Below are 60,948 nucleotides of genomic sequence, written 5' to 3' on the forward strand. Positions count from 1 at the left end.
TGTGATCCCTATCCGAGTATTTAAAGTACAATAAACAGGTCAGTAAACATGAGGATGATAAAGTACGTACAGAAATTAATTAGGTTTACAAGGAAATAGTGCGATTTAAATTTTTATATATAATGCATTTGTTTGGTAGAGAAATGTGATTAAAACATTTAACTGGGCAACCTGATGATATTTCAGACTAGATTCAGTATTCAAAATATATTATAAGAAATGCCTGTAATCGACCTAAATAAATGCAGATGTAAGATGCAAACTAGCTGAAGGTTGCAGACATAAATGTAATAAAACGTGACTTTTGAAATCCAGACCTGCAAATCTGACACAACACAAATCATATTTTGCAGGCAATGCAGACGTAGATACCCGATGACGTAATAATTTTTTAAGATTTATCCGAGACTAATAAAACAATAATTAATAGGTGACAAATTAAAACCTAATTAAAAATTTAACTAAATAAAAGAATAAAAATGATTTAAGATGTGGCCTAGAATTCTACCGTAAATAATTTTAGCACGAGAATGCATAGAAATCTTTGATGTATCATTCTTTTGATATATACGTGTTTGAATAAGACTGCAAAATATAAGTACTTGAAATAATGCAACCTTGATGCGATCTGTAATCATGGGTCTGGCTGCAAGATATATACTAGAGACATAGGCGCAACTTCGCATGTCAAAACAATAACTGAAACTATCCCAGATGCAAATATAATACAGACAAGCGCACAAAGACGCCAATTATGACTCCAACTATTCTCAATGTTACCCGAAAAGTATATAGCAATTAATAGAGACGCAGAACTAACAAAAATAATTTAGGTGTGACAAGCGAAATAGTGCGATGAAAATTTTCCCAATTCTCTTCCATTTATTTATCTATTTGGGTATTATCTGCGATATAAAATATTTCGACCTACATAAATGCAGATTTAATATAATTATATTTAAACTCTGATACTAATAAAACAAACCCGATGCTAGCAGAACGCAAATCTGACACAACCATATTTTAAGCCGTGTAGACTATAATAATTATAAATAAGTTAATAAAAAACTTTGCAAAAAATAAACAATTATATGGTCGCGATGAAAAAAAAAGTTTTTTTAGTAAATAATTTTTAAAATTTCTTTATGTTCATTCTATTAATCAGTTGATAAAGATACAAAATGTTCGATCTGTAATCATTTTCAAAGATATATACTATTTATAATTCCCACTTATGAAAACTCTAATGAATCCCGAATGCATTTCTAAACAATATCTTGCAGTAGAATCCTGTTAGCAAACAACAAAAACCAAGCGCAAACGATACCCAATTCTCAAAATTTTCCCGGAACATTTAAAAAATAATTAATTGAATAAATAATTTTAATCTTGTAATAGAAATAAGTGCAATGGAATTTTCATGGGGGTAACCCTTTCCTCAAAAGTCCCTACGTGAGAATAATAAATAATAATTAATAGGATAGTAAATATGGAGAGATTAGTTACATGGAGAAATTTTTTAAGAAATTAGTTTAGAATTCTACTAAAGCACATCTATTTATTTGTCGATTTTTGATTGGAAATGTAAATGTATGTGCTTCGATATATTCGAGTCAGTATGAAATTCAATGAAAAACTTACAATAACGCAACACAAATACAATTCGACTCAACCAATCAAATGTAAAGGTTAACTATAACGGTAACATTCGCAACTAATGAGCAAGAAAAAGGTGACTAAAAGGGAACTGAAATGCACCCAGATATAATTATAGCAAGCAAACGCACACACCAGAAGAAACACAGAGACAGACCTGACGAATATCAGTGCAAACGTGACGCAATCCATTTCTCAAACGATCTGTCCGAGAATTATATTTAATAATTTATAAGCGAGTAGATGTGAAAAAATAAATTACAAGTAAAAATGGTAATGAAAACGAAATAAGTGCGATATAAAGGATTTCTAAGAAAATGTTTTAAATTTCCAATATATGAAAACTTTATCTATTGAAGTATGATTAGCAATATAATACTTACATACATCGATGTATTCGAGTTAGAACATGATTCTATTATATTTCTGAAATACCGCAACTATGTATAGACTCTACAAATACAGACTCAACAAATTGTATGAGAGATGCAATTGTTACACTTACTGATGCTACAGACTAACTAGAAAATTAGAGATTGCTAGAAGGCATCTAAAACACTTGAAAACACAACTGAAACAAATACCAGTCGCAGAAAAGACACAATACAGACGCAAATCTGAAGCAAATCAACTCCAAACGATACGCAACTCAATTATCAAAGGTTCTACACGAGATATAAATAATTATTAATAGGAGAGCAAGTCAGATAAATATGAATGACAACGAAACTAGTGCGATTGAAAAATTTTTAAGAATTAATTAAGAATTTTACTATTTCGAATCTATAAATCTGTTGAAGTAAGATTAGAAATTTCAAATGAACGTACACAATATATTCGAATTTGAATCAGATTCAAAATATATTCTGGAAGCAACGCAACCCAGACTCAAATTATCTCATGTAAAATACTTCTATGACGCATACAGACGTAAGTAATACGTAATAAAGAGTTAACAAAATGGCAACAACGCACGCAGACAAAATTATAACAAGCAATCGCTCTTTAGGCGCAAACCAGGCAAGATCCTGACTCAAACCATAGGTAAACCTAACGCCAAAGTGATGTAAACCTATTTTCGAAGTTCAGTCTGATATTTATAAGTAATAATTAATAAGATAGTAAATAAGAATGTAGGAATAACAAAGAAATAAGTGCGATAGAATAGAACTCTAAGATATTATTTTAGAATTCCACTATCTATTACATCTATATCTGCGACCTGTTTGTACGGTGAAGTTTGAAAATACGTGTAAAATATACGTTCTTACATATTTTGAGATTAAATCAGTTTTTAAACTTATTTTTAAAATAATACAATACAGAAGCAAATCAGACTTAATCAATCGATTGTAAAATACAAAGGAAAATCACACGTGCAACTAGAAGAATCCAAAAGGTATGTAAAAGGCAACAGAAACGCATGCAGACAAAAATAAAGCAACATACCTGTCGCAAATCAGACACACATGTAGTAACCCTTTTTCAAAAATCCACCCTAAATTTACAAATTATAATTAATTGACGAGTAAGTATGTTAAAATAAGAAAGACAACAAAATAAGTAGGATAGAAAATTTATCTGAGAATCATTTTGGAATTCTTCTATTTCCAATATATTTATATGATTAATTATGATTAACTATGTAAAATATTCAAAGTATAAATGGATAGTATATAATAGAATTCTAAAATTATTTCTTAAAAGACATTTCTGTCGCATTTATTTTCTTGTCATTCATATTTACACTACTATTATTTAATACGTATAAGACCTAGAAATTCCTATGAAAACAGAGTTTGGTCACGTTTGCGTTTTGCTTGCGTCTGGATCGCTTCTAATTTGCGCTTAGATTGGGTTTGACAGTACTATTTGTACCTGCATGCATATCAGTTGTCTTCTGGTTACCTCTTAGTTGTTTTTAGTTGCGTCTGAAAGTGTCACAGTTGCATTTTACATCCTACAGTTTGAATTTCGATTGAATCTTTGTTGGATTATTTAAATAAAATTTTTTGAATAAGATTTCAAAACGAGATTTGAAATCATATTCAAAATAAATTCATGAAATAATGCAACGCATATGATCTGAAGTGATGTACAATTTTATCGCTAACAGAAGAAACAAAATAGTAAATAAAAGGCAATTGATGCGAATACGGAAGCGACTTGTACAAGCAAACGAACACAAAATGCAAGCCAAACGAAATTAGACGCAACCTTGTCGTAACCCTATTCTTAAAAATCCTACCTGCAATTTATAAATAATAATTAAATACTAGTAAATAAGTGTAAGTTGGAATGACAACATTATAAAAGATATAGATAAGTTTTCACAGGATTTATTTTAGAATTCTACTATACCGAACCTCTTTATCTGTAGAAGTATGATTAGCAGTGTAAAGTATAAGCTTTTTATATTTTTGTGCTAGGATCTGACTCAACATATATACTTAAAGTAACGCAATGCAGATGCAACCTAACAAATATAAATGCGACTATTATCTTTACAGAGGCAACTATGAAGTTACTAAGAAGTAAGAGAAAGGCAAGTAAAACGCATACAGGTACTACTTAAGCAAGCAAACAAATTCCAAAACAAAACGTTATTGTGAAAAAGACCTCAACTGAACGCTACAATATTCTCAAAAGTTTTCAAAAAGACTAATAAATAATAATAAATAGCAGAAAATATAAGTCAATATGTACAGTAGAAAGTTTGTCTTAGGAATTATAATAAAATCATAATATATCCAATCTATTTATGTATTTAAGTATGATAAGCAAAATGTACGTACATATATATGTCAGAGTTGGAATCACATACAGAAGATGTTCTCAAAATAATGCTACCAGGCGCAAGCCAGTCTCTGCCAATCGGATGAAAAATGTAATTGTGGCAAATACAGACGCAACAATGTAGTAACTAAGAGATAAGTAAAAGGCAACTGCAACGCATGCTGATACTAATAAATAAAGTAAACGCATACCAGTAGTAAACTTGATGCATTCTATATGCAAACGTGATGCAAACCTATACACAAAGATCCAACCCGATACAAATAAATAATCATTAATAGGATAATAAGTTAATGTACATAAGAAGGACAACTAAATACGATCGATATAAACATATTCATACGAATTATTTTAGAATTCTACTATATACAATTTATTAATATGTTGAAATATGATTAGGAAAATGTACGTAAATATATGAATGTGAGTTCGAATCAGATACAGAAGATATTCTTAAATTGACACAATACAGACGGAATTGCAACAAAGAAGCGACTGAGAAGAAACTGAAAGGTAAGTGTAACAAACCGAACACAACTAAAGCAGGCAGACGCACCCGAGACGCAAATCAGACGTAAACCTATTCTTGAATATTCTAACCGAAACTTATAAATAATTGTTAATAAAAGAGTAAATAAGTTTAAATACGAATGACAACGAAATAAATGCGATGATAAAGCTATCAAAGAAATTATTTTATTAATCTACTATACTTATTCTATTTACCTGTTTTTGTATAACCGGAAAAGTAAAATGTATGTATTTTGATATATTCAAGTTGGAATCCGATCCAAAATATAAGTCTCTCATTACGTAATGTATACATAAACAAGAGATATAAAATACAACTGTAAAGCTGAAAGACGCAACTAATAAGTGATGAAGAGTTTTCAAAATGGCAATTAGATAGCATGCAGACACAAGAAATTCGGTTAAACGTACAGCAGACGCAAATAAGAAGCAAACAAGATGCAACGCTACTCTCAGAGGTCCTATCCGAAAGTTATATATAATTATAAAAAGGAGAAAAAATGGGAATAAATTGAATAGGAAACGAAATAAGTGCTATAGAGAAGTTTTCTGAGGATTAATTTAGAAATCTACTATATCCAAACCTTTTATATGTTGAAATATAATTAGCAGTGTAACATGTTCGTATTTCGTTATATTCGGATTGTATTCTGATTCAAATGATGCTCGTAAAGCAACGTAACACATATTCAACCCTAAATCAACAAATCGAAGGTAAAATGCAACCATGACGATTCAAGGATCATCTAAGAAGCAACTAAAAGGTAACTAATATGAAACTGAAAGGCATGCAAACACAACTAAAGCTAGCAAACGCACGACAGACAGAAAATAGACACGAGAATGACGCTAATCTGATGTAAAATAAATGTAATCCTATTCAAAAGGATCGTACCCGAGACTTTTAAATAATAATTATTGAAAGGGTAAATAAGGATAAATAGGAATGATAACGAAATAGGTGCGATAGAAAAGTTTTCTAAGAATTTACTTTAGCATTCTACTATAATCAATTAACTTATACGTGGAAGTAGGCTCTGGTCCTCTTCTTTCCTTTATGTTTTTTTTTCTATTTACTCTTAACGCAATTATAAAAGATTCACTGTCACATCTTTATTGGGGAAATGATGGTCTGGCTTTAACGAAGGGTGTCTTATATCCTTTATGGAAAGCGTGTTGTCACATATTGTTTTATTAAACACATACTACATTTCTTAGTATCTTTCGTATTGCTGGAATTAAACAAGAATAAAAAATGTACTAATTACTGCATTTTTATTACAAGGTCTACGTGATTTTCTTCTCGATTGGAGAAATGTTCAGCAAACAGATTACACTTTCCTGAATATATTTTAAAAGCGACCATATCTAAATTTGTGATCGTAACTTCTTATATGTCGTGTGCTTAACTACGAATTGTTATATGAAAAGTGTTTATAATGGAGCAATCTACCAATTAGTTGAAATCATCGAGGACAGCACAAATACTTGTCAAGCTGGTGTCCATCGTACGAATATTTATCGTTGCTTGTCTATTCTCTGTACACCGCAAAAACGTTTGGAATATTATTCACCGTGCATACTCTCGATATATTCCTCAATAAACTTCGCGCCAATATTTTAATGTATGTAAATATCTAATATAACTTGAATTGAATACTATTTAATAAACGATTATTCACTGAAACCATGTAAGAACGAACAAATTTTAGCGAAGGTAAAAGCAGAACATATGATTAATAAAATATATATGATTATGCTGAACACTTTCAGATAAAAAGAAATGCAACGTAAATGAAAAATTAAATTATCAGAACTTATCGGCAAAAATTCGAGAGATGAATATTAAGAACAGCCGTTGACAGGGTCGAATGCTGAGTACAACTGAGAACGATGGAAGGTCATATTCATTCAATGTGGCAACAACCCGAGCGTCGAGCAGTCTCGTCTTCGCTTTTCGTTTCTCTTAACTTCGTCTTCTTCTCTCTTACACCGATTCTGAAAGTTTCATTATCTAATGTTGGTGAAAAAGTGATGGTCGTGCTGTGACAAAGGAAAACTTATTTCACTCAAGGCAAGCTCGGAGCCATGTTTTGTTTTAATTTTTTCCACCGTGGTCCTTTAACGAAATAATTTTTTATAAAACTAATAAGATGACGCAACTTTTCAGAGTATTTATCTAAGAAGTTATTTTAGAATTCTTTTGCGTTTAATCATATTTTAACTTAATGTAATATGATTAGATTTGTAAAATAAGAGTACTTTAATGTCTCTTAAGATATTAGAAGGAAAAATTATGAAAATGCGTAATGACATGCAACCATTGGCACGATAGTACTTGCATTGGATGATTTACAATTAGATTTCCCAAGAAATATCGACGTTGGTCTTACTACATGTATGGTGCTTTATATAGAGTTTCACGCGCTAACGCTGACTCAACTCTAAAATCCACCTACCGCGATATCGATGCTCGATACCTTTCTGATTCGGGTGCTTTCAATTTGCCCTACGAGCAGAAAATTTAGTGGACCGCTCTTTCTGATAGCTGTCCGATATCCTCACCGGCAGATATAACGGATTATTAAGCATGACCGTTCGTGCTTTTCAAATTTCAGGCAATAAAAGTATAATCCTCGTTAGGATTTTTAAACACTTCCGCGATACTGACGTGTGTGTTAAAATAAAGCTGACTCTACTATAAAATTAGCGTTGGCGAGATAATCTAATCGAAAATTTCAAGGAAATAAAACGAAGTCCACGATAGATCCTTCAATCGCAGCCGAACGCCCAAGCGAAAGTTACAATAATATTGATTCTACTCCATAATAAGCTAATAATAAAACTGAAGATAATAATCACCATTTGTATTTGGAGACATAATAGGAGATGAACTTGAAGTATATTTTAGAGAATGTTGCGTATTTCTGAAAGGATCTTTAAACAATGCGAATAATATGATTCAAGACATTGGAAATAAGATAAATATCGTAGTTTTGAGTTGGTTAACAATTCGTGCCATTATGTCGTACCAAAATTCGCACAAGCAATCATTATTTAACACAATTTTCTTTTCCTAGATTTGCATTGAAACATTAATTCTAGTATTTTCCATCGTTTTAACATACTATGTATGAATTCTCATCGTGACTGTGATAGAATTACAAAATTCTCTTTGTCTCATCGTATTTATTTACCTCCAATGAATGTCGAATCGTACCCCATAATGTTTCATTATGTTTTTTTATGGACTTTTAAGCCTAAAATATTAAAATTCTGTCTAAATAATTAAGGAGCTATATTATCACTATGTTCGGGTAATAATATAAATAGAAACATTTTTCTTTGCCCTGTTTTCTTCCTCTTTTATTCACTTTTCTACATAATATTTCATTTAATTCTAGCCAATTGAGCGCAATGCATTATCTGGTTTTACAATATAAATATAATATATAGATCACGTTCATTCCAGATATAAATATATAGTTTAGTATTAGTGTCAAGACTATGGAATCAGTTGGTAGCAGCGATGAATAGGAATTCTTGAGTGAATAAAGTACAAAGAAGGTTACTTGCCAAACCGATGTTAAAAATTGTCAATAACAAAAATTTCGATGATCTGCAATGTAATCTTCATGAGGTATGAAAAGAGAGTTAATCATAGGAAAAATTACAAGATATATGATTGTATATTTAGTCATTCAAATGTCTGAAGGTGTTAAGGGAAGATCCAATAACGGTGTGTAGAGATTAAAATATAACTTATCCTGGTCCACAAACTGCTAAGAAAGTGGAGAGAGGAAATTTTATAAAGTTAGTTCCTGTATAAATGCTACAGAAATGCAAGACTTTATGAAACCAAATGATTTTAGAGAGGAGGAATGGTAGTATATGTATTTACTCTACATTCAGTAGATTTGATATAAAAGTAAATTTAAACATTGCAAAAGAAAAATATGTTTGTTTTAGAATTAAACAGATTACAGTATGATCAACAAAAATGCATAATTTTCAATCGTGTTACGTATCTGGGAGCTGCAGCAATGAATGCACCAAAATCATAAAGTGAAATACAACGTAATATGAACATTTTAAATATCTTAGACAGGGTATTAAAATTTCAGTCTTTGTGCAAAGTAGATCCCAAGGAACTTTTTAGGATAAAAATTCGATATGCTAAAGATGAAAATTGAAGTGGAAGTTCTTTTTTTAATTACGATATAATAAAACGTACTTTACGATTGATTAAAATACATAATTATCTTGATTTGTCTAGTTTATACGATGTTGTCATTTAGCAAATAATTGTCCAATATGAAATACTATTAATTTCATTTTATACACGTAGAGAAAGTTTCGGACTTTGTCCCGCGTGCTTTGCTTTCAGATGGTCTCATTGTAAAAGCGTGGAAACTGCTATTTATCAATATCATGTTTTTAGATGTGATATACCAAGCACAATAAGTGTTATATTAAAATCAATTTCATTGCTTTTCTCGATTACCACACAGTCCATTATTAATTAATCATTTGTACGCAGGATGGACGAGAGTCAGATTCTTTTTTAAATCCTTCCTCAGAGCACAACGACCAATGACAAATTCATTAACAGTGTTTGACTATAATAATTATGACTCAGGCGATGAAACATTTAATTCTCATGTATTTATTCATGAAATTATCGTGGAAGTAAAGGAGGAAGTTGGCAAAAATGAAGTAGTACAGTTCCTAAGGATAGGAAGTATTGCAAAGGTTGGATTAATTTAGTAACGCATGATTGTTTGATTATACAACTAGTATCCAGTAAGCAACGGTGTATAATTATTGTAGATGAAACATTTATTGGTTTTCCTGATAACACTAGACGTGAGGTGAAACATAACAATATGCGTTAACTTGAAATGGTATGCATTATTAGTTTGACAATAAATTAATATAAAATTGATATAAATAATTATACGATATTAAAGCTATTTTTTGCCTGTGTATCTACTAAATATTTTTAATAGACATGTATATCGTATTTATAATAGTTGTTATTGTTACATCAAGTCAGCACTGGCTCATCATTCCAGGATCGATTTTACCATATATGTGGCCAGGGAGATCCAGCTAACCCAGTTTTGGAAACTCTTAATATAGGGATATCAAGAGAGGGCAAAATATTCATTAAAATAGCAGTTGATTCAGTTATAAGAAGTACCAGGAAATTAGTTTGATTCGATTCTCCTGTTGAAGTATTTCCAAAAATGATAGATTTTGGTACTTTAATAAGAGATATTTAGTACAATAATTTTTCTTATCTCTAAAAACGTAAATTGCTTTTCACATCCAATAGTATTCTTATTATTACACAAATTATTAACATTATAAATTTATTAAGACTGACTTTTTTAATACAGATAATATCTGGCGATGGAATTTCATTACGACGTACAAGGTATAGAAACATCAGAAGAATTGGTTAGGAGCAGAAAAAATATTGCTCTTTAATGAGCTTCAACAATATGCGTCGTCACATTAAATCTCACGGTGAGAATAAATTCAGGTCTTTAATATATTATGATATACTATTCAGATTTTATTATAATATAATGTAATAAAATTTCTATAATGTCAATAATATATATTTTTATTTATGCACCCATAGATGGTAATGAACACATGTTATGCTGAACAGGAGAGGTATCGAAAGATTTTTTTGCAGTTGAATTGGCAAGCCGTGGAGATGTTGGAAAAAAATGATAACAGTCCGATTTTTTAATATTACTAACAAAACAAGGAATTCATGGCACATAACGCATAGAGGTATGTCAACTTTTAAGTAATTGATTCAATTCCCAAGAGAAGATGTACAAATATAGAACAATGATTACTGTGTTTATCATATTATATTAATTTCCCACCATACTCCACCACTTTGCTTTTACCTTGTTAATGTGACATTATGTATGATATATAATGAAATGCGATATCGTTAAAGAAACGTATATGAAATACATTAACAGAAATGTTACTGTGAATGTGTTATATTGAGGAACATCAACGGAACTATTCCAGTACATGATTTTCTCAAAGGGACCGATGGTTTAGGCCAGGATTCTTTGAACAAAATACGTAAAGTTTATGCAGCATTTAAAGTAGAAGTTTCATATTGCCAAAGTTTTAATTCTTAAATTGCTAGTTTATTGTAATTTTTGAAAATAATTAATTGAAGCAACCTAAACATTTTTGCATCATACATATACCATTATATTATCGATTAATTTTAATGCTTGATATTATTTGACATTAATTAACAAAATTTGCGCATTTGCAAATGCCGGAAACAAGCATTTCGCATTCTGATAAGGTGAAAGTACAATTATAGTATACGAGATTAATCTAAAGACAGATATGATAATCTTAACATGTGATTTTATCAATTGAAACGTTAGATAGATAATAGTCAAATCATTTTCATACCCAATACCGTGCTATAAACATATTTTCTGTAATTATAGTATACTAATACTTTTCTCTCTTCATGACCAACTTTCCGAACTTTATAAACATTTCTGCATTCTTAGTGTTGAACCAGATATATTTGCAGCACAATGGTTATTGACTCTTTTTACAACATGATTTCCATTGTATCTTATATTCCACATTTTAAATGTTTTCCACTTTCAAGGACTCGACATTCTCTTCCATGTAACTCTATGCGCATTGTTTATAGTAAGTTGTTCTTCGCTTATACGTCTAGATAAAATTATCATTTTATTATTGCAAATATGATTTTCTTTTGTAATCTATTTACTGTTATCCAAAAAGGAGTTATTATAAATGGATTTTGAAAGAATTTTAAATTAGTTTAAAATACATTTACCTAATCGTTGCAGAAATGTAGAAATACCACGTTATCTAATGGAACTGGCCTATTCCGTTACATTAAAGAAATTGGAGACACACGAAGCAGAATTCATAATATTGAAATGTAACTTTATATATTATGCTTGAACGAATTAATTATGTATATAGATATTTTTGAATATTTCTACAACCCTTTCGAGCAATCAAACTTGTTTTACACATTACTACAAAGCCAATATCTGCCAGTATGTATGTCATCTCTGAAAATCTTGAATTGTCGTCGCAAATATTAACTAATACTCGAGTGACGAAGAACCGCGATAGAATCAACAAGTAATCACTTTGTACATTCTATATGTAAACAAGAAAGCCTTTCGTCTGGCCTTTAAAACAGTTTTCTTCTAATTGAAACAGTCTCGACAATTTGATACCATTATTATCTAGATGCATTGTCTCAATTCTTCCAAGAGACCAATAGAGAAGTGATAAATTGTCCTGTTTCAATAGTACAAATGTGCCTACTATTTTAAGATTTCCATTTCTAAATCTAAATATTTCATTAAGTTCACCCCGATGGATGTTTATGTCATAGGCTTTCGACGCATCGCGCGTATCTTTAATATTATTTGTACATTATATAATGATAAAATATAATGGATATTGTACAGTTTTTGAACTTTTACTGAGAATCCTAATTAATGTGTATAAGTGATGTTTTGTAACTTAAAATAGATTAATATATTGTCTATTAATTGGAATATTGGATCACAGTATTTCGAGTATAGTGAGTATAATCTCAGAATATAGAGTATGAACCGATTGTTCCCAATATCTAATACCTTTCGCATTCGTATTAAATAATATAGTCTTATTACCTATTAGCGACATCTCTATTACATATTATATAAGGTGTGTCCAAGCAAAATGTTTCCGATCAAAATATATTGCTTACCAGGGATAAACATTCATAACTTGGAACGTAAAGTGGATCATAAATCTTGAGCCTTCCCATGCAGCAGCAGTTTCAACGAAATATCATTTTGGACAGCTATACTTTAGTGATTATAACGGGGGTGGGATGGAAGATTTTTTGATTGGAGTGGAAGAAGATTAAAGTAAACGTTCGGCCAATCAGTGACGATGGTGCGATCGTTTCCTATATAGATGGCATTTCATACACGTCAGGTGGATGAAGCTTGTGAGCTCGCCACCGAAGAAGCATCATAGTAACTTGGCCGCCATCTGTTCAATCTATTCGACTAAATTTCGTCGTTGTTATTTGTGAACATCCTAATTGTAAATTTGTACTGAACAATATTCTAGTTTTATTTCTTATATTTTATCTCTTTGGAAAGTATATATATAATAGTATTGTAGGAAAGAAGCGAAAAATTTGGAAGTAGAGCGTACCGTATCGAATAAAATCTTAAACATGATGGATCCCTATACACTTCGAGATTACGACAAAGGAGATAAAATAAGATATTCTTTGCCAGCTTACATACAAAGGTATGAAGCAGTGATCGAAGTTCTTTGCAGTGATAAATACGGTGGCAAGATACAAAAGGTTCGGTATCACATTAATATTCTTTTTCATAGTTGTACATTTTATTTGTTTAACATTAATTCTGGTTCGTGTAGATCTCGAAAGATCTCAAAAGATCATCCTTTTATATAGATATTATGTAAATTCAATAAAATTTATCGTATTATACATTTTTTTCTAATTACCTGTTTCCATATTGTTCCTATAGATTATTGATTTTGGCTGTGGAAATCTTGACTTTTTGGATTCCCTAAAACGTATCTCCGATGTAAAAGAAATATTGTGCGTAGATATTGATAGATGTATTCTCGAAAATAACAAGCGCAAAGCCAAGCCGTTTGTTCATGATTTTGTACATTTAAGAAAAGGCCCACTTCAGATACACGTTTACGAAGGAAGCGTTTCTAGCAATGACAAAAAATTGCAAAAAGCCGATGCAGTGATATGTATGGAATTGTGAGTTATTACCAAAGATAATTATCTCTTGATAATATATTTGCAACGAATACTAATAATAGAAATTTTTTAGGATTGAACACTTAGATTCGAATGCATTAAAGGATTTTCCATTTAACATCTTTGGTTATATCAAACCAAAAGTAGCAATTGTAACAACGCCAAATGCAGAATGTAATGAATTATTTCCTCATTTCTCCGGACTCCAGCATCCAGAAAGAAAGATTGAATGGTCTAGAGAACAATTTCAGGCCTGGTATATTTTTTACACATTTTAGATTCTTGTATATATAAGTATACGTATATGTATAAATACACACATACGTACATACTTACATATATACGCGCACGTTAATATAGTTACTTTCTAATGAATTACATTCATTTGTAGGGTGGAGAATATAATTATAAGTTTTCCTGATTATCATGTATCGTTCCGTGGCATTTGTAATGGACCAGAAGGTACGGAACATCTAGGTGCTCGCACACAAATGGCCGTTTTTCATCGCAATAGCGACGAGAACTGTTCAGAATCATTAGGAATTGATAATATATATAAATTCGTAACTTCGCATAATTTTCCATTTATAATTGACAAACGTTCGGACACAGAAAAGATTTTAGACGAAGTTTTTTACCATCTTGAAGAGTCGCAAAATATGGATAATATACGAGGAGAAATGTCACTTGAATCTTTAGTATTGAACTTGAGGAAATTAAATATTACAATTGAATCACTGAAAACAATTCTGGAGGAAGCAGGATTGACCATAATTGATTACGAAGATGGTCCTGCTACATGTATTCCAGTGCAACCACGTACTATACGTGAAAGGCATAAAGATTATGAAATATGTTTGGGTTACGATGGATATATAGTGGATGAAATTAAGTGGGATTCTGATGACTGTGACGAAGAAGAAGAACAGAATGTTGTTATACCTGAGAGAAATTCTTCCCCAGAAAGTGACATTACTTATCTGTTTGATAGTGAAAATAATTCATCAAGTGATAATAATCTTTCTGACAGGGTAAACATCCCTGAATCTGTTGCTGATCCAATTAATTCCGTTTTATAATATAATTAAGTTTCGTCATCATTAATGGGATTAATTTTTATATGTTATCAGAAGGTGATACAGCCAATATTTCAAACGAAGTCAATAATACACTTATAAAGCGAACTGAAATGCTAAATATAACATTTGATTTCTACCATTCTGTAACAGTATTATTCTCTTCGACATAGCCTCAACAGCTCTTCGTTCATTTGTTTCAATTGAAATGCTCCTAAGGCGATGATACATCAACAGATAAAAACATGCTTTATCCATTATTGTTGATTAACAGTTTCATCCCTCATACACATTGAGAGATGAATCTGTTAATCTGGAAGGAGCAAGTAATAGAGAACTGAAGCAAGTAATTGTCGATTATTTATTATGATGATCATATTGTTGCAATGGATCTGCGTCAATTACAAATCAAACACAACACACAGATTCATCACGAATACTTAGAAATTCTAAAGAGATGAGTTCTAAACGCAAATCGTTAAGGCCTGAAAATATAAGCAACTACGATATATCAAAAACATTTCGATTGGGCGATAAACCGATGCTGCCAACTAATGGCGTAAGAAATATTAGTCGAAATTCTCTATAGGATTCTAATAATACTTAACGTCTCGAATCCATCAAGTATATCAACGATGTTCATTATATAACTGTCCGTTACAAAAAGTGATACAATTGAAGAGAACCATATAATTGAAAACGTACTTACAATAATGAGAATGATATAATAGAAAATATATCTTTGAATAAAATAATATGTATTTACTTCCCGTGTGCCGAAGAATATTGTGATATTATATGACAATCTTTTGAAGAAGAAAATTTAAAAGATATTCAATCTGAAAAATATTTAGTAAAGACCATTGACGGATGGAAGGATTATTCAATAAATTTCAATCCAGTTTGTTTAACATGTCTAGGTAGCATTATTGAAATATTACCAGATACTCCGGAGTCCTTAGATATTTCTCCAAATAGCTGGATATCAAAAATTATAGATACTGGCAATCCCTATTCGAATCACCGATAGGGACATCGAAATATGATTTATCTAGTATAGTGCATAATAAATTCGCCAAGGGTAGCTCACGCACCACGATTTGAAAATTTAGAACCGATGTTAATAGAAAATGTAGATCTTGCAAATAATAGTGATTTCATTAATGATATGAAATGAATGGAAAAATACATTTTGTAAGTCTGAAACTACATAACTTTTCAATTCCATTATTGCCTATCAATTAATTTCATTATTATCTTTGTCAATTAAACAATGTAATAATTTTATAGAAATATAATAAATGTTTATGTCATTATTTTTACAATAATCCTTCCATGTATTCCATACATTACAAAATTTATGGTCTGTTAAGAGTGCTTAATTAAAAAGTTCATTTTTATCAAAAATATGAAATTTATACCAATTATTTTGCTATAATATTACAATGTTCACAGTAATAAAATGAACGCTTATATACATGAATATGCATACGTATAACGTATGTATAAGTGCACGTAGTTAAGTAAAGATACACATATGTGTATATATATATATTTATATATATATACATATATATACACACACGCAAACACATACTATAAATATATATGTACATGGATATGTGTGTATGTGTATGTGACTTTGTTTGTTTGTGTATATTTATTTATACGTTTATTCATTTCTATATACTTAACAAATACCGTGATATAGATATATTTTCTGTAATTATAGTTTACTAATACTTTTCTCTCATCATGACCAACTTTCCGAACTTTATAAACATTTCTGCATTCTTGGTGTTGAACCAGATATATTTGCAGCACAATGGTTATTGCCTCTGTTTACAACATGATTTCCATTGTATCTTATATTCCACATTTTAAATGTTTTCCGCTTTCAAGGACTCGACATTCTCTTCCATGTAACTCTATGTGCATTGTTTATAGTAAGTTGTTCTTCGCTTATACGTCTAGATAAAATAATCATTTTATTGTTGCAAATACGATTTTCTTTTGTAATCTATTTACTGTTATCCAAAAAGGTGTTATTATAAATGGATTTTGAAAGAATTTTAAATTAGTTTAAAATACATTTACCTATTCGTTGCAGAAATGTAGAAATACCACGTTATCTAATGGAACTGGCCTATTCCGTTACATTAAAGAAATTGGAGACACACGAAGCAGAATTCATAATATTGAAATGTAACTTTATATATTATGCTTGAACGAATTAATTATGTATATAGATATTTTTGAATATTTCTACAACCCTTTCGAGCAATCATACTTGTTTTACACATTACTACAAAGCCAATATCTGCCAGTGTGTATTTCCTCTCTATAATGAATAAAGAATTGTTTATTGGATAGGTTTGACATGTACAAATAGTTTCTTTAACATTGCACTTAATTAATGAAGACAATTTTTCAAGAAACTTGTTAGACAAAATTTGTGACGTGATAAATATTAATTAATGACCCCCTACCAACGCATAGAATTAGAATATAAATTTAATGTTATATTTTTATTTTTCAAATATAACGTATAACGCATATAGCACGTAATCGTGTAATATCATATTAGATGTTATAGGAATTCTACTGATTCAATTGATATATTTTCTGTGCATGTGTGGGAGTTCATCCGTACGTTTATGTATGTCGGTGCGCGTAAGCATATATTGTACGCGGTTTAGGTAATGTATTAAAATATAAGTTAGGGTTTTATTCACGTAATAATATTTTTTATGTGAGATAAAAATCCACAGACAAAACAGTAAAAATGTTTTGTCTATGTTGATATATTTTATATATTTTTTAAGTTGCTATTTCTGAAGGGAAACATTTGAATTTCAACATCAATGTATGTTAAGTATAAAAAGTAAACTTTATATATAATTTCTAAAAAAGCAGATTTTGGAAATGCTTTTTTAACCTTACTTTGCAAAATCAAATGTTTTGCCATTATCAATGTATATCGTTGTGCTCCTCAATAAATATTATATAATTTTATTATCCATACTTTATATATACATCTAAATTTCCAGTTAATGCACATGGTGTTATAGCAAGTTTGGTTTTGGGAAAGACATCTTTCTTGTATGTTGAATATTTGCTTATATTATAATGTTTCATTTTGCGTGCTTATACTTTTTACATACATATCATTGTTAATATTTTGACGTAGGATTACTACTGCTTCATATTTATGTATTATTTATCATATTATAAATTATTTATCATAACTGAAAAATAAATTATCGTTTTAGTATTTTGTTTACTTCTATCATCCTTGTTATCCTACAATTAAGATATGAAAGCTTTAATTTACTACACAAATAGCTGCATGAAAGTTTATGCTTATATTAAATCATAAACACTTTACTAGCTGATTTGTTGCAAAATTATTTTAAATTACGTCCATAATATTCCTTTTATTATATCCCTTAAAAAAATATAATTAACTGAATATTATTAATTTTAAATATGGGATTATGGAGATAGAAAGGAAGAAGTGGAAATATATGGGTAGCGTTACATAATCTAATCTAATCTTTCTCCGCATGAGCCTTGATAAAATTAAGAATCAATAATGCCCCTATAATGTAGACTAATGATATTGCTATTCAATTGCATCAGCGTTAAGATGCTTTATTGTAATCGATTGAATATCGGTAATGAATGTAATTTTTCAAAAATAAGTTCTACAATAATTCATAATAACTTTCTATATTATTTATTATAATTATATAGATAATGTTGAAAAAGTTTTATCTCAGTTTCAAGAATATTATCTTAAAATATTATATATAGAGGAGAATCATAGACACTACATAGATAAAAAAAATAAAAATTACGTAAATTATTTTCATTCAAAGAGCCAAGAAAATGCAGATGAATGCAATAATGATGTGGCACAACTGAAAGATATAGTTGCAAAAAATGAAGAAGAAAGGCAGAATTTATATGAAGGGGCTGCTCAATTTAAAGAAATCCTGGAAAGTGACGTAAAATGAGCCGATTCCAAGTGTTGTCGTAGTAATATTAATATTGCTAAATACTAATATTGAATTAATCGTTTTACAAAATGATTAAGTACATTTGAGTAATGATGAATCTTTTGTAAATGAATTTGTCAACGTTTGGAAGATGACTATAAAGGTGCAAAAGCAACATTAATTGAATTACGTGTCCATAATGTTTTTCAAATACTATTTAATTTGGTAAATGTAGAAATCGTAATAAAGCATAAGACACATTCTACACGCTAATGTATCAAGATGTCACAAATGTAGATCATGCATAATAAATTCGCCCAGTATATTAAAAGATAAAGCAAATATTTTGAAAAATCGAATTAACCTCACTCTGAAAATAGGCACGATGATTAAATTCATAAGAATAATATAAGGTTTGTTTCAATTTACATGATACTTTCGCAGAATGGATGGAAATCTATTCCTCCTTAGATATATATAAATGAATAAACGAATAAATAAATATATACAAACAAACAAACGCGAACACAGTCACACACACATACACACATATCCGTGTACATATTATGATAAAAATTAAATGGAGAAATTTAAATTTTTAGACTGTTCGACTATTAAAATCATACATGATTTGAGTTCAGATCGGTAAAAGCCAGATCGGTTTCTATTTATAAAAAAAATATATTTTATTTTACGAAAGGACTTAAAATATTAAATATTTTATTATAAAATTAAATATAGAAAATTAATTTTAATGAATAAAATTAAGTTAATTATTTATAATATTAAGGTAGGATATTAAAATTATTAAATTATATAAATAGTATAATTATAAATAGAATTAATATAGAAATGTTTATGAAATCAATAGTTTTATAAAATATTTGGGGTATTAAATTTTTATAAAAGACGTATTTTTTATTTTTATAATATTATTTTTTATAACAATTGATATTTTCGTAGGAGTTGCATTTTTTGTATTATTAGAGCGTAAATTTTTAGGGTATATTCAGGATCAGAAAGGTCCTAATAAAGTTTTAATTTTAGATATTTTTCAGTCATTTAGAGATTCAATTAAGTTATTTGTTAAAGAAAATGTAAAATGTGTTGCACAATCTGTTGCACAATCTTTATCTTATGAAGTTTCAATATTTTTAATTTTTTTTGTTATACTTTTTTATCTTGAAAGATTTAAGTTGATTGATTTTTTAAAGTTTCAGGAGAAAATTTTAAAATTTTGATATGTAAATTTTATAGTTTGTATTATATTATTTTTTAGTATAGTAGCTGAGTTAAACCGGATACCTTTTGATTTTATTGAGGGAGAATCAGAATTAGTTTCTGGGTTTAATATTGAATATATAAATGGTAGATTTAAATTGATTTTTTTAGGAGAATATATAATAATTATAATTTTAGGTATTTTATTTATATTAATATTTTTTGGATATATAATATTTAATTTAAAAAGAGTTTTTTTAGTTTTAATGTTTATAATTTTAATAATTTGAATTCGAGGGTGTTTACCTCGAATACGATATGATAATTTAATATATTTTTGTTGATATTATATTTTAAGGTTAATTATATTAAATTTATTTTTAGTATTTATTTTTAAATATTATTTATATTTGATATATTAATAAAAAATTTATGGTATTAATTTATTTAAATAAATAAAAATTATTATTAAAAATTTAGTGTAGTTATTTTAGGTAATTATATATAGAAAATAAAAGGTATGAAATATAATATTATAATATGTTTTATATAAAATTATTATAATATAAAAATAAAAATAATGTATATTAATTAAAGTGAAGTAGAGTGTAATTTAAATTTTTAATTTATATTTTAAGAGCTTAATATTTTAATGTAGTGGATAAATAAAATAATTATTTTTAGTTTGTGTAAAAATATTATTAAATATGAATGTATAATTATTTATGTAAATTAAAAATAAATAATGAGAGGATGAATTACTTTAATTAAGTGTATGGTTATTAATATGAAAATATTATACATAAAATTATTTAATGTAAAAAGAAAAATAAATTATATATTAAATTAAAATGTAAGGTATTTGTATTGATAAATTTTTTAATTTTTTAAATATATAAAATTTATTAAATTTAATATTTTATTTAGTATCTAAATAATTTTATAAATTTAATAGGTAGTTACTTTTAATTTATGAAAAATATTATATTGACAGATTAGTGTATTAAATTTAGAATTTAATTAAATAAATTATTAGGAGATTTATATATAATAAAAAGTTAATAGAAAATTTTAATTTCTATAATTATATTTTCAAAATATATGCATAATTGCTTATTAACTAGCAAATATTATTTATTTAATAATAATGTAAATCAAATTTTATTGAATCAATTTATATTAATAAATATTATAAAATATAAGATTGAGTATAATTGTGTTAGTTCAATGAAGGGTGTTTCAATTTCTTGGCCCCCTAATCAAGTTAGTATATAAAATGTTGAGAAAAGTATTCAAAAATTAATTTGATAATGGGGGTTAAATTTAAGATTAAATTTTTTAGAGGATCTAATGAAAGGGAGAATTAATAAAATTAAGATTGCTGATAATAAAGCAATTACTCCTCCTAATTTATTAGGGATACCTCGTAGGATTGCGTAAGCAAATAAGAAGTATCATTCAGGTTTAATATGAATTGGTGTAATTATTGGGTTTGCTTTAATAAAATTATCTGGGTCTCTTAGGAGGAAGTGGTATTGAAATATGAATGAAAAAAGTATAATTATTAAAATAATAAAAGTGATTAAGTCTTTTAAAGAGAAATTTTTATAGAATAGAATTTTATATATATCACTATTAATTCCTATAGGGTTAGAAGAGCCTCTTTCATGTAAGAATATTAGATGAATAATTACTATAAATAGAATAATAAATGGTAAAATAAAGTGGAATGAATAAAATCGATTAAGTGTTGGTGAATCAACAGCAAATCCTCCCCAGATTCATTCAACAAGAGTTTGTCCAATGTATGGAATTGCTGATAGAAGATTTGTAATAACAGGAGCTCCTCAAAAAGATATTTGTCCTCAAGGGAGAACATATCCTAAGAATGCAGTTATTATTGTTAGAAGGAGAATAATAATTCCAATAATTCATGTTTTTATAAGATTAAAAGATTGATAGTATTCGACCAATGTGAATATATATACAAATAAAAAAAATTGAAGCTCCATTACTATGAAGAATTCGCATAATTCATCCATAATTTATGTCTTGTATAATTAGGATAACTCTGTTAAAAGCTATATCAGTCGAAGGGCAATAGTGTATAAATAAGAAGATTCCAGAAATTAATTGAATTGATAGGGATAGGCCAAGTAAAGATCTTAAATTCCATCAGTAATTAATATTAATAAGTGTAGATAAATTAATAAGAGAATTTATGATAATTTTTAATAAAGTATTTTTATGTATAAATGATTCATTCATTAAGTTATTTTTTAATTATTCGTAAAGGTTTAGAATTAATGATGCAGATTTTTGTAATTAGAATAAGATTAAATAGTTAAAAAAATATTAGAGTAATAATATAAATATTAAATGGGAATTCTATTAAGTGATTTAAGTTTATAAATGGGTGACTGATTAATACACCATTAATTGATAGATTAATAAAATATGGGTTTAAATTTATTAATGAAGACCTATAAGAAAGAATTATAATTAAGACAGATATAAAAATAGATATTGGTAAGAATAATGTCTTTCATTTTGAAGATATATATTGATTTGAAATAAGTCTAAGGAATATTATAAATAAAATTATTAGCCCCCCAATGATTATTAAGAAAATTAAAAATGAATATAATGAAAAAGTATAAAATATTCTGATAGAAAGACAAGTCCTAACTGTAAATAATATTAATAAAATTATTGATTAAATGATATATAAATTTGGATGTAAAATAAAATATATTAAAATGAGTAGTATTATGAGACAAATAGAGTTAATAATTGATTTCAACATTAAGAGTTATAAATTAAAATAATAAACAAAAAATAGTTTTAAAAAAAATTTTAATTTTAGGAAATTAAAGATATAGAGGTTATCTATTTTTTTTGATATTTTAAACTTAAAAATAATTATGTATTTAATTTAAATTTACAAAATTTATGTTTTATTAAACTATTAAGCTAAATAAAAGTTATTAATTTAGATTTAATTTAGAGTATTGTACGTATAGATGATTTGAGATAAGATATTATTAAATTATATATTTGGGTTAATTTTATTTTTAATGAGATTAATTTTGATATGAAAATATTATGATCATGTGCTAATAGTTTTAGTTTGTATTGAATTTATTGTTATTATTAGATTATTTATTATTTTTATAATATTAATGTATTTAAAAAGAGACTTTTACTTACTAATTTTTATGGTTATATTTGTAATAGAAGGAATTTTAGGTATTTCTGTAATTGTTATAATTGTTCGTTTTAAAGGAAATGAGTATTTTAAAAATTTTAATTTAATATGATAAAATTAATTTTAAGGTTAGTATTTAGAATAAGGTTATTTAAATTTAAATTTAGAAAATTTAGAAAATCAATTATTATATTTTATTTTTCAAGTTATATATTAATTATAATATTATATTTCTCTAGAAATATATGAATTGGGGGTATATTTTTTTTAGATTATTATTCTTATATATTAGTAATTTTAAGATTACTAATATATAAGATTAGAGGATGTATATTAATAATTAATATAACAAAATTAATAGAATTTATAATTTTGGCTTTAATAATTTTTTTAATTTTATGTTTTTTTTCTTTAAATTTATTGGTATTTTATTTAATATTTGAAGCTAGGCTTTTACCAATTTTTTTTTTAATTTTATATGGGGGATATTCATATGAGCGTTATGAATCAGCCATATATATTAATATATACAGTAGTTTCTTTTATACCTTCTTTATGGTTACTAATATTATTATTTTCTTATTATAAAAGATTAATAATTTTAATATTGATCTTTTTAAATTTAAAGTTAGACGGTATTATATTTTTTTATGTTTATTGGGGTTTATAGTAAAATTACCTATATTTTTTTTCATATTTGGTTACCTAAGGCTCATGTTGAAGTTCCAGTCTATGGTTCGATAATTTTAGCTGGTGTATTGTTAAAATTAGGCAGATATGGAATGTTGCGGATAATTCAAATTTTTAATTTAAATATAGTGAAATATAGGTATATAATTATTACTTTAGGGGTTATTGGAGGTATTTTAATAAGGTTATTGTGTTTAATTCAAGTTGATATAAAAATATTAGTTTCTTATTCATCTGTTGTTCATATAAGATTACTAATTAGTGGGATAGTTACTTTAACTAAAATTGGATTAATTGTAGGATTAATAATAATGTTAGCTCATGGATTATGTTCATCAGGGTTATTTTATATTGTGAATGTTAATTATGAATGTTTTGGTAGAAGGTTAATTTATTTAAATAAGGGTTCAATAAGTATTTACCCATCATTATGTTTATTTTGATTCTTAATATGTTCTTCAAATTTATCAGCCCCAATCAGATTAAATTTAATTAGAGAGATTTTTTTATTAATAAGGTTGATAAGGTGAAGAGTTAGAGTTAGAATATTATTAATAATTATATGTTTTTTGAGTGCTGCATATTCTTTATATTTATTTAGTATAAGACAACACGGTGAAAGACAAATTTTACAAATAAATTATAAAAATGTATTTGAAAAGGATTACTTTATATTAATTTTACATTGAGTTCCTTTAAATTTTTTATTTTTATGAATAAGAATATTTATGATATAATTTTATTAGAATTTAAATAGTTTAATTAAAATATTAGAGTGTGGATCTAAAGATATATAGAAGGTATTTTAAATTATATTAGTAATAAATATTTCTTTTTGAAATTAGAATTTATAGTTTTATCTATGATTTTTTTGTTAATAAAAATAAGGTAATTGATAGAATGAGTATTTATAAGAGTTAATTCGATAAATATGGAAATTATTTTTTATGTAGACTGGGTGTCTATAATATTTTTTAGCTTAATTATAATAATTTTTAGGTTTATAATATTATATAGATTAAGATATATAGAGGGAGATAAGAATATTAATCGATTTTTTATATTAGTAATTATATTTGTTTTAAGAATATTATCATTAATTATTTGTCCTAATATTATAGGTTTATTGTTAGGATGAGATGGGTTAGGATTAATTTCTTATTGTTTGGTAATTTATTATCATAATTGAAAGTCATTTACTTCTGGGATGATTACTGTTTTATTGAATCGAATTGATGATGTTGGTATTTTGATGATAATTAGTTTAATAGTTATTTTAGGATCATAAAATAGAATTTTTTATAGATTTAATTCTTTTTTTCTTTATTAATAATGTTAAGAGCATTTACTAAGAAAGCTCAGTTACCACTTTCTTCTTGATTACCTTCGGCTATAGCTGCTCCTACCCTTGTATCTTCTTTGGTTCATTCATCAACTTTAGTAACAGCAGGCGTTTATTTATTAATACGTTATAATAATTATTTAATTGATAATCATTTAACAGGTTTAATATTATTTATTTCTAGGTGTATAATAATGATATCTGGATTAATAGCTAATTTCGAGGATGATTTAAAAAAGATTATTGCATAATCTACTTTAAGATAGTTAGGTTCGATAACAAGGATTTCGAGATTAGGGGAAGTAGAGTTAGGTTTTATACATTTAGTAATTAATGCATTATTTAAGTCTTTATTATTTATATGTAGTGGTATTTTAATTCATCAGATAAAAAATAATCAGGATATTCGTTATATGGGGAGATCAATTAGATATTATCCTTTTGTTTGTCTTGTATTTTTTGTTTCTTTATTATCATTATGTGAGTTTCCTTTTTTTCTGGGTATTATTCTAAGGATTTGATCATAGAAATTTTTTTAATAAGTAAAATGAATATATTAAGAATATTAATATTAATAATTTCTACTTTACTTACGGTTTCTTATAGAGTTCGATTAGTTATTTTAGTGTATTTAAGTTATTTAAATAAAATAAATTATTTTACTATAGTTAGAGAAAGATTGTTAATAAGAGTATCATTGATTGTTTTATATTTTTATTCTTTAATAATTGGGTATTTTTTAATTAAATTAATAAATTTTACTTTACTTATTTTAAGATTATTTGAAAAATTAATAATTTAACAAATTTGTATTATTGGTTATATTTTAGGATGATATTTAAGATTTATTGATATATTTATTTTAAGTAATTATAGAAAGATTTTTTTTCCAGGATATGAGAATTAAATTTAATTTATATAAAAATTAGATTTTATCCTATAAAGTTATTTTTATCTATGTATAAGATTTTTGATAAAAGTATTTTAGAGTATATATTTGTTTATAGAATAAAGGAAAGGTTTATTAAACATTTATTTCATTTATTAATATTAAATAAATTTATATAATTAAATTTATTTACATTTATATATTTTTTACTTTATATAATAATTTTTTATTAATTAATTTATAGAATAATTTAAATAGCTTAAATCAAGAGAATAATATTGAAGATAAAGTAACATAAATTGTTTTTAAATATATTTATAGGATATAGATAGAGTTTAAATAAAAATTTTTATCTCATACAAAAAATATATTATTACGTGAATAAAACTATAACATTCATTTTAATACATTAGCTAAACCGCGTACAATATATGCTTACGCGCACCGACATACATAAACGTACGGATGAACTCCCACACATGCACAGAAAATATATCAATTGAATCAGTAGAATTCCTATAACATCTAATATGATATTACACGATTACGTGCTATATGCGTTATACGTTATATTTGAAAAATAAAAATATAACATTAAATTTATATTCTAATTCTATGCGTTGGTAGGGGGTCATTAATTAATATTTATCACGTCACAAATTTTGTCTAACAAGTTTCTTGAAAAATTGTCTTCATTAATTAAGTGCAATGTTAAAGAAACTATTTGTACATGTCAAACCTATCCAATAAACAATTCTTTATTCATTATAGAGAGGAAATACACACTGGCAGATATTGGCTTTGTAGTAATGTGTAAAACAAGTATGATTGCTCGAAAGGGTTGTAGAAATATTCAAAAATATCTATATACATAATTAATTCGTTCAAGCATAATATATAAAGTTACATTTCAATATTATGAATTCTGCTTCGTGTGTCTCCAATTTCTTTAATGTAACGGAATAGGCCAGTTCCATTAGATAACGTGGTATTTCTACATTTCTGCAACGAATAGGTAAATGTATTTTAAACTAATTTAAAATTCTTTCAAAATCCATTTATAATAACACCTTTTTGGATAACAGTAAATAGATTACAAAAGAAAATCGTATTTGCAACAATAAAATGATTATTTTATCTAGACGTATAAGCGAAGAACAACTTACTATAAACAATGCACATAGAGTTACATGGAAGAGAATGTCGAGTCCTTGAAAGCGGAAAACATTTAAAATGTGGAATATAAGATACAATGGAAATCATGTTGTAAACAGAGGCAATAACCATTGTGCTGCAAATATATCTGGTTCAACACCAAGAATGCAGAAATGTTTATAAAGTTCGGAAAGTTGGTCATGATGAGAGAAAAGTATTAGTAAACTATAATTACAGAAAATATATCTATATCACGGTATTTGTTAAGTATATAGAAATGAATAAACGTATAAATAAATATACACAAACAAACAAAGTCACATACACATACACACATATCCATGTACATATATATTTATAGTATGTGTTTGCGTGTGTGTATATATATGTATATATATATAAATATATATATATACACATATGTGTATCTTTACTTAACTACGTGCACTTATACATACGTTATACGTATGCATATTCATGTATATAAGCGTTCATTTTATTACTGTGAACATTGTAATATTATAGCAAAATAATTGGTATAAATTTCATATTTTTGATAAAAATGAACTTTTTAATTAAGCACTCTTAACAGACCATAAATTTTGTAATGTATGGAATACATGGAAGGATTATTGTAAAAATAATGACATAAACATTTATTATATTTCTATAAAATTATTACATTGTTTAATTGACAAAGATAATAATGAAATTAATTGATAGGCAATAATGGAATTGAAAAGTTATGTAGTTTCAGACTTACAAAATGTATTTTTCCATTCATTTCATATCATTAATGAAATCACTATTATTTGCAAGATCTACATTTTCTATTAACATCGGTTCTAAATTTTCAAATCGTGGTGCGTGAGCTACCCTTGGCGAATTTATTATGCACTATACTAGATAAATCATATTTCGATGTCCCTATCGGTGATTCGAATAGGGATTGCCAGTATCTATAATTTTTGATATCCAGCTATTTGGAGAAATATCTAAGGACTCCGGAGTATCTGGTAATATTTCAATAATGCTACCTAGACATGTTAAACAAACTGGATTGAAATTTATTGAATAATCCTTCCATCCGTCAATGGTCTTTACTAAATATTTTTCAGATTGAATATCTTTTAAATTTTCTTCTTCAAAAGATTGTCATATAATATCACAATATTCTTCGGCACACGGGAAGTAAATACATATTATTTTATTCAAAGATATATTTTCTATTATATCATTCTCATTATTGTAAGTACGTTTTCAATTATATGGTTCTCTTCAATTGTATCACTTTTTGTAACGGACAGTTATATAATGAACATCGTTGATATACTTGATGGATTCGAGACGTTAAGTATTATTAGAATCCTATAGAGAATTTCGACTAATATTTCTTACGCCATTAGTTGGCAGCATCGGTTTATCGCCCAATCGAAATGTTTTTGATATATCGTAGTTGCTTATATTTTCAGGCCTTAACGATTTGCGTTTAGAACTCATCTCTTTAGAATTTCTAAGTATTCGTGATGAATCTGTGTGTTGTGTTTGATTTGTAATTGACGCAGATCCATTGCAACAATATGATCATCATAATAAATAATCGACAATTACTTGCTTCAGTTCTCTATTACTTGCTCCTTCCAGATTAACAGATTCATCTCTCAATGTGTATGAGGGATGAAACTGTTAATCAACAATAATGGATAAAGCATGTTTTTATCTGTTGATGTATCATCGCCTTAGGAGCATTTCAATTGAAACAAATGAACGAAGAGCTGTTGAGGCTATGTCGAAGAGAATAATACTGTTACAGAATGGTAGAAATCAAATGTTATATTTAGCATTTCAGTTCGCTTTATAAGTGTATTATTGACTTCGTTTGAAATATTGGCTGTATCACCTTCTGATAACATATAAAAATTAATCCCATTAATGATGACGAAACTTAATTATATTATAAAACGGAATTAATTGGATCAGCAACAGATTCAGGGATGTTTACCCTGTCAGAAAGATTATTATCACTTGATGAATTATTTTCACTATCAAACAGATAAGTAATGTCACTTTCTGGGGAAGAATTTCTCTCAGGTATAACAACATTCTGTTCTTCTTCTTCGTCACAGTCATCAGAATCCCACTTAATTTCATCCACTATATATCCATCGTAACCCAAACATATTTCATAATCTTTATGCCTTTCACGTATAGTACGTGGTTGCACTGGAATACATGTAGCAGGACCATCTTCGTAATCAATTATGGTCAATCCTGCTTCCTCCAGAATTGTTTTCAGTGATTCAATTGTAATATTTAATTTCCTCAAGTTCAATACTAAAGATTCAAGTGACATTTCTCCTCGTATATTATCCATATTTTGCGACTCTTCAAGATGGTAAAAAACTTCGTCTAAAATCTTTTCTGTGTCCGAACGTTTGTCAATTATAAATGGAAAATTATGCGAAGTTACGAATTTATATATATTATCAATTCCTAATGATTCTGAACAGTTCTCGTCGCTATTGCGATGAAAAACGGCCATTTGTGTGCGAGCACCTAGATGTTCCGTACCTTCTGGTCCATTACAAATGCCACGGAACGATACATGATAATCAGGAAAACTTATAATTATATTCTCCACCCTACAAATGAATGTAATTCATTAGAAAGTAACTATATTAACGTGCGCGTATATATGTAAGTATGTACGTATGTGTGTATTTATACATATACGTATACTTATATATACAAGAATCTAAAATGTGTAAAAAATATACCAGGCCTGAAATTGTTCTCTAGACCATTCAATCTTTCTTTCTGGATGCTGGAGTCCGGAGAAATGAGGAAATAATTCATTACATTCTGCATTTGGCGTTGTTACAATTGCTACTTTTGGTTTGATATAACCAAAGATGTTAAATGGAAAATCCTTTAATGCATTCGAATCTAAGTGTTCAATCCTAAAAAATTTCTATTATTAGTATTCGTTGCAAATATATTATCAAGAGATAATTATCTTTGGTAATAACTCACAATTCCATACATATCACTGCATCGGCTTTTTGCAATTTTTTGTCATTGCTAGAAACGCTTCCTTCGTAAACGTGTATCTGAAGTGGGCCTTTTCTTAAATGTACAAAATCATGAACAAACGGCTTGGCTTTGCGCTTGTTATTTTCGAGAATACATCTATCAATATCTACGCACAATATTTCTTTTACATCGGAGATACGTTTTAGGGAATCCAAAAAGTCAAGATTTCCACAGCCAAAATCAATAATCTATAGGAACAATATGGAAACAGGTAATTAGAAAAAAATGTATAATACGATAAATTTTATTGAATTTACATAATATCTATATAAAAGGATGATCTTTTGAGATCTTTCGAGATCTACACGAACCAGAATTAATGTTAAACAAATAAAATGTACAACTATGAAAAAGAATATTAATGTGATACCGAACCTTTTGTATCTTGCCACCGTATTTATCACTGCAAAGAACTTCGATCACTGCTTCATACCTTTGTATGTAAGCTGGCAAAGAATATCTTATTTTATCTCCTTTGTCGTAATCTCGAAGTGTATAGGGATCCATCATGTTTAAGATTTTATTCGATACGGTACGCTCTACTTCCAAATTTTTCGCTTCTTTCCTACAATACTATTATATATATACTTTCCAAAGAGATAAAATATAAGAAATAAAACTAGAATATTGTTCAGTACAAATTTACAATTAGGATGTTCACAAATAACAACGACGAAATTTAGTCGAATAGATTGAACAGATGGCGGCCAAGTTACTATGATGCTTCTTCGGTGGCGAGCTCACAAGCTTCATCCACCTGACGTGTATGAAATGCCATCTATATAGGAAACGATCGCACCATCGTCACTGATTGGCCGAACGTTTACTTTAATCTTCTTCCACTCCAATCAAAAAATCTTCCATCCCACCCCCGTTATAATCACTAAAGTATAGCTGTCCAAAATGATATTTCGTTGAAACTGCTGCTGCATGGGAAGGCTCAAGATTTATGATCCACTTTACGTTCCAAGTTATGAATGTTTATCCCTGGTAAGCAATATATTTTGATCGGAAACATTTTGCTTGGACACACCTTATATAATATGTAATAGAGATGTCGCTAATAGGTAATAAGACTATATTATTTAATACGAATGCGAAAGGTATTAGATATTGGGAACAATCGGTTCATACTCTATATTCTGAGATTATACTCACTATACTCGAAATACTGTGATCCAATATTCCAATTAATAGACAATATATTAATCTATTTTAAGTTACAAAACATCACTTATACACATTAATTAGGATTCTCAGTAAAAGTTCAAAAACTGTACAATATCCATTATATTTTATCATTATATAATGTACAAATAATATTAAAGATACGCGCGATGCGTCGAAAGCCTATGACATAAACATCCATCGGGGTGAACTTAATGAAATATTTAGATTTAGAAATGGAAATCTTAAAATAGTAGGCACATTTGTACTATTGAAACAGGACAATTTATCACTTCTCTATTGGTCTCTTGGAAGAATTGAGACAATGCATCTAGATAATAATGGTATCAAATTGTCGAGACTGTTTCAATTAGAAGAAAACTGTTTTAAAGGCCAGACGAAAGGCTTTCTTGTTTACATATAGAATGTACAAAGTGATTACTTGTTGATTCTATCGCGGTTCTTCGTCACTCGAGTATTAGTTAATATTTGCGACGACAATTCAAGATTTTCAGAGATGACATACATACTGGCAGATATTGGCTTTGTAGTAATGTGTAAAACAAGTTTGATTGCTCGAAAGGGTTGTAGAAATATTCAAAAATATCTATATACATAATTAATTCGTTCAAGCATAATATATAAAGTTACATTTCAATATTATGAATTCTGCTTCGTGTGTCTCCAATTTCTTTAATGTAACGGAATAGGCCAGTTCCATTAGATAACGTGGTATTTCTACATTTCTGCAACGATTAGGTAAATGTATTTTAAACTAATTTAAAATTCTTTCAAAATCCATTTATAATAACTCCTTTTTGGATAACAGTAAATAGATTACAAAAGAAAATCATATTTGCAATAATAAAATGATAATTTTATCTAGACGTATAAGCGAAGAACAACTTACTATAAACAATGCGCATAGAGTTACATGGAAGAGAATGTCGAGTCCTTGAAAGTGGAAAACATTTAAAATGTGGAATATAAGATACAATGGAAATCATGTTGTAAAAAGAGTCAATAACCATTGTGCTGCAAATATATCTGGTTCAACACTAAGAATGCAGAAATGTTTATAAAGTTCGGAAAGTTGGTCATGAAGAGAGAAAAGTATTAGTATACTATAATTACAGAAAATATGTTTATAGCACGGTATTGGGTATGAAAATGATTTGACTATTATCTATCTAACGTTTCAATTGATAAAATCACATGTTAAGATTATCATATCTGTCTTTAGATTAATCTCGTATACTATAATTGTACTTTCACCTTATCAGAATGCGAAATGCTTGTTTCCGGCATTTGCAAATGCGCAAATTTTGTTAATTAATGTCAAATAATATCAAGCATTAAAATTAATCGATAATATAATGGTATATGTATGATGCAAAAATGTTTAGGTTGCTTCAATTAATTATTTTCAAAAATTACAATAAACTAGCAATTTAAGAATTAAAACTTTGGCAATATGAAACTTCTACTTTAAATGCTGCATAAACTTTACGTATTTTGTTCAAAGAATCCTGGCCTAAACCATCGGTCCCTTTGAGAAAATCATGTACTGGAATAGTTCCGTTGATGTTCCTCAATATAACACATTCACAGTAACATTTCTGTTAATGTATTTCATATACGTTTCTTTAACGATATCGCATTTCATTATATATCATACATAATGTCACATTAACAAGGTAAAAGCAAAGTGGTGGAGTATGGTGGGAAATTAATATAATATGATAAACACAGTAATCATTGTTCTATATTTGTACATCATCTCTTGGGAATTGAATCAATTACTTAAAAGTTGACATATCTCTATGCGTTATGTGCCATGAATTCCTTGTTTTGTTAGTAATATTAAAAAATCGGACTGTTATCATTTTTTTCCCAACATCTCCACGGCTTGCCAATTCAACTGCAGAAAAATCTTTCGATACCTCTCCTGTTCAGCATAACATGTGTTCATTTCCATCTATGGGTGCATAAATAAAAATATATATTATTGACATTATAGAAATTTTATTACATTATATTATAATAAAATCTGAATAGTATATCATAATATATTAAAGACCTGAATTTATTCTCACCGTGAGATTTAATGTGACGACGCATATTGTTGAAGCTCATTAAAGAGCAATATTTTTTCTGCTCCTAACCAATTCTTCTGATGTTTCTATACCTTGTACGTCGTAATGAAATTCCATCGCCAGATATTATCTGTATTAAAAAAGTCAGTCTTAATAAATTTATAATGTTAATAATTTGTGTAATAATAAGAATACTATTGGATGTGAAAAGCAATTTACGTTTTTAGAGATAAGAAAAATTATTGTACTAAATATCTCTTATTAAAGTACCAAAATCTATCATTTTTGGAAATACTTCAACAGGAGAATCGAATCAAACTAATTTCCTGGTACTTCTTATAACTGAATCAACTGCTATTTTAATGAATATTTTGCCCTCTCTTGATATCCCTATATTAAGAGTTTCCAAAACTGGGTTAGCTGGATCTCCCTGGCCACATATATGGTAAAATCGATCCTGGAATGATGAGCCAGTGCTGACTTGATGTAACAATAACAACTATTATAAATACGATATACATGTCTATTAAAAATATTTAGTAGATACACAGGCAAAAAAATAGCTTTAATATCGTATAATTATTTATATCAATTTTATATTAATTTATTGTCTAACTAATAATGCATACCATTTCAAGTTAACGCATATTGTTATGTTTCACCTCACGTCTAGTGTTATCAGGAAAACCAATAAATGTTTCATCTACAATAATTATACACCGTTGCTTACTGGATACTAGTTGTATAATCAAACAATCATGCGTTACTAAATTAATCCAACCTTTGAAATACTTCCTATCCTTAGGAACTGTACTACTTCATTTTTGCCAACTTCCTCCTTTACTTCCACGATAATTTCATGAATAAATACATGAGAATTAAATGTTTCATCGCCTGAGTCATAATTATTATAGTCAAACACTGTTAATGAATTTGTCATTGGTCGTTGTGTTCTGAGGAAGGATTTAAAAAAAGAATCTGACTCTCGTCCATCCTGCGTACAAATGATTAATTAATAATGGACTGTGTGGTAATCGAGAAAAGCAATGAAATTGATTTTAATATAACACTTATTGTGCTTGGTATATCACATCTAAAAACATGATATTGATAAATAGCAGTTTCCACGCTTTTACAATGAGACCATCTGAAAGCAAAGCACGCGGGACAAAGTCCGAAACTTTCTCTACGTGTATAAAATGAAATTAATAGTATTTCATATTGGACAATTATTTGCTAAATGACAACATCGTATAAACTAGACAAATCAAGATAATTATGTATTTTAATCAATCGTAAAGTACGTTTTATTATATCGTAATTAAAAAAAGAACTTCCACTTCAATTTTCATCTTTAGCATATCGAATTTTTATCCTAAAAAGTTCCTTGGGATCTACTTTGCACAAAGACTGAAATTTTAATACCCTGTTTAAGATATTGTTCGGCATTTAAAATGTTCATATTACGTTGTATTTCACTTTATGATTTTGGTGCATTCATTGATGCAGCTCCCAGATACGTAACACGATTGAAAACTATGCATTTTTGTTGATCATACTGTAATCTGTTTAATTCTAAAACAAACATATTTTTCTTTTGCAATGTTTAAATTTACTTTTATATCAAATCTACTGAATCTACTTAGTCGTAGAGTAAATACATATACTACCATTCCTCCTCTCTAAAATCATTTGGTTTCATAAAGTCTTGCATTTCTGTAGCATTTATACAGGAACTAACTTTATAAAATTTCCTCTCTCCACTTTCTTAGCAGTTTGTGGACCAGGATAAGTTATATTTTAATCTCTACACACCGTTATTGGATCTTCCCTTAACACCTTCAGACATTTGAATGACTAAATATACAATCATATATCTTGTAATTTTTCCTATGATTAACTCTCTTTTCATACCTCATGAAGATTACATTGCAGATCATCGAAATTTTTGTTATTGACAATTTTTAACATCGGTTTGGCAAGTAACCTTCTTTGTACTTTATTCACTCAAGAATTCCTATTCATCGCTGCTACCAACTGATTCCATAGTCTTGACACTAATACTAAATTATATATTTATATCTGGAATGAACGTGTTCTATATATTATATTTACATTGTAAAACCAGATAATGCATTGCGCTCAATTGGCTAGAATTAAATGAAATATTATGTAGAAAAGTGAATAAAAGAGGAAGAAAACAGGGCAAAGAAAAATGTTTCTATTTATATTATTACCCGAACATAGTGATAATATAGCTCCTTAATTATTTAGACAGAATTTTAATATTTTAGGCTTAAAAGTCCATAAAAAAACATAATGAAACATTATGGGGTACGATTCGACATTCATTGGAGGTAAATAAATACGATGAGACAAAGAGAATTTTGTAATTCTATCACAGTCACGATGAGAATTCATACATAGTATGTTAAAACGATGGAAAATACTAGAATTAATGTTTCAATGCAAATCTAGGAAAAGAAAATTGTGTTAAATAATGATTGCTTGTGCGAATTTTGGTACGACATAATGGCACGAATTGTTAACCAACTCAAAACTACGATATTTATCTTATTTCCAATGTCTTGAATCATATTATTCGCATTGTTTAAAGATCCTTTCAGAAATACGCAACATTCTCTAAAATATACTTCAAGTTCATCTCCTATTATGTCTCCAAATACAAATGGTGATTATTATCTTCAGTTTTATTATTAGCTTATTATGGAGTAGAATCAATATTATTGTAACTTTCGCTTGGGCGTTCGGCTGCGATTGAAGGATCTATCGTGGACTTCGTTTTATTTCCTTGAAATTTTCGATTAGATTATCTCGCCAACGCTAATTTTATAGTAGAGTCAGCTTTATTTTAACACACACGTCAGTATCGCGGAAGTGTTTAAAAATCCTAACGAGGATTATACTTTTATTGCCTGAAATTTGAAAAGCACGAACGGTCATGCTTAATAATCCGTTATATCTGCCGGTGAGGATATCGGACAGCTATCAGAAAGAGCGGTCCACTACATTTTCTGTTCGTAGGGCAAATTGAAAGCACCCGAATCAGAAAGGTATCGAGCATCGATATCGCGGTAGGTGGATTTTAGAGTTGAGTCAGCGTTAGCGCGTGAAACTCCATATAAAGCACCATACATGTAGTAAGACCAACGTCGATATTTCTTGGGAAATCTAATTGTAAATCATGCAATGCAAGTACTATCGTGCCAATGGTTGCATGTCATTACGCATTTTCATAATTTTTCCTTCTAATATCTTAAGAGACATTAAAGTACTCTTATTTTACAAATCTAATCATATTACATTAAGTTAAAATATGATTAAACGCAAAAGAATTCTAAAATAACTTCTTAGATAAATACTCTGAAAAGTTGCGTCATCTTATTAGTTTTATAAAAAATTATTTCGTTAAAGGACCACGGTGGAAAAAATTAAAACAAAACATGGCTCCGAGCTTGCCTTGAGTGAAATAAGTTTTCCTTTGTCACAGCACGACCATCACTTTTTCACCAACATTAGATAATGAAACTTTCAGAATCGGTGTAAGAGAGAAGAAGACGAAGTTAAGAGAAACGAAAAGCGAAGACGAGACTGCTCGACGCTCGGGTTGTTGCCACATTGAATGAATATGACCTTCCATCGTTCTCAGTTGTACTCAGCATTCGACCCTGTCAACGGCTGTTCTTAATATTCATCTCTCGAATTTTTGCCGATAAGTACTGATAATTTAATTTTTCATTTACGTTGCATTTCTTTTTATCTGAAAGTGTTCAGCATAATCATATATATTTTATTAATCATATGTTCTGCTTTTACCTTCGCTAAAATTTGTTCGTTCTTACATGGTTTCAGTGAATAATCGTTTATTAAATAGTATTCAATTCAAGTTATATTAGATATTTACATACATTAAAATATTGGCGCGAAGTTTATCGAGGAATATATCGAGAGTATGCACGGTGAATAATATTCCAAACGTTTTTGCGGTGTACAGAGAATAGACAAGCAACGATAAATATTCGTACGATGGACACCAGCTTGACAAGTATTTGTGCTGTCCTCGATGATTTCAACTAATTGGTAGATTGCTCCATTATAAACACTTTTCATATAACAATTCGTAGTTAAGCACACGACATATAAGAAGTTACGATCACAAATTTAGATATGGTCGCTTTTAAAATATATTCAGGAAAGTGTAATCTGTTTGCTGAACATTTCTCCAATCGAGAAGAAAATCACGTAGACCTTGTAATAAAAATGCAGTAATTAGTACATATTTTATTCTTGTTTAATTCCAGCAATACGAAAGATACTAAGAAATGTAGTATGTGTTTAATAAAACAATACGTGACAACACGCTTTCCATAAAGGATATAAGACACCCTTCGTTAAAGCCAGACCATCATTTCCCCAATAAAGATGTGACAGTGAATCTTTTATAATTGCGTTAAGAGTAAATAGAAAAAAAAACATAAAGGAAAGAAGAGGACCAGAGCCTACTTCCACGTATAAGTTAATTGATTATAGTAGAATGCTAAAGTAAATTCTTAGAAAACTTTTCTATCGCACCTATTTCGTTATCATTCCTATTTATCCTTATTTACCCTTTCAATAATTATTATTTAAAAGTCTCGGGTACGATCCTTTTGAATAGGATTACATTTATTTTACATCAGATTAGCGTCATTCTCGTGTCTATTTTCTGTCTGTCGTGCGTTTGCTAGCTTTAGTTGTGTTTGCATGCCTTTCAGTTTCATATTAGTTACCTTTTAGTTGCTTCTTAGATGATCCTTGAATCGTCATAGTTGCATTTTACCTTCGATTTGTTGATTTAGGGTTGAATATGTGTTACGTTGCTTTACGAGCATCATTTGAATCAGAATACAATCCGAATATAACGAAATACGAACATGTTACACTGCTAATTATATTTCAACATATAAAAGGTTTGGATATAGTAGATTTCTAAATTAATCCTCAGAAAACTTCTCTATAGCACTTATTTCGTTTCCTATTCAATTTATTCCCATTTTTTCTCCTTTTTATAATTATATATAACTTTCGGATAGGACCTCTGAGAGTAGCGTTGCATCTTGTTTGCTTCTTATTTGCGTCTGCTGTACGTTTAACCGAATTTCTTGTGTCTGCATGCTATCTAATTGCCATTTTGAAAACTCTTCATCACTTATTAGTTGCGTCTTTCAGCTTTACAGTTGTATTTTATATCTCTTGTTTATGTATACATTACGTAATGAGAGACTTATATTTTGGATCGGATTCCAACTTGAATATATCAAAATACATACATTTTACTTTTCCGGTTATACAAAAACAGGTAAATAGAATAAGTATAGTAGATTAATAAAATAATTTCTTTGATAGCTTTATCATCGCATTTATTTCGTTGTCATTCGTATTTAAACTTATTTACTCTTTTATTAACAATTATTTATAAGTTTCGGTTAGAATATTCAAGAATAGGTTTACGTCTGATTTGCGTCTCGGGTGCGTCTGCCTGCTTTAGTTGTGTTCGATTTGTTACACTTACCTTTCAGTTTCTTCTCAGTCGCTTCTTTGTTGCAATTCCGTCTGTATTGTATCAATTTAAGAATATCTTCTGTATCTGGTTCGAACTCACATTCATATATTTACGTACATTTTCCTAATCATATTTCAACATATTAATAAATTGTATATAGTAGAATTCTAAAATAATTCGTATGAATATTTTTATATCGATCGTATTTAGTTGTCCTTCTTATGTACATTAAATTATTATCCTATTAATGATTATTTATTTGTATCGGGTTGGATCTTTGTGTATAGGTTTGCATCACGTTTGCGTATAGAATGCATCAAGTTTACTTCTGGTATGCGTTTACTTTATTTATTAGTATCAGCATGCGTTGCAGTTGCCTTTTACTTATCTCTTAGTTACTACATTGTTGCGTCTGTATTTGCCACAATTACATTTTTCATCCGATTGGCAGAGACTGGCTTGCGCCTGGTAGCATTATTTTGAGAACATCTTCTGTATGTGATTCCAACTCTGACATATATATGTACGTACATTTTGCTTATCATACTTAAATACATAAATAGATTGGATATATTATGATTTTATTATAATTCCTAAGACAAACTTTCTACCGTACATATTGACTTATATTTTCTGCTATTTATTATTATTTATTAGTCTTTTTGAAAACTTTTGAGAATATTGTAGCGTTCAGTTGAGGTCTTTTTCACAATAACGTTTTGTTTTGGAATTTGTTTGCTTGCTTAAGTAGTACCTGTATGCGTTTTACTTGCCTTTCTCTTACTTCTTAGTAACTTCATAGTTGCCTCTGTAAAGATAATAGTCGCATTTATATTTGTTAGGTTGCATCTGCATTGCGTTACTTTAAGTATATATGTTGAGTCAGATCCTAGCACAAAAATATAAAAAGCTTATACTTTACACTGCTAATCATACTTCTACAGATAAAGAGGTTGGGTATAGTAGAATTCTAAAATAAATCCTGTGAAAACTTATCTATATCTTTTATAATGTTGTCATTCCAACTTACACTTATTTACTAGTATTTAATTATTATTTATAAATTGCAGGTAGGATTTTTAAGAATAGGGTTACGACAAGGTTGCGTCTAATTTCGTTTGGCTTGCTTTTTGTGTTCGCTTGCTTGTACAAGTCGCTTCCGTATTCGCATCAATTGCCTTTTATTTACTATTTTGTTTCTTCTGTTAGCGATAAAATTGTACATCACTTCAGATCATATGCGTTGCATTATTTCATGAATTTATTTTGAATATGATTTCAAATCTCGTTTTGAAATCTTATTCAAAAAATTTTATTTAAATAATCCAACAAAGATTCAATCGAAACTCAAACTGTAGGATGTAAAATGCAACTGTGACACTTTCAGACGCAACTAAAAAGCAACTAAGAGGTAACCAGAAGATAACTGATATGCATGCAGGTACAAATAGTACTGTCAAATCCAATCTAGGCGCAAATTAGAAGCGATCCAGACGCAAGCAAAACGCAAACGTGACCAAACTCTGTTTTCATAGGAACTTCTAGGGTCTTATACGTATTAAATAATAGTAGTGTAAATATGAATGACAAGAAAATAAATGCGACAGAAATGTCTTTTAAGAAATAATTTTAGAATTCTATTATATACTATCCATTTATACTTTGAACATTTTACATAGTTAATCATAATTAATCATATAAATATATTGGAAATAGAAGAATTCCAAAATGATTCCTCAGATAAATTTTCTATCCTACTTATTTTGTTGTCTTTCTTATTTTAACATACTTACTCGTCAATTAATTATAATTTGTAAATTTTGGGTGGGATTTTTGAAAAAAGGGTTACTACATGTGTGCGTCTGATTTGCGACAGGTATGTTGCTTTATTTTTGTCTGCATGCGTTTCTGTTGCCTTTTACATACCTCTTGGATTCTTTTTAGTTGCACCCGTGAGCCTCCTTTTGTATTTTACAATCGATTGATTAAGTCTGATTTGCTTCTGTGTTGTATTATTTAAAAAATAAGTTTAAAAACTGATTTAATCTCAAAAATATGTAAGAACGTATATTTTACACGTATTTTCAAACTTCACCGTACAAACAGGTCGCAGATATAGATGTAATAGATAGTGGAATTCTAAAATAATATCTTAGAGTTCTATTCTATCGCACTTATTTCTTTGTTATTCCTACATTCTTATTTACTATCTTATTAATTATTACTTATAAATATCAGGCTGAACTTCGAAAATAGGTTTACATCACTTTTGCGTTAGGTTTACCTATGGTTTGAGTCAGGATCTCGCCTGGTTTGCGCCTAAAGAGCGATTGCTTGTTATAATTTTGTCTGCGTGCGTTCCAGTTGCCATTTTGTTAACTCTTTATTACGTATTACTTACGTCTGTATGCGTCATAGAAGTATTTTACATGAGATAATTTGAGTCTGGGTTGCGTTGCTTCCAGAATATATTTTGAATCTGATTCAAATTCGAATATATTGTGTACGTTCATTTGAAATTTCTAATCTTACTTCAACAGATTTATAGATTCGAAATAGTAAAATTCTTAATTAATTCTTAAAAAATTTTTCAATCGCACTAGTTTCGTTGTCATTCATATTTATTCGGACTTGCTCTCCTATTAATAATTATTTATATCTCGTGTAGAACCTTTGATAACTGAGTTGCGTATCGTTTGGAGTTGATTTGCTTCAGATTTGCGTCTGTATTGTGTCTTTTCTGCGACTGGTGTGTGTTCACTTGTTTCAGTTGTGTTTTCATGTGTTTTAGATGCCTTCTAGCAATCTCTAATTTTCTAGTTAGTTCGTAGCATCAATAAGTGTAACAATTGCATCTCTCATACAATTTGTTGAGTCTGTATTTGTAGAGTCTATACATAGTTGCGGTATTTCAGAAATATTATAGAATCATGTTCTAACTCGAATACATCGATGTATGTAAGTATTATATTGCTAATTATACTTCAATAGATAAAAGTTTTCATATATTGGAAATTTAAAACATTTTCTTAGAAATCCTTTATATCGCACTTATTTCGTTTTCATTACTATTTCTACTTGTAATTTATTTTTTTTCACATCTACTCGCTTATAAATTATTAAATATAATTCTCGGACAGATCGTTTGAGAAATGGATTGCGTCACGTTTGCACTGATATTCGTCAGGTCTGTCTCTGTGTTTCTTCTGGTGTGTGCGTTTGCTTGCTATAATTATATCTGGGTGCATTTCAGTTCCCTTTTAGTCACCTTTTTCTTGCTCATTAGTTGCGAATGTTACCGTTATAGTTAACCTTTACATTTGATTGGTTGAGTCCGAATTGTATTTGTGTTGCGTTATTGTAAGTTTTTCATTGAATTTCATACCGACTCGAATATATCGAAGCACATACATTTACATTTCCAATCAAAAATCGACAAATAAATAGATGTGCTTTAGTAGAATTCTAAACTAATTTCTTAAAAAATTTCTCCATGTAACTAATCTCTCCATATTTACTATCCTATTAATTATTATTTATTATTCTCACGTAGGACTTTTGAGGAAAGGGTTGCTTCTACTTTACGAATTCCATTGCACTTATTTCCCTGTCATGCGCATTTGTTCATTTATCTTCAATTAATTATTTTTTAAATGTCTCGGGGAAGTACTTTGAGAATTGGGTATCGTTTGCGCTTGGTTTTTGTTAGTTCTGCGTCTCGGATACGTCAGGATTCCATCAGTGTTGAGATAGAGTTGCTTCAGAAATGCATCTGGGATTCATTAGAGTTTCTCAAGGGTGGAATTATGTTTAGTATATATCTTGAAAATGATTACAGATCGAACATATTCAAGTACTTATATTTTGCATCTTTCATCAACTGATTAATAGAATGAACATAAAGAAATTCTAAAATTATTTACTAAAAAACTTTTCTATCGCACTCATATAATTGTAATTCCTTTTTATGCTTTTTTATTAACTTATTTATAATTATTATAAGTCTCGGGTATTACCTATTTAAAATATGGTTGTGTCAGATTTGCGTCTGGTTAGCGTCGGGTTTGCGTTTTATTAAGAATAGAGTTTGAATATAATTACAATTCGCATTTATGTAGGTCGAAACATTTTACAATGCAGATAATACTCCAACAGATAAATAAATTGGAAATAGTAGAATTCTAATATTATTTGTTAGAAAACTTCTCTATCGCACTATTTCCTTGTCACACCTAATTATTTTTATGTTCTCCTCTATTAATTGCTATATACTTTTCTCGGGTAGGAACTTTGAGAATAGGGTTGAGTCATAATTACGTCTTGTGTGCGCTTGTTCGTATTATATTTGTCTGCATAAGTTTCAGTTATTGTTTGTTACGTTTTAGTTGCGTCTCAGTTGCGTCTCTAAAAATCGCAGTTGCATCTTACAAACATTTAATCGCATCAAGGTTGCATTATTTCAAGATTATATTTTGAGTCTTATTCAAACACGTATATATCAAAAGATATACATCAAAAATTTCTATGCATTCTTCAAAAGCTAAATGGTTTAAATACGGTAGAATTCTAAAATAATATCTTTTAAATCATTTTTATTTCTTTTATTTAGTTGTTATTCCTAATTAGTTTTAATTTGTCACCTATTAATTATTGTTTATTAGTCTCGGATAAATCCTTTAAAAATAGTGTTACGTCACTTCTACGTCTGTATTGTGTCTGTAGTACGTTTTCGTCCGGATTTTGTGTTAGTTAAGTTTGCGTCTGGATTGCGTCTGGGGTGCGTTTGCTCATATTAATTGTGTCTGCATGAGTTTGCTTCCTTTTAGTTACCTCTTAGCTTCTCATTTGGGTCTGCAATCCTCACAGTTACATCTTACATCTGTTTATTTGGGACTACATGGCATTTTCTATAATATATTTTGAATCTGATTCTAGTTCGAATATATCAATGTACGTTCAGTTAAATGTTCTAATCACATTTCAACAAACAAATACATTGGGTATAGTAAAATTCTAAATATATTTCTTAGAAAACACTTTCGTACGTACTTCTTTATCATTCATGTTTACTGACCTGTTTATTATTGTATTTAAATATCGGATAGGACCATTGTGAATAGGGTAACGAATTCTTTGCGTCTGATTTACGTCTGGTTTTGTTTCGTTTGTTGTAGTTTTGTCTGATTGCGTTTCTGGTGTCCTTCAGTTACTTCTTAGTGAGTTCTTAATTGCGTCTCTAAGCTTCATAGTTACATTTTACTTCCGATTGTACCAGAGTAGTACCGTATTCTCCAGTAGAACCGTTGAAAAAATGATTGCAACATGTGTGCGTCTGATTTGCATCTGTTCTGCGATAGCTTACTATATTTGTATCTGCATGAATTTCAGTTGCTTATAGTTATGTATTATTTGCTTCGTATTAGCGTGTGCTAAAGTTATATTTGCATTCTACATCCAAATGGCTGTGTCCGATTGCATCTAGGTTGCTTTATTTTAAGAATATTTATTGAATCTGATTCCAACTCGAAGATATAATAGTACGTATATATTAAACTACTAATCATATTTAAACAGATAAATATATAGGATATAGTAGAATTCCTAAACAATTTTTCAGAAAATTTTTCTAACGCACCTACTTCGTAGTTATCCCTACTTTCTCTTGTTTACTTTCCTATTAATTATTATTTATAAATCTCAGGTAGGAGCTATAAGAATAGGGTTGCATCACGTTTGAATGTGTTTGCGTTTAGTTTGCATCTGTTATGCGACTGGACTTGCCAGTATTAGTTGTATCAGTATCCGTTTTAGTTGCCTTTTGGTTACCCCTCAATTGTTTCTTAAGTACGTCTGGAATCATCACAGTTACATATTACATCCGTTTTGTTTCATCTGGGTTGCGTTTTTTCTATGATATATTTTGTGTCTGATTCCAACTTGAATACATCGAAGTACATACATTTCACATAGCTGATCATACTTCAACCGATAAATAGATTGAATATATTAGTATTCTAAAATAATTTCTTAGGGAACTATACTATCGAACATATTTCACTGTCTTCTCTTCATATTCATATTTACTCTCCTTTTAATAATTGTTTATGTGTATCGGTTCTGACCTACGAGAATAGTATTGCGACTTGTTTGTCTGATTTGCGTCTGGTGTGCTATCGCTTGCTATTTTTATGTTTGCATGCGTTTGTTTTGCCTTTTAGTTTCCTCGTAATTGTTCCTTAGGAGAGTCTAGATGTGTCACTTTTACATTTACATTTGTTTGCTTGCTTCTGCGTTGCGTTATTACAATGAGGTATTTTTAGTCTGATTTCATGTTGAATATATTGTAGTACGCATATTTTACAATGATAATCGCACTTCTACAAATAAATAGTTTATCGATAGTAGAAATTTGAAATAATCCCATTGAAAACTTTCTTATCGCATTTATTTCGTTGTCATGGCTATTTAATCTTATTTACCGTCCTATTTAACCGTTTGACTGCTGAGGAATGCTTTCGCACTCTTCTTATGTTGTGCCAAAAATGCGAAGAAATTTTTTATGCCAAAAGATTATAAGAAATTATTTTGTTAATTTGATTGAATTATAAGTGCTTATTACCAATTTCATTCACAAAATTAATTAAAACAAATTTATGTAAATAAATGGTATTTCTTAATTTTTCTTGTTGGACTGCAATAGAAGTGAGTTCATTGTATGAAAAGTGCTTTACATTTTTTCCCATACACGCGCAATTACTGCCGCAGTTTTGGCATATGTCCGAAAAAATACGTCAGCTGCCAAATGGTTATTATTATTAATAAGTCCGGTGTAGGACCTTTGTAAATTTGGTTGCGACATGTTCGCCATTGATTAGCGTCTAGTGTGTGTTTGCTTGGTTTAGTTGTGTCTACCTACGTTTTAGTTGCCATTAAATTATTTCTTTGTCACTTCTTAATTACGTGTGTTAGCGTCACGGTTACATTTTATGTCTAAAATGATGAGTCTGGATTGCGTCTCTATTTCATTACTTGAAGAATATCTTTTGAATTTAATTTCAACTGAAATATAACGAAGTAAGTGCATTTTACATTGTTAATCATACTGCAACTGATAAATAGATTGGATATGGTAGAATTCTAGAATAATTACTTGAAAAACTTTTCTACCGCACTTATGTCGTAATCATTCCTACCTATTCTTAATTACTCTCCCATTAATTATTATTAATAAGTCACGGGTAGGAGCTCTGAGAATATGCTTATAATTTTTTTTCGACAGTTATGTGTCTGATATGTGTTTGCTTGGTTTAGTTTTCTCTTCATGCGTTTCAGTTGCCTCTTAATTTTCTCATAGTTGCTTCTTAGTTGCGCCAGTTAGCGTCACAGTTTCATTTTGCATCCGATTGGTTGACTCTAAATTGTGTCTGCTTTCTTATTTTAATCTTTTGCACTCCGAACAATTCTGGACGTTAGCTACCAGTTACTCAGCGATTCTTTGTGACAGAAATGTGCATTTACAGACCCTCGTATTATTTAGTATGGTTTCGGAACTAATTAACATACTATAATGATATTGGACTTATATGAATTGGTTGAAATCGAGAAATGTATATTTGCAAAACAATTAATATTTTATTTGTTATAATTTTGTACAGTGTGATAAACTTTACAACTGTCCCAAAAATGCATTGCAGGCTGATTAGTGCACGTTTGACAATAATAAGTAGTTTGACGCCTGTCACCAGATGTTTTCCTATCAGAACAAACAATGTAATCTCACTTTTTTTGCCCCACATCAGGAATATGTAGTTTATTCTCTAATCTATTGTCTGCAGACGATGTGGATGGACGGGTTTCTCGATTCACGAAAATCACCCCTCAACTGGCCTTGACAAACTTGTGGTGCGTAATTGGCGTTTCATAATTTGTTTGTTTTGAGATACGATAATTAATGTATGAGTTAACGACACACATTTCCAACTCCCAAGAAATCCGTCATGTTGCGGTGTGTGTTCTTCCGTACCACTTTCGTCGCTATCGATATCTATGCACGCTCTTCATCGCCTTGTTGCTTGGACGATATCATATTTATGATTATAAATTTCACTATACAGTGCGTGCTATGTTTGTATACCGACATTTCTTCTACAAGCTTGCCTTATCCCTTTTCTCAAGTGGCGCGTTTGAAGTGCTCGGACCGTAGTGAGCACGCATATCCCGTTCTCGTATGACATAAAACTCGCTGACATTTCTTTGTATTTATGTTAGTAATTTTATTATATTTTGATTTGATTTCTTGTGCCATTTTAAGAGAAAACCTCAAAGAAGCATGAATGTTTTAAAAAGTTGCGCTGAAATAACTCAATTACCCGTAATCACTAATCAAATTTAATGTCTCACGAGAGGGGACATCCGAGTGGTACGCTAGAATTACGATGTCCCATGAGATGGGACAGCTGACTGTAAAGGGTTAAAAATTATTTTTGAACCTGATTCCCACTCGAATATATATAAGTACGTACATTTTCCGTTGCTGATCATAATTCATCAGATAAATAGAAAGGGAATATTAGGATTCTAATAATATTACTTAGAAAACTTTTTAAACGCACTTATTTTGTTTCCATTCCTATTTACTCTGATTTATCTCGTTTTAATTATTATGTATAAGTCTCGTTTAGGAACTATAAAAATAGTGTTGCGTAGGGTTGCGTCTGGTTTTCGTCTAATTTGCGTCTAGTTTGTGTCTGTTGTGTTTGCTAGGTTTAGTTATCTATGCATGCGTTTCAGATAACTTTCAGTAACCACCTTGTAGCTTCTTAATGACTCCTGTAGCGTCACATTTGCATATTAGAACAAATAGACTGAATCTGAATTGCATCTGTATTATATGATTTGATGAATATCTTTTTAATTTGATTCTATCTCAAATAAATCGAAGTACGTACACTTTACTTGTCATATCTTATTTGAACAGATTAATTTATTGGATATAGAACATACAAAAATAATTTCTTATAAATATTTTTTGCGCATTTATTTTTTTATCATTCCTATTTTGTCTTATTGACAATTATTTGTAAGACACGGGTAGGACCTTTGTGAGTGGGGTTGCCTCATGCTTCCATCAGATTTGCATCACTCTTGCGACTTGATTGGCTCTGGTGTGAGGTTGCCTTATTTTTATCTGCATGTATTTCAGTTGCCTTTTAGTTACCTTTTTGTTACTTCTTATTTGCATCTGTATGCGTCAAAGTTCCATTTTACATCTGTTTAGTTGCATCTGCGTTGCTTAACTTCAAGAAAATATTTTGAAACTAATTTCAGCTGGAATATAGCGAATTACGTATATTTTACATTGCAAATCTTACTTCATCAAATAAATCGATTTGATACATTAGAATTCTAAATTTGTTTCGTAGACAAATTTTCTGTGACATTTGTTTCGTTGTCATACATATTTATTCTTTTTGAATCTCCCACGGATAATGCTTTATACGTCTAGCGTAGGATTTTGAGAACATGGATGAATCTCGTTTATGTCTCGTTTATGTCTGGTTTGCATCTGAAGTGCATTCGCTTGCTATAGTATTCCCTGCATGCGTTTCAGTTGCCTTTTAGTTACTTCTTAGTTGCTTCTTAATTGCATGTGTGAGCGTCACAGTTGCATTGTTCAATCGATTGGTTCAGTCTAAATTGCCTCTGTGTTGCAATATTTTAATAGTATCTTTTGAATCTGATTTCAACTCGATAATATCGAAGTACGTACATTTTACTTTGCTCTTCATACTTCATCTGATAAATAGATTGTTTAAAGTAAACTTCTATAATAATTTCATAGATAGCTTATCTATCGCATTGATTTCGTTGTCATTCTTATTTACTGTCATAGTTATTATTATTTATACATCTCGGGTGGGACAGTTGAGCATAGGGTTCCTTCAAGATTGCGTCAGATTTGCGCCTAGTTAGTCTACAAGTTACCTGCTAGTTGCTTTTTAGTCGCATCTTTATGTAAACATCACAGTTGCATTTTATTTACATTTATTTGTGTCCGCCTTGTGTTATTTCCATAATATATTTTGAATCTGATTTCAATTCGAATATAACGAAATATGGCCATTTTATCATGGCCATTGCTGATCATTCCTTTTTATATATGATGATTGGCTATAGTAGGATTCTAAAATCACATCCTGGGATACTTTCCTACCGCATTTATTTCGTTGTCATTCATATTTATTCTTATCCACTCTCCTATTAATTGTTATCTCCTGTGTTACTATTGAGAATAGGGTTGTGTCTCCTTTGCTATTGATTTGCGTCAGGTTTGCTTCTTGAAATCCCTAAAAAAATATAATTTATAATTATATTACATGAAAATATGGGAATAAGTAGAGTGACTGGGAGAAGTGAAAAATTATATGTAACGCTACATTATCTTATATAACCATTAGTTGCATGAGCCTTGTTAGACTTAAAAATCAAAAATTAATATATATAAAAATCTTTTGTATAATTTATAATCAATGAATAATTTATATATGTAAAAATCAATAGTTTATAATGTAGATTAATGTTACTGATATACAATTGCAGCATGATTATGATGCTTTATTGCGATTAAATGAATATCGGTAGTGATAATATTCTTTTAAAAATAAATTCTATATTTCTCTTAAAAATTTCTAAATTATTTATGAAAAATAAATAGATAATGTAAAAAAAACTTTAATCTCCGTTCAAGGATTATTACCATAAGATATTATATATAAAGACAAATCATAGACACTACACATATAGATAAAATAATCCTATTTAAACAAAATATTATAGATGATATAATATAAATACAATATAAGGATTCATGATTTATTTGTATAAATTATTTTCATTCAAATGTTCAAGAAAATGCAGATGAGTGCAGTAATTAGGTGGAACAATTAAGAGATATATGTGCAAGAAATGAGAACGAAAGACAGTGATTGAAAGCAAAGTTAAAAAAATGCTGCAACGTGAGGTAACAGGAGTCGAAGCAGAGGACTGTCAAAGTAATTTAATTATTGCTGAATAAAAACACTGAATCAATCATTTGCAAAATGTTTAAGTGCATCGGTATCATAGTGAATCTTTTGTAAATAGATTTATCAACGTGTGTAAAATGACTATAATGCTGCAGAAGCAACTTTAAGTGAAATAGAAGTAAATAATTTTTTTTCAAGTACTATTAAATTTGTTACATGTAGAAATCATGGTAATACATAAGACACTTTCTATATTCTAATGTATCAAGATGTCACAAATGTAGAACACGCATAATGTATAAATTTAGTATATTACCAGATATAATACATCTTTTAGAAAATCAAATTGACCCCATGCTGCGTAGAGTACAAGAAAGTGTACAATAAATAGAATTAGAATTGGTACAGATCAAATTTTCGTATGTGGAAATAGAAAGTAAAAATCAGATAAAATTAAGGGATATATATATGTATGCTTATGTATAAGATATATAATTAAATATTATTGTAGAATTGTTATAAAAATATAATCTAATATAAAGTTAATATAATATAGGATTTGAAACACCAATTACATGTAATTACTACTGAACTGTAAGTAGCACGAAATAATTGGCCATGACTCAGTAAAACTTCGTTTATAAAAAAAAGCAGCAAACAAGTCGGAAATTATAAACCCTTCGTCATTAGAAGACGCGAAAATACTCCAGGAAATAATGTATATCATCATATAATAAATTCATGTAGCCACTATAGTCTTAAGGAAATAGTGTAATATGATAAAAGATCTTATTCCGACGTGTGCAATTATACTTGAATTTATTACACATTTGAGCATTATTATTATTTCAATGATAACATCACAATAACAATTTTTTTTTAAGTAAAACAAATTAGTAAAGGAAAAAATATATAAATACACAATCGCACACGTTAAATGAGATATTTATATATATTTGTTATATTACATAACGCATGCATAATGTGCCCACAAATAATGCATTTGTATTTTCTCTTACGCTAATATCGTATTAATTTTCTTCTTCTTAAAGTATTGTTTTTCTAATATGCACATTTAATTTTATAAATCCTGAATATGATAGACACTAAAAATGAAATTCCCTTTATTTTTACATTTTCACGAGATTTTATAAAAAATTTGGTACAATTTTTCAAATAATCCTTAGTTACTCTAATTGAAAACAGTGCATTCATCTTACGATTGATAGAAATGACGAAAATCTAATGAGAAGTAATCTAAATAAGCAAATTATTAAGTTTAACCGAGTTTGTATATTACTGCTTAAAGAAATTTCATTGTAAATGTACATGAAGATATTGTTCGTTATTATAAATTATAAAAACGAAAATATTTATGCTTTCTATGACATATATGTAATATTTGAAAAATGTAAAGATGAAATGTTGAGAGAAATGTTTGCCCATATGTATGCGTATACTATATGTCTAAACTAAAGTATATATTCACACAATTATTTTCTAGGCTATTAAGGGCATTTAAAAATGAAAAGAAAGTAAGGAAAACAATATAAAAAAACTGTATTTATGCATTGTTGTCGTTTACATTTTAGTTAATTCGCATCGCTCATGTAAATACTTTAAGATGAAAAGTACTGAAGATTTATAGTGCAAAAGTTAATATCTATATTTCTTTTAACGTGATTATAATAATAAATGAAGAAAAGTAAAAGGATTATAAAAAGGTAAAGAAAAATAAATTAATAAATAACAATGATACAAGTAAGCACTAATAGCAATTATATAAGCACAAGTACCATTTAAATTTAATAAGATGACTTTTAAAATCTTTATTTATAATATTTATCTAGTAAACAGTACAGTGTTATATTTTTTAAGTCATATATCACTTTTACGTATTTTTTTTCTTTTCGTTCTTTCAATAACTTAAAAAATAATTATATATATGCAACATGGACATATATGGATATATAAATAATCAATGATTGAATAGACAAAATTACACATTTATACAATTGATATTTAACGTATAAAACTAATAATAGAAGTAAATCACTTAATCTACATTTTGTACTGATTAATATTATATATTTTAAACTTACATTCCAATACTTTATGAAAGCGATATTATATTTATTTTTGTCAATTAGTTTTAAGTGAAAGTAACTGGTTCATTTATATGCTAAAATATTTATATAGATATCTTAAATTAATATAATTCCTTAAAAATTATGGCAATCGTTATTTTCTTTTATTTCAGAATGAAACAAATTTCCATATATCTTATAAGCATTTCGAAAAATAAATTTATTAATATCATTTCATATTGCGTGTATTAAATATAATCAAATCAATCAAATCGCTTCGCTTTCCCAAATTATGTAAGTGAATGGAGAATAGTATTAATATCTAAGTAATTGTAATCACTGCTGAAAGAATCCAGCAAAAAACACGGCAAAAATGTCGTAAGAGAGAATATTGAGTAACGAAAGAAATATAATTTCACTATACGGTTAAATAAATGTTCATCATATGTTTGTTGAAAGTTCACAGGTATAAGTATAATACTTATCTGCGCAAGAAGGTAAATCGATTCTAAATAATAGACGAATGTATATATTTATATATTAGAATTTATTACTCATAATGGAACGTAATATTATTCTTTTTTAATGTATGTTAAATTGGCATCGTTTATTCTTTTATTATTTATTTTTAATTTCCACTTTTTTAGCGAAATAAATAAAACGAAATATAGAAAATTCTTTTCTTTCCTAAAAACAGAAATAATCCTTTTCTCGTAAAAAACGTGAATATATTTAGCTTCTGGAAATAAATTTCTGAATTTATCGTCAACTAACAACGTGCAATGTATTGAAAGAAAATACTGAGATGCAATGTTGCAATTAACAAACAATGTGGAAATTTATTATATGATACAAAATACCATTTATACTCATTAATTAAGATGCACAGTAAAAGTTCAAGAATTGTATAATATTATATTTTAACGATATTATGTAATGTGAGAATAATATTAAAAATACGTGTGATGAGATAGAAGTATTCTAAATATATTTAATCGGACTGATTTTAATAAAATATTTAGATTCAGGGATGAGAATCTGAAAATAGTAGGCTAATTTGTGCTATGGATACAGAATAAATTATCACCACTCAATTGGGCTCTTGGTAAAATCGAGAAGATCAATTCAGGGACGAATGATGTTGTTGGATTGTTGTAACAATTTCAACTGTAAGAAGACTTCTTAAAAGATCAGTCGAATACATTTCTTTGTTACATAGAGAACGTGGAAAGTGATTAATTATTGATTATATTGCTATTCTCTCTCATTCGAGTATAAGTAAATATTTTTGATAAATGTGCGACTAGAATTATTTTATTATATACCTTTTAGATACTATCCTTCATACTTAGCATGCTATATTGCTCAGTTTGGTATTTATATATCTTGCTAGGTCATTTGATTATTTCATTCTGATTTGCTATCTAGTATTACAAATAGAATGTAATATATTCGAAAGAAAGACTTTTGAAGAGTATAAATGTCAATAGAGATTTCATAAGTGAAAACATAGATTTATGAGAATGCAAGGACTTGAAGTAAGTGGATACAGAAAAGTTTATTGGACATATATTGCAAGTACAATAAACAATCCTGTCAACGTTTGACGCAAAAAGCTGATACGTTAAGATAAATAGTATTCCCTCGTTATGACAATTGTTAAATTATCTATTATAAGCGATGATGATTTTATTCGCCATGCCTATAGATTAATTTGCAAATTTCAATCTCTTATTTGAAATAAACGTAGGTACTTAACTTCCCAACTCAAAAAAATAATTACTTTTCGCTAATGAAATTTGTTGTTGCCATTAGAGGAGAATATGTCGAGTAGTATTTTCTTACCATCTTTCTCCTCCATCTCCCTCCTACCCTATCTTCTTTTTTCTTGCCCTCAATTTCTCACATAGCTTCTTGGATGCTGGAAGGAGTAAAACAGAGAAGATAGGTAAACAAATCACGCACATATAAGTAAGATTGCGGGGTGCTGGTCAATCATGAAATTAGGTACACGTGAAGTACCTGACGGAGTACACCGTATGATATGTCTTAATACAGAACCCACGGGGTGCCACCTTGAATTTAAGAAGGAAGCATCGGTCATTCTTCCCTTCTCTTTCAAGCTAGCCTAAGCGAAAGAGATGGATGGATCATTAGATGGATAGATAGAGGGAGGAACAGATAGTTTGAACAGAAATGAAAAGAACGGAAAATCAAATTTTCTATATTCGAGCGAAAAGATAATTGTGAGAAAGAGGAAATAAATATTACAGATGTGTTTATCGATCCAAGAATTCATTATTGTTACTTTCGTTATTGGTATAGCCCAGAACACAACTTTCTCCTCATGTATATTCCTTTCTTTTATATTTATCTTTTCATTTGTATCTTGTATTTGCATAATTGCTGAAAATAGTAAAAAGGGGAGACAACAATTAAAATTAATGAAGACGAATTTATTTCAGAAACATTCTGAAACTGTTATGTGAATGGAAATATTCCTTAATAAAATTGAGAAATAGATAACTAATAAAACTATTGGATACCTATTAAAAGTAATTAAATTTAAACTTACTATTAAATGCATACACTTTTTCAAAAGCGGCATGTAAATAATCTCTCTCTTTCTTTCTCCTTCTCTCTCTTTCTTTTTTTTGCGTTTCTATACTCAAGCGTTTCTATAATACATCACCGCTTAAAGAAAATGAAGTAGGCGATAAATTTTCGTTCAATGATGATCAGACGCGTGCAGGAACATGTATTCCTTTTAGTCCCTACGAAAACGATACGCAATATACAAAAACGAAAATGCAACATTCCGGCAGTAAGGAGGGAGAAAATGTATTCTGGACATCGCGCAATTAATTACTTCCTCATGAGATACACAGTATGTGTATTAAACAGAAACACAGAGTAATCCGTATATTCTTAAAGATCTCACCAAGTCGATTTTCAATTTTTTGACTTTGACTCAACGCTCGTCTTTGGAAGAAAGCATATTAACAGTATGAACAGCACTACATTCATTTTTCACACGACTAGCGGTAATAAAACCGACTTTTCTTTTGTTAGATTATCACAGTTTGTTCTTGCATCTTTTAATGTGGCTTGGAAACGTAAAGTAGTGCCACGAAACGAATAAATGCGAAGGAAGTGTCAAAGTAAAAAAGCAAAAGAAACATCAAGAGAGAAACCTTTAGGACATCGTAGATTCGCATTGTTAATTACTTGTAATTTCCACCTCTGGCCAAGAATTCGCTATAACTGATTTCTTTACCCTTCTTTATCTTTTGCGATTTATTCTCGATACGGCCAATATGTAACCTATCACGATAGATAATCCTGTATTAGTTATTTTAAGCTTTATTTAAATGTCATAACTACATAGTAAACGTGGGATGAGCATTCAATATGCATGCGGTTACCCTAACTTTCTCTTGCTTCTTCTCTTAGGCTTTGCCACTTTTATTGGATAGTTGTCTCATCGTTATTTTTTAGCCGAAATAAGGTACTAGCCTTTCGCATAAGAAAGATGCAAAATGGAATCTATTTGTATACAATCGAATCCGTTCTCTTTCTTTTATTTCTCTATGTAGTATGTTTCACTCTCTCTCCCTATCTCTCTTTCTCCCTCTTTCTTTCAGTCATTCTAAAATTGTACATGATCTTACTAATTTTTCCATATCTATTGCAGAAAACAACTTATCGTTGGCAATTTTATTTTCGTTCTATCAGCACGATATTGCGACTATTTCTCGATCATAAACTTCTCTGTAAGATAAAGTACATTTTAGCCCATCTCCATAAAAATCTACTTAATTAGCAATCTATATTGTCTATATAGAATTCTTGAAAACTATTATTTATCAGTTGAGCCATTTTCGATCGAGTGCGAACATAGAAATGGAAAAAGGCTTTTTTTATTATCATCTCATGAAAGCTTTCGTTTACTGGTAGATTCGTGTTATGTTTGCGAACCATTACATTCATCTTAATAGAAGAATTAAATAGTCACGTGTGCAGCAAATTCATTTCATGTATACGTAGGTACATACGTTATTAGGTATATGCTCACTAGAATCTACGATGAGTTAACGAATAGTGGGATAGATCTGATTATCATAGAAATCATCGCTGAGATATATACTTCCATGAGATTATATACTACCATTCACCGGCTTTAATTCGTTACGCAAAAGCAAATGTCGAAATGAGAAATGAGCTTTTTTTCGTTTCCAACGCGAAATGATTTTAACTTATGACAGTGTTTGCTGATGTGCTTTTTCTCTTCTTATCTCTTTTCTATATCCTTCTACTCTTTATCTATCCTTTTTTTAATAGCCTGCAATGACTTTCTTTCCGCGATAGAATTTACATATGCATTAGAAATTAGCACGCGTTATTTACTATTGATACCCACACATCGACCAAACGACTTTCCAGATGGAGGTTAATTAAGCTTTGGCGCTGTATATGCGCGATTTTCATCGAGAAAATAATGTTGGTTGTATAATGAACGAGGGAAATACATTTAAGATGAACGCTAAATCGAGTATATACTTCGATCCAAGAATTCAAGAGTAATTACATAGCTTAATGACCTGAGCATAAGCAAATATAAAAAATTCGTGTTGTGTATGTGTATTAATATTAACAATAAAAATATAAAAAAGTTCGTAAAGCATAATTTTCAAAAAATATTGTACAATTTTAAGATTAAGTTTTCAAACGCTTCTTTATAATGCGCGCAAGAGTGTCTTACGAAGATCATCCAGGACTTATCGTTAGTTTCGAAAACACAACAATTTTCAAAACACGAACGTTCTCTATCCAAGCGATCGAGATTCACCTTTTCAGGTAAATTCTCCTATCGTTAGGTAACGTATACCCACTTGTCCCTAATTTTCTTTTTATTTCTTTACGATCTTGCAACGTGGTAAGCGTCGGTCGAGAATACACGCTTCCAGCAGCGACGGCCTTTTGATCTAGATCTATTTCGAATTATGGTGGAATATCGACTTAGATGATAGGAATCCGATTCTCATATAACATAAAGAGAGTTTTACGCTCAACGTACATATTCTTGCTTCGATGCAATTGGTATATTTTCTTCGGCGGAAATGTTTTCAGTTTTCTTTACAATGCCTCTGTAAAGCAGTGATGAAAAATTTGTAAGTCGCAAAATTTCTTCTTTAACATTCCTTCTTTTAAAAACACATACCTTGCTAATTAATGTAAATATGTACCTACTCCCAAACAATTTGAAGTTATGCAATTAAGTTAAACATGAAATTAATTTTAACAAGTTAATCGAACGACAAAGAACAGTAACCAGATAAATGTAAGTTTCTAAAAAGGATATTCGTATATTTAGGCCATGTTAGCAAGGAATGTGAAGTTATCCCGGATCCAAAGAATCTTGAAACGATCAGAGAATTCCTTGGTTCGCCAAATATTAAAAATTATCCCCAATTTTTAGTTCTTGCTGGATACTACAGTAGCTTTATCACAGTTTTATCGGAAATAGCGATCGTATTATTAAAGAAGAAGTCAACATTCAATCAGAACAAATCACAAGATAATTCATTTGTTACTCTCTTAGATGCGCTATGTAAGAAATCAGTTTTCCACTATTCTGACTTCAATCGAGAATTTAATGTGACCACGGATGGGTCAGTATATGCCATGGGAATAGTTTAATTCCTGGGTCTATAAGGAAAGACCTTCCAAATTCGTATTGTTCGAAATTATTAAACAGAGCAGAGAAATGTTATTTCATAATAAATAGAAAATATTTGGCGATTGTTTATGACGTACATTATTTCCGACTTTATTTATACAAGCGGAAATTTACGATAGACATGGAACCATTGATATGGTTAAATTTTTTCAAAGAACCAACACTAAAATTAACCTAATTAAAATTAGTAGAATACACTAATAAAGTATTGTATAAGACGGGAACACAAATGCCGATCCATTATGAAGAAATCGGAAGGAAAACAGATGTTATCCATTCGTAAATCAAATGATAGTTTTTCCAGCGAATCGTTGTACTGTAGTCGTTCGTATGCTACAGATTTAGGAAAGTTGTTCAGATGAATTGATTCAAATGATCAATAGTCTGGATTAGAGAAAGAAACACGTAATGAATCCTCGGTACCATTAGATAATATAGAAAAAGAAACATATTATGACTATTCAGAATCAAGTAATCGAAATCAGTTATTTTGCGAGACGTTAGACAATGGCTAAGATAGCTCTCTTATTCTCGAAAAAGAATATGAATCGTAAATGAAGATTATGATATAATCAAAATTAATTCATGATTTTTGTCATCTTTGCAAAAAATAGAGTTCCAATCAACTCCTTCCCTTTCAACGTGAAATAAGAAAAATTCATCGGGCGAATCGGCGTGTTGACTGGACAATTTGTTACGTCCCTCTTGAGTCCTGTCGACCCTCCAACCAAATAATCGATAACACATTTACCTGTATCCTTGAGAAGACCTATTAAAGGGATCTTTGAGACGATCTTTATGTTATTACTTTGGTGCTCTGTATGGCATTAATTTGCTTAACCTCAGCAATTTTTAAATAACAAAATATCTACAAGCACATTAAATGATACGTTTAATAGTATAATAATGTGAAACAGTTGACGATATAATAAAAATTCTTTATTTATATCGGAGTTGCTATTGTTTCAGCAACGCCTGAAGTAACTTTTGCTTTTAGTTGTTCAAGTATACGTAATAAGAACTGTTGTTTATCTTCTGCCTGCTGTTCTTCTATTGCAGCAAGATTTATGATAAAGTATAACTTTAGGATTACTGTTAAAGTCACCTTTCAAAGCTTGGTTTTCCATTTCTAATTTTAAATATTCGATCATTTCTCTTAATTTATTGCATTCTTCCTTTTGATTATTTTACAGATTCCAGATCTGATTCTAACTGGGCAACTAAGTTTCGAATTAATCATAACATAAATCATGATTTACTTTTATTGCATCGCCGTTGTATGCATCGATTGAATTGTCTCGAGACCTGTATTTTTCGATAGTACATTCTAATGCAAGAGCTCTTTCATGCATGGCATTGCTACTGTCATAATGATCATATATTTTCATACAAATCAATTTGCTATCTACAACTATCTTTCTTTTGTGATAAATATCATTTTCATTTGTAATTTGCTAATTAACATATTCAATTTTCATTTCGGTAATGTCATGTCTACAGTCAATTGTTTTGCCTAATTATAATTCTTAGATAAGTTTTGACTTTTCCTTTCTATCACATCCAGCTTGAATTTGAGCTCACCTTCTGCTATCAAAATGTCTCATGTCTCTGCTTGTTGAAATCGATGTAATTCCCGTTTTAAAGTAGATGGTTAAATGTCTGAATATAGATACATTAAATTGGATTATTGCTGTTAATCACAATAGGTGATACATAACAGGAAACAAAATATTTTCTATTAATGAACAATTGAAATATATATCGATTTATTCAAATATACCATAGTGTCCCAATATTTTTGTCACTTACTGTATAAGCATTGCTCAGCGTTAGTTAATTCACATTAAATCTCATAAATAGACGCGATTCAGAAAGATGAAAAACAATATTTTAATTGTTGGATATTTTATCGTTTCTTTACGTACAGATTATAAAAAAAATAAAAGAACTTTTATAATGAGGATTAATTAAAAGAAAACTGAACATGCACTATGCAATATATTTAAATTATATCAATAAATGAACCGTTTATACAGTTAGTTGTAATTGTGTATTTAGTAAAAATAAAAATTAAAATATAATTAATTTGTGATATTCATGACCGTTTACTGCGTACATAATTTCCTAACGATATTAAGTTGACGATAGAAGAATTAAACAAATAACGATTCGAAAGAAAGAGGAAAAATAAGTAATTCTTGCCCTTATCAGCGATCGGTTGGTTTCTCTTCTTTATCTCATTGATTGGAAGAATAAAATGAACATCATTGCAATGAAAATTCAAAAGCCGCAGGCGAATGGATATTCAATGAGAATACTTCGCAAATCCGAGATGTTATTGTAGTACGATTTTAATTATCCGATAACATGAAATTCATTATACTAGAGGGACTCTAGGTCTTTGATTTCCCCAATCGATAAAAAATAATATCGTAGTGATCTTAACTTAAGCGATATGCATAACAAGAACGAATAAAAGTGCACTAACACTTATTCGTGCAAGAATTCATTAATAGATTTTAAAAATTTTTAATGAAGAACTAAGCTAATAGTCTCGTGACAAGACACAAATTTCAACAAGTCGGATACCGTATAAATCAGTAAAATATTCGAATCTCGTTTTAAGTTGATAAATTTTTTCAACTATCTTAGTTCCTTCTTTACTATGAGAGATATCAGAGAGAATTGTGACATATAATTCTATACGACGAGAAGTCTTCATTTATTATTTTCTTTTTATAGTAAACAAAGATCAAAAT

The 60,948-nt window shown here is 28.9% G+C and overlaps 2 protein-coding genes and 3 pseudogenes across 2 annotated transcripts; 3 read left to right on the forward strand and 2 right to left on the reverse strand.

Moving 5' to 3' along the window:
* The first annotated feature begins 4,119 nt into the window (after nt 1-4,119).
* On the forward strand, nt 4,120-11,982 carry LOC146872799 (rab GTPase-activating protein 1-like; annotated as a pseudogene).
* A 1,285-nt stretch (nt 11,983-13,267) lies between these two features.
* On the forward strand, nt 13,268-14,916 carry LOC146872800 (small RNA 2'-O-methyltransferase-like). The gene is made up of 4 exons (XM_085658852.1): nt 13,268-13,402; nt 13,590-13,837; nt 13,911-14,093; nt 14,229-14,916. Exons 1-4 carry the CDS (start codon nt 13,268-13,270, stop codon nt 14,914-14,916), a joined length of 1,254 nt encoding a protein of 417 aa, XP_085514978.1.
* Nucleotides 14,917-15,370: 454 nt separating this feature from the next.
* Nucleotides 15,371-51,137, forward strand: LOC146872801 (rab GTPase-activating protein 1-like; annotated as a pseudogene).
* Nucleotides 29,374-31,022, reverse strand: LOC146872802 (small RNA 2'-O-methyltransferase-like). The gene is made up of 4 exons (XM_085659106.1): nt 30,888-31,022; nt 30,453-30,700; nt 30,197-30,379; nt 29,374-30,061 (listed from the first exon to the last, which is right to left on the reverse strand). Exons 1-4 carry the CDS (start codon nt 31,020-31,022, stop codon nt 29,374-29,376), a joined length of 1,254 nt encoding a protein of 417 aa, XP_085515232.1.
* On the reverse strand, nt 32,308-45,198 carry LOC118450736 (rab GTPase-activating protein 1-like; annotated as a pseudogene).
* Nucleotides 51,138-60,948: the final 9,811 nt, after the last annotated feature.

The sequence above is a fragment of the Vespa mandarinia genome, chromosome 8 (genome assembly GCF_050613455.1).
Source record: "Vespa mandarinia isolate Hongniang chromosome 8, ASM5061345v1, whole genome shotgun sequence".
Lineage (NCBI taxonomy): Eukaryota > Metazoa > Arthropoda > Insecta > Hymenoptera > Vespidae > Vespa > Vespa mandarinia.

Bases quoted from the DNA above. Each gene is read 5' to 3' on its own strand.
- LOC146872800 (XM_085658852.1), top strand. From the start codon at position 13,268: ATGATGGATCCCTATACACTTCGAGATTACGACAAAGGAGATAAAATA. The intron at 13,403-13,589 runs GTTCGGTATCAC...TTGTTCCTATAG, and splicing joins ACGGTGGCAAGATACAAAAG to ATTATTGATTTTGGCTGTGG. The intron at 14,094-14,228 runs GTATATTTTTTA...ATTCATTTGTAG, and splicing joins AGAGAACAATTTCAGGCCTG to GGTGGAGAATATAATTATAA.
- LOC146872802 (XM_085659106.1), bottom strand. From the start codon at position 31,022: ATGATGGATCCCTATACACTTCGAGATTACGACAAAGGAGATAAAATA. The intron at 30,701-30,887 runs GTTCGGTATCAC...TTGTTCCTATAG, and splicing joins ACGGTGGCAAGATACAAAAG to ATTATTGATTTTGGCTGTGG. The intron at 30,380-30,452 runs GTGAGTTATTAC...GAAATTTTTTAG, and splicing joins GCAGTGATATGTATGGAATT to GATTGAACACTTAGATTCGA.